Source organism: Carya illinoinensis, chromosome 15 (assembly GCF_018687715.1).
Source record: "Carya illinoinensis cultivar Pawnee chromosome 15, C.illinoinensisPawnee_v1, whole genome shotgun sequence".
Lineage (NCBI taxonomy): Eukaryota > Viridiplantae > Streptophyta > Magnoliopsida > Fagales > Juglandaceae > Carya > Carya illinoinensis.
Window position 1 is genome coordinate 12,376,302 of NC_056766.1, and position 72,089 is coordinate 12,448,390.

A 72,089-nucleotide genomic window follows, 5' to 3' on the forward strand; every position below is an offset into this window, starting at 1 on the left:
TCGAACAGCACTCATTAGGACAGCAAACAGCCAGACAGCAGCCACTCACACATGCAATACACATGCAGCAAGGAAACTCACACGTGCAGCAGTAGCAGATTTGTTCTTTCTTTTTCGAGTAGCTAAGCGTGCAGCAGCAGAGTTTATTCCTTCTCTCTTTTTCGAGTAGCTGGATGTGCAGCAGGAGATCAATAGCATCACATGGACAGCAGCTCACACATGCAATAAACCTGTAGCAAGAAACTCACACGGACGGAAAGCAGCTGGAGCAGAAGGAGATCACATGGAAGCACGTTGAAGACAGCAGCTGGAGCAGCATGAGATCACATGGGATCATGGAAGACAAATGGACGGAAAGTAGCAGCAGCAGAGTTTATTCCTTCTTTTTCGTTTGGGTAGCTGGCAAGAGGAGGAGCTTTTACTTCATTTATTTTCTTTCCTTCTCATTGCAGACGGGGGACAATGCAGATAGTAGGCGGCTGGGATTTATTTTTTGGTTCTTACGAACAGAATTTTCATTTTGGATATTGCATGTTCTTTCCGTAGCTTCTTTCTTTTTTTTTTTTTTTGGTTTCCTTTTTAGTGTACTGGGAGTCTTCATCTTCAAAATTTTTCTTTTCTTTCTTGTTAGGAGGTAGGCGGCTTGCTTTGGATTACTCACGTTGTTTTCTTTTGGTTTTCATTCGGCTACAACAGAGTGGAGTTGGAGTTTTATTTTCATTTTTTTCATTCCAGACACAGCTTTATTTTCTTTCTTTTTCATTTAGCTGGACACAGCAGCAGAGTTTTTATTGCTTTCTTTTGGTTTTTGTTCGGCGCAGCAGTCTTTAGTTTTTCTCTTCTAACATTTTCAGACTGAAATGGTGTCCTCTTCATTTCTTTTCAGCTTTCTTTTCTGTAGTTCATACTTAGTTTTATTTCTTTTTCCAGTATTTCCTTCGGTTCAGACCGTGGGAGTGGCTAGTTCTTACTTTCAGTTTTGCTTCTTATTTTATTTTATGTTTTAGTCTCGGGGCGAGTAGACGGAAGCTTGTTTGCACTCTCATTTTTCATTTATTTTTTTTCCTGCTTTTAGTTTGGACGTTTACGGACGGACGAAGCTCAGGCTCTACGTTTTCAATTTTCATTTTACTTTAGTTGTCCTGCATGCAGCATCTTTAGGATTTATTTTGTTTGGAAATTTTCTCTTAGATTTTATCATGGTTCAACTTAGATTAATTTTTATTGCTAGAAATATCATGTGTAGCTAATATCTAAAACTTGGGTTGTGGAGTGAGACTTAATTTATTTTGAGAATCTAGTTTAATGCAACATTTTGTTGCTGAATGTTGATTTCACTATGTTACTAGTTGGATTTAAATTGGAAATAGATTGTGGCTCTTGCTCTTGTTTTGTTGTTGACGTAAGCACAACAAAAGCTTGAAAATTATCAAGGCCTCTCTCAGTAGTTTGTTAATGTGTGTTTGGCTAGTAAAGTAGAGAATCCCTTAGGAAAATATTGCAAAAACTTGAGCTTATCTTTTTATCTTTCGTTTATCAATGCCTTGACTGGATTGTTAATCGAAAAAATTATCTAGAATCTGAAATAAAGAGAGTTTCATACCCAACCCAAGTGTTCGTTAATTTGTTTTTTTTTAAAAACTCTAATTTCAACTTCGATTATCTTTTTGCATTGCATTTGAATTTTATTTTCATCTCTCATACTTGATTCATTTGTTACTCACAAATCTCTTATACGCTTTGATAACCCATTGTCCTTGTGGAATACGATCTTGGACTTATCTTTGATACAACTTGACACTTCTACACTTGGAAGCACATTCGAAACCGAGTCAGCGCACGACCTCTCTCTCCCTCTTCCATTGCCATCTAGCTCCCCTGCCTAGACCACTATCGTCCGATGGACGTGGCCGACACCACCCCCACCAGTCGAATCCCCTCTGGGTTAGGACGAAATTTGTTTTTAAGGGGGGAGGACGTGATACCCCATTTTTACGTGTATTTTCATTGAAGGATTATTTTAATTTAATTAATATATTAGTTCTTTTATTTTAAATTATTGTATTTTAATTGCTTTTATTTTAGTTTGATGTGGTGTTTAATTTATTATAGTCATTTTATAGTTTTTATGTTTGTTTTCGTTGTATCAGTTTTTGGACTCTGGAGGTGGGGATTGGACCTCATTTCTTTTCTCTATCTTTTCTTTTCTCTTTTTCTTTTTCCTTTTTTTTTCTTTCTCTTTTCCTTCCTTCTTCTTTCTTTTCTTTTCTTCTTCTTCTTCTTCCTTTTCTCTCCCACACGCACGACCTCTCTCTCCCTCTTTCATCGCTGTCCAGCTCCCCAGCCTAGACCACCGCCATCCAGCCGACATGGCCGACACCGTCCCCATCGGTCGACTCCCCTTCGGCCAGCGCACTTCCCCACCAAGAATCAGCCCCTCCCGTGCCGCCGTTAGCCACCTAGAGCCCATCTAAGCCGCACAGCTTTTGGCCATTTTTGGCGCTGTCGCTCCACCTTCAGCCACCATCTTTTCACCACTTCATCCCCTACCTCTTGCCATCCTAACCCACCCATTTCCGACCCCGATCCGTTGCCGGAGCAGCTCCCACGAGCTCAACTCCGATCTGCCCCTGTTTTCACTTCCACCGCCACCTACGGTCAAAATTCACTTCCATTAGCTTCATAAATATCTTTAGGCCATTCCCTATCAATTTTAAGTCTTGGTTTATCCCCGTTTGAAAGTGGGTAATTTACAACCCACAACCACAGTGTAAAATACACTGTTACGTTGCTTTTTCTCCACCGTTTGCAATGTCGTGATCCTTCAAAAAATACCTTATAGCACTGTAAGTATTTTCCAAACTCTATTTTATATCTAAATATATTTTTGCTCTTACAATAAATTATTTGACTGGTTGGTTAATTCCGGATTTAGTCCGAGGAGTTCGGGGATCGGATGGATGAAGGATGGAGTTGTTTGGTTTTGTTGGTTTTGTGATTGATTGGATGATTTGTATCTTGAGGTGTGCATTCCATTATGCATTTATTTAATTGAGAAAAATCGTTGTTATTTGTGTAAACGGATTTTTGGGTGCGTGTGTATCACGACCCCAAGTCGAGATGGGGTATTATCTCGGTGGAGCTCCTCTAGTCACTCGGGAGCATAATATACTGAGTGACATCCCCTAGGTTGTCACTGGGTGACAACGGGAGCGGGCGTGATGGTAACGCTATCGCACAAACTCCGTGGCCCTTTGCTGGTGAGGGCTAGAGGATGCTTGGCTATGTACGCGCGGGGTGCGAAACTGGGCATCGCTCGTTACGAAGTCACACGCATGGTCGTTACTTGTGGTGTGACGATGGGAGCCAGGGTGTGCGAATGACCCCTAGAGGAGGTTATGGTGCGTTATTGAATTGAGTTGGATTTGGGCCAAATCAGACTTTTGGCGTGAGTTGGAAAGTGATACATTTTTTAGGTCAAATGGGATTTTTGGCGTGCGTGGGAAAATATGTGATTTTATAGAATATGTGCATTTGGCATTCTTTCATGCATATTGTTGAGTTTAATATGTTTTTATCTTGTGGCATTTGGATCTTTACTTACCTGCGGCACCATTTTGGTACGGTAGATTTTGATGCAGATGTCAAGGAGGAGGAGGAGGAGGCTGAGCCCGAGGAGGCGGCTCCACCGGAGTATTCATTTGGAGTTTATGCCTTGTAATTTGGTGTTGAAACAATATTTGTAGCTTGTAATATTTTATTATGTATGTTTTGAATGGGTTTGTTTTAAACATAGAAAAAATTCTGATACTTAGTTATGAGACTTTTGTTATTCGCTGCGTGTTTTTAATTGCACACTTGTTGCATGTTCACACACTTGGCACTTGGCGATAGGGTGGTGACCCGTGTTGTCATCATTCCGACGTCTCGATTTCTACGTGTCCGTACGTGGGATTTGGAAACGTCACAGGTGGTATCAGAGCGGTTTGGCTCTGGGTAAAACCACATGTCCCGTAGGTGTAGTACTAGAAGTTTTTAAAGTTGTGATTTGAAATTTACTTTAAGTAAGTTTGCTATTTGATATGTTTTATTTGATTTGAATTTATTTGAGCTAGCTTGTTTGTATTTATTTATTTAGTTATGTTATTGCATGCTAGTGTATTTTATTTTCTTGTTATATGGTTTCGTTTTTGGTTTTGGTTTTATGTTGTTGGTTTTATTCGTTTTTTTTAAAGGGGGTCAAAGGTTGTGTTGTGGCAGGAAAATGGTTAGGTCAAGAAAGTCTACTCAAGAGCCTCGGGATGATACGCAAGAGATGATGCAATAGCCCAAGCGTTAAGGCAAATGACTGAGTTCATGCAGCAAAATTTTAGGCCACAACAAGGAGGGCCTAGTGGAGTGGTACAAGTTGGATGTATCTATGAGCGCTTTCTAGCGCATAGAACTCCACCCTTCACGAGAGAAGAGGATCCACTATAGGCTGGAAAGTGGGTCAGAGATTTAGAAAGAACGTTTGAAGTATGTGGTTGCACTGAGGCGCAACAAGTACTTTATGCCAGCTATTTATTGCAAGGCACTGCTTCTGAGTGGTGGGATACAAAAAGAGTAATGTTGGAGTCAGAATTGGGTCTTTCACCGCTGTGTCCTAGCAGCGCTTTAAGAAAGAATTTAATGACCGATTCTTTCCTGCTTCTGTGAGGCAGCAAAAAGCAAGTGAGTTCACAAGCTTGGTCTAGGGGATTATGACCGTAGAACAGTACGCCCGAAGATTTATAGAGCTTGGCAATTTGCTCCCCACCTCATCTCCACGGAGGAGATGCAGGCCGAATGTTTCTAGGATGGCCTGCATCCTGATATACGCAGAATGGTAGTCTGCCACCGGATTGCCACTTTTCAGGAATTAGTTGACTTGGCCACTCTTGCAGAGTGAGAGATTAATTTGAGTATGGGTTCCCCTCTAGGACAAAAGAGGTAGAGTTTTACTGGCGAAGGAAGTAGGTCTGGTTCTCCTCAGAAATTTATTTAGCGGACCGGGACTCGATCACAAGCAGCCTCAGAAGTGCGTATGGGAGGACGGGTGCCAGTTTGTGGAAGATGTAATAGAGCTCATGAGGATGAGTGTCGGCTAAGTAGTGGAACCCATTGTTACCGTTGTCACCAAGAGGGACATTTCGCTTGTGAGTGCCCTGTTAGAGTTCAAGGGAGCCGTGGAGGTAGACGTGGTGGAAGAACAAATCAGAGGCAAACAGTCCAAGCTCGGGTTTATGCTGTTACACTAGGAGATGTTGATGATGAGGCACCAGCGACCCATGATGCTGGAGTGATTACAGGTATGGATCTAATTTAATTTTGGATTTAATCTTTGGTGTGATTTGGTTTCTTCTTTGTATTTGGATTTCATTGGTTAATGTGATTGGTTCAGGGAGAGTCCATTTATATGAATTTTATGTCTGTACTTTGTTTGATTTGGGTGCATCTCAGTCGTTTGTATCTTTCACTTTCGCTCGGATATGTAATCTGGTTAAGAGACCCTTGCCAAAGTCATTGGTAGTGGCTCTACCAAATGGTGAAGTGGTATGGTGTTCCAAGGTTGCATTGGGTTGTCCTTTAAATTTTGGTGGAAGGTTTCTGGATGCCGATTTGGTTGTGTTTAAGTTGCTAAGATTTGATATTATCCTTGGGATGGATTGGCTATATCGATATTCTGCGAGTATTAATTGCAGAAGTCGAGTAATTAGCTTCTATCTCCCAAATGGTGATTATTTAGAATTTGTGGGAAGTAAGCTAAAAGAAAAGCGGGTAGTTATATCGGCAATTCAAGCGAGAAGAGAGATTGCATGTGGAGCGGATGCCTTCTTAGTCCAAATGGTGTCTACGCCGTCTGAGAAAAAGTCATTGGTAGATATCCCAGTTGTGGAAGAATTTCTTGACGTGTTTGTGGATGACTTGCCTGGGCTACCCCCTGTTCGTGAAATGAAGTTTGTTATTGACTTGGAACCTGGAGCGGCCCCTGTACATAAAGCTCCTTACCGTATGGCACCAGCTGAATTAAAAGAGTTGAAGGTTCAATTGCAAGAGTTGGTGGATAAGGGGTTTCTTCAACCAAGTACTTCGCCATGGGGTGCGCCAGTGCTATTTGTTAAAAAGAAAGATGTTACCTCAGAATGTGCATTGATTATCGGGAACTAAATAAGGTGACCATCAAGAATAAATATCCTCTCCCACAGATAGACGATTTGTTTGATCAGCTTCAAGGAGCAACTGTGTTCTTGAAGATTGATTTGAGGTCAGGATACTACCAGTTAAGGATAAGAGACAAATATGTACCCAAAACTGCTTTCAGATCGAGATATGGGCATTATGAATTTAAGGTGATGCCTTTTGGGTTAGCCAATGCCCCTACCGCTTTTATGGATTTAATGAATCGGGTATTTAGACCTTATTTGGATTCCATTGTGGTAGTTTTCATCGATGATATTTTAATTTATTCCCGAGATTTTGAAGAGCATGTTTATCATCTTCGTCTAGTTCTTGGGAAATTGAGAGAACACCAGCTGTATGTCAAGCTCAGCAAGTGCGAATTTTGGTTGGAGGAGGTCAGATTTCTTGGGCATGTGATTTCCCGAGACGGGGTGGCTGTTGATCCTAGTAAGGTGGAAGCCATTTTGTCATGGCAGCATCCGACGATCGTGCGCGAGATTCGGAGTTTCTTGGGACTTGCCAGATATTACCGAAGATTTGTGGGGGGATTTTCTCGCTTATCCGGACCTCTCACAATTTTGACTAGAAAGAATGCAGAATTTATTTGGTCAGACAAGTGTGAGAGAACTTTTCAAGAATTGAAGAACAGGTTGACAACTGCACCAGTGTTGGCACTTCCAGAACCGCACAAGCCATTTGCAGTTTTTAGCGATGCGTCTAAATTTGGATTGGGATGTATCCTTATGCAAGAGGGACGGGTTGTTGCTTATGCATCTCGTCAGCTAAAGGATCATGAGAAGAATTATCTGACGCATGATTTAGAATTGGTTGCGATTGTGTTTGCTCTGAAGATCTGGCGGCACTTTTTGTATTGGGAAAGTTTGTGAAATATACACCGATCATAAAATCTTGAAGCACTTGTTTTCCCAGAAAAATCTGAACATGAGGCAGAGGCGATGCCTAGAGTTAATTAGTGACTACCAGTGCGAGATCAAGTATCATCTGGGAAAGGCAAATATAGTTGCTGATGCTTTGAGTCGAAAGTCGCACTTGGAAGATGAAGCCGAATCGTCAGGATTGGATTCCTTACTTTGCGAGATGAGAAGACTCCTTATTGAAAGTTCAGCCGCCGCCGCTCCACCTCTAGCCACCACCTCTTCATCACTTCATCACCGACTCCTTGCCGTCCTAATCCACCCATTTCCAGCCTCTAACAGTCACCGGAACAGCTCCCACGAGCTAGTTTCTGTTTTAGGCATTTCGGCCCTTCCTCCGCCGTTTTCGCCGCCACCCACAGCCAAACTCCACTTCCACTAGCTTCATAATCATCCTTAGACCATTCCCTATCAATCTCGAGCCTTGGTTTGTCCCCGTTCAAAAGTGGGTATTTTACAACCCATAGCCACAGTGAAATTTCACTGTTACGTTGCTTTCCTTCCGCCGTTTGCAACGCCGTGAGCTTTCTAAAAATACCATATAGCGCTGTAAGTATTTTCCAAACTCTAATTTTAGATTTAAATATATTTTGCTCATCAATAAATATTTATCTATTAGTTGGCTGATTCCAAACTGAGTCCAAGGAGTTCAGGGGTCGGATGGTTTGAGGACAGAGTGCTTGGTTATGTTTGTTTGTAATTTGGTTGATTATTTGTGCCATGAGGCGTGCGTTGCATATTGCATATTTGTGCATTTTATTTTAATCGAGAAAATTCTGTTTTATTGGCGTAAATGGTTTTTGGGTGCGTGTCTCACGAGCCCAAGTCGGGATGGGTTATTATCTCGGTGGAGCTTCTCTGGTCACTCGGGAGTGGATAATACTGAGTGACATCCCCTGGGTTGTCGCAGGGCGACGACCGGATCCCACGATACGGTAACGCTGTCGTGTCGACTCCGTGGTCCCAAGAGTGGCAGGGACTAGAGGATGGCCTGGCCAGGTACGCGTGGGGCGCGAGTCTGGGCATCGCTAGGGTGTGTGGATGATCCCTAGAGGAGATCATGGTGCATGCATAACCGGATTGTTTTTATGGTTTTCGAACGTGGGCCATTTTCTGGTAAAATGGCGAGGTTTGGTTTTCGAGGCTTCTGATCCATTTTCTGGGAAAATGGTGGTTTGAGCCATTATTTGGGATAATGGTGAGGCTTGGTTTTAAGGTTACGTTTTTGTGGGCCAAATGGGTTTTTTTTTGGGGTGCGTGGAAAAATTATGATTTTATGGGTTTTGAGATGTGGCATCCTTCCATGCATATTGTTTGAGTTTTATATGTTTTTATCTAGTGGTGTTTGGAGTTTACTTACCTGCGGCACCATTTTTGGTTCCGTATATTTTGGTGCAGAGTACGAGGAGGAGGCTGAGCCTGAGGATGCGGCTCCGCCAGAGTTCTGAGTGGAGTTTATATTTTCTATTTGGCTTTGATATTATATTTGTGTTTTGTAATATTCTATTTTATATGTTTTGAAGAGCTTTGTAGTAAGCAAGAAAAATTCTGGTACTTATTTTATGACTTTACCTTTCGCTGCATGTTTCTCGTGCACGTTCGTTGCTTATGCACACACTTGGCACACGTCGTTAGGGTGGTGACCCGTGATGTCATCATCTGGACGTCTCGATTTCCCCGTGTCCATGCGTGGGGATTTGGAGGCGTCACAGGTGGTATCAGAGCGGTCCGGCTCTGGGTAAAACCACATGTCTCGTAAGTAGTACCAGAATATTTTTAAAGTTGTGTTTTAAATTTTATTTTAAGTAAAGTTGCTTTTTGACATGTTTTATATATTTGTTTTATTTGTTTGAGCTTGGTTGCTTGTTTTTATTTATTTAGTTATGTTTTGGCAAGCTGGTTTCTTTTTGTTTCTTGTTATGTGGTGTTGGTCTTTGGTTTTTATTTTTGTTTATTGTTGGTTTTATTTGTTTTTGTTTTCTTAAAGGGGGTCAAAGGTTGTGGTGGCAGGAAAAATGGTGAGGCCAAGGAAATCTACTCAGGAGCCACGAGACAATACATCAAGAGATGACTCCATAGCCCAAGCAATACGGCAGATGACAGAGTTTATGCAGCAGAATTTTAGGTCACAGCAGACAGGGCCCTGGCCACAACAAGGAGGACCTTGGCCACAACAAGGGGGTCCCTGGCCACAACAAGGAGGGCCTTGTCCACAATAAGGAGGGCTTTGGCCACAACTAGGAGGTCCTTGGCCACATCAGGGAGGGCCTTGGCTATACCCAGGAGGATCTAGTAGCATGGTGCAAGCCGGATGCACCTATGAGTGCTTTCTGGCGCATAGGATTCCACACTTTACTGGAGAAGAGGATCCACTTCAAGCTGGAAAGTGGATCAAGGACTTGGAAAGAACTTTTGAGGTGTGTTGTTGCACCGAGGCACAACAGGTACTCTACGCCAGCTATCTGTTGCAAGGCACCGCTTCTGATTGGTGGGATACCAAGAGGGTGATGCTGGAATCAGAATTGGAATATTTCGCCGCTGTGACCTGGCAGTGCTTCAAGAAAAAGTTTAACGACTGCTTCTTTCCCGCTTCTGTAAGGAAGCAAAAGGCAAGAGAGTTCTCAAATTTGGTCCAAGGGAGCACGACAGTGGAACAGTGTGCCCGAAGGTTTATAGAACTTGGGCGGTTTGCTCCCCACCTCATTACCACAGAGGAGACGCGAGCTGAGCGTTTCTATGAGGGACTACGCCCTGATATACGCCGTATGGTGGTCAGTCACCAGATATCCACTTTTCAGGACTTAGTGGATGTGGCCACCCTTATAGAGCGAGAGAATAATCTGAGCATGGTTTCCCCTCCAGGGCATAAGAGGCTGAGTTTTTCTGGTGAAGGAAGCAGCTCGGGTTCGCCTCAGAAATTTGTTCAGCGGACTGGAACTCGACCGCAAGCATCCTCAAGTGTTCGCATGGGAGGACGTGTGTCAGTTTGCAGAGTTTGTAATAGAACCCATGTGGGTGAGTGCCCTTCTGGTGGGGCTCGATGTTATAATTGTGGCCAGCAGGGTCACTTTGCTCGTGAGTGTCCAAGACCAGTTCAAGGAAGCCGTGGAGGTAGACGTGGTGGAAGAACAAATCCAAGGCAAGCAGTGCAAGCCCGGGCTTATGCTGTCACACCCGGAGATGTGGATGATGAGACACCAGTGACCCATGATGCTGGAGTAATTATAGGTGATTAATTTAATTTAATTTTATGTTGGATTTAATTTTTGGTGTATTTGGTTTCTCCTTTGTTTTTGGATTTCATGGGTTAATGTGTTTGATTCAGGGAGAGTCCGTTTATATGAGTTTTATGCTTGCACTTTGTTTGATTCGGGTGCTTCACAGTCATTTGTATCTTCCACGTTTGTGCGGATGTGTAATTTGGTCACGGAACCTTTGCCAAAGTCATTGGTAGTGGCTTTACCCGATGGTGAAATGGTGTGGTGTTCCAAGGTTGCTTTGGGATGCCCGTTAAATTTTGATGGAAGGTTCTTGGATGCTGATTTGGTGGTGTTTAAGCTGTTGGGTTTTGATATCATCCTCAGGATGGATTGGCTATACCGATATTCTGCGAGTATTAATTGCAGAAGTCGGATAATTAGCTTTCAGCTTCCAGATGGTGATTGTCTGGAATTTGAGAGGAGTAAGTTAAAAGAAAAGTCGATAATTATATCGGCAATTCAAGCAAGAAGAGAGATTGCATGGGGAGCGGAAGCTTTCTTAGTCCAGATGGTGTCCACGCCGTCTGAGAAGAAGACTTTGGTAGACATTCCAGTTGTGGAAGAATTCCCCGATGTGTTTGTGGATGACTTGCCTAGACTACCCCCCTTTCGAGAAATGGAGTTTGTTATAGACTTAGAACCTGGAGCAGCTCCTGTACATAAAGTCCTTACCGCATGGCACTGGCTGAATTTAAAGAGTTGAAGACTCAGTTGCAAGAGCTGGTAGATAAGGGGTTTATTCAGCCTAGTACTTTGCCATGGGGTGCACCAGTTCTGTTTGTTAAAAAGAAAGATAGAACCCTCCGTATGTGCAACGATTATCGGGAATTAAATAAGTTGACCATCAAAAATAAATATCCTCTCCCACGAATCGACGATTTATTTGATCAGCTTCAAGGAGCAGCTGTGTTCTCGAAGATTGATTTGAGGTCTAGATACTATCAGCTGAGGATCAGAGACAAGGATGTGCCCAAAACTGCTTTCAGGTCGAGATATGGGCATTATGAATTTAAGGTGATGTCGTTTGGGTTAGCTAATGCCCTTGCTGCTTTTATGGATTTAATGAATCGAGTGTTTCGACCTTATCTGGATTCCTTTGTGGTAGTATTCATTGATGATATTCTGACTTATTCCCGAGATCTTGAAGAGCATGTGTATCATCTTCGTCTAGTTCTTGGGAAATTGAGAGAACACCAGTTGTATGCCAAGCTCAGCAAGTGTGAATTCTGGTTGGAGGAAGTTAGATGTCTTGGGCATGTGATTTCCTGAGACGAAGTGGTTGTTGATCCTAGTAAGGTGGAAGCCATTTTGTCATGGCAGCGTCCGACTATAGTGCGCGAGATCCGGAGTTTCTTGGGACTTGCAGAATATTACAGAAGATTTGTAGAGGGATTTGCTCGCCTATCCGAACCTCTCACAACTTTGACTCGGAAGAATACAGAATTTATTTGGTCAGATAAGTGTGAGAGAAGCTTCCAAGAATTGAAGAGCAGGTTGACGACGACACCAGTGTTAGTGCTTCCAGAACCGCATAAGCCATTCGTAGTCTTCAGTGATGCGTCTAAATTTGGATTGGGTTGTGTCCTTATGTAGGAAGGACGGGTTGTTGCCTATGCATCTCGTCAGCTAAAGGACCATGAGAAGAATTATCCAATGCACGATTTGGAATTGGCTGCGATTGTTTTTGCTCTCAAGATCTGGCGGCACTTTTTGTATGGGGAAGCTTGTGAAGTATACACCGATCACAAGAGCTTGCAGCACTTGTTTTCCCAGAAAAATCTGAACATGAAGTAGAGGCGATGGCTAGAGCTAATCAGTGACTACCAGTGCGAGATCAAGTATCATCTGGGTAAAGCTAACATAGTTTCTGATGCTTTGAGCCGAAAATCGCATTTGGAAGATGAAGCTGAGCCGTCCAAATTGGATTCTTTGCTTTGTGGGATGAGAAGGCTCCTTATTGAAAGTTCACAGCAAGAAGAGATTTTATCTTCAGTTCTTGATATTCGGGTAACTGATTTTGAGGAATTGAAGACTCTTCAAAGGAAGGATCCAAAGCTGCTGAGTATCAGAAAAAGAGTCAGAAAATCTCGAGGGCCGTTGCACTATAGTATGGATAAAGATGGAATACTTCGGTTCCGAGATCGTAGAGTGGTCCCCAAAGATTCAGAATTTAAGGAGCGGATCATGGCAGAAGCTCATGATCGGGACTTGAAGAAAAATTATTGGTGGGATGGAATGAAGAGGGATATTGCCTTGTATGTTGAGAAATGCCACACATGCCGTCAAGTGAAGGCCGAGCATCAAAGACCCGCAGGTATGCTCCAACCCCTCCCTATTCCTGAGTGGAAATGGGATGACATCATGATGGACTTTTTAGTGGGCTTGCCGAGGGCGCCTAGTGGGAAAAATTCTGTCTGGGTGATTGTTGACTGGTTAACGAAGAGTGCTCATTTCTTGTCTGTTAATAACACTGATTCCTTGGGCAAGTTGACACGCTTGTACATGAATGAAATAGTGCGGCTGCATGGCATACCAAAGAGTATAGTGTCTGATCGAGACCCAAGGTTCACGTCGCAGTTCTGGAAGAGTTTGCAGGTAGCTTTGGGTACTAAGTTGAAGTTTAGTACTGCATATCACCAGCAGACAGACGACCAATCAGAGCGCACCATTCAGACCCTTGAAGACATGTTGCGACATGGAATTTCAAGGGAGTTGGGAAAAGCAATTGCCGCTCATAGAGTTTGCATATAATAACAGCTTCCATGCGACCATTCAGATGGCTCCCTATGAAGCTCTTTATGGGAGGAAGTGCAGATCGCCCTTGTGTTGGGATCAAGTCGGGGAGAGTAGGATAATTGGACACGAAATAATTCAAGAGATGCAAAGCCAAGTTCGGATCATTAGGGATAAAATAGCGGCAGCTCAGAGTCGTCAAAAAAGCTACGCTGATACCAGGAGGAGAGAGTTATCTTTTGAAGAAGGTGATTGGGTTTATCTCAAAGTCTCTCCCATGAGGGGTGTTAAGCGTTTTGGTAAGAAAAGGAAACTGGATCCGAGGTATGTCGGCCCTTTTCAGATTCTGGAGAAGGTAGGGTCCGTCGCCTATAGAGTTGCTTTGCCAGAGTATTTTGGGGATATTCATGATGTCTTCCACGTATCATCCTTGAAGAAGAGTTTTGGACAACAAGAGCCACGCTTTGTCGACCCAGAGAGTATTCAGTTGCAACCGGATCTCACTTATGAGGTTGTTCCGTCGCAGATCATAGATTGGAATGAGCAACAATTGAGGTCCAAGACGATACATTTGGTTAAGGTGGCATGGGGAGATCCGTTAGCTCAAGACTTCTATTGGGAGCGAGTAGCAGACATGAGGGAGCAGTACCCATACTTGTTTGAGTAATGAAGGTACGTATCTTAATCTTGGTCACAGGTGGTTTAGGTGATATTATGTGGCTTGTTTAAGTTGGTGGTTGATCTTGCAAATTTCGAGGACGAAATTTGTTTTTTAAGGGGGGGAGGATGTGATGACCCACTTTTACGTGTATTTTCACTGAAGGGTTGTTTTTAGTTTAATTAATATATTGGTTTATTTATTTTAAATTAATATATTTTAATTAGTTTTTAATTTATTTGATGTAGTGTTTTATTTATTTAGTCGTTTTACGTTTTTTTAATCTCGTTTTCGGCGGATCTGTTTTGTTTTCTGGACTGACGATTGAACCTCATTTCTTCCCTCCATCTTTTCTTTTCCCTTTTTCCTTTTTCTCTTTTCTTTCCTTTTTCTTTTTTTTCTTTTTCCTTTTTTTTCTTCCTTTTTCCCTCCCCTCCCGCTCGATTCCCCTTCCCCCGTCCGTCGCTCTCTCTCTCCTCTCCCTCAGGCCGTCCACGTCCAACCTCTCAGCACCACCGCCGCTTTCTGACGTGGCCCACACCACCCCCACCATTTTCTTCCCCTCCCTCCGGTGAACCACCCCACCAATTTTCACCGCCGACGGAGCAGCCGTTTAGCTAGAAAAAGCCCATCAAGCCACACGCTTTTTACTCTGATCTGCAGCCGTCGCTCCACCTCCAGCCACCACCTCTTCACCACTTCATCACTGACTCCTTGCCGCGGTAACCCACCCATTTCCGGCCTCTAACAGTCACCGGAACAGCTCCCACGAGCTAGTTTCCGTTTTGGGCATTTCGGCCCTTCCTCCGCCGTTTTCGCCGCCACCCACGGCCAAACTCCACTTCCACTAGCTTCATAAACATCCTTAGACCATTTCCTATCAAACCCGAGCCTTGGTTTGTCCCTGTTCAAAAGTCAGTATTTTACAACCCACGACCACAGTGAAATTTCACTGTTATGTTGCTTTCCTTCCGCCGTTTGCAACGCCGCAAGCTTTCTAAAAATACCATATAGCGCTGTAAGTATTTTTCAAACTCTACTTTTAGATTTAAATATATTTTGCTCATTCAATAAATATTTATCTGTTGGTTGGCTGATTCCGGACTGAGTCCGAGGAGTTCGGGGGTCGGATGGTTTGAGGACGGAGTGCTTGGTTATGTTTATTTGTGATTTGGTTGATTATTCGTGCCATGAGGCGTGCGTTGCATATTGCATATTTGTGCATTTTATTTTAATCGAGAAAATCTAGTTTTATTGGCGTAAATGGTTTTTGGGTGCATGTGTCTCACGAGCCCAAGCCGGGATGAGTTATTATCTCGGTGGAGCTCCTCTGGTCACTCGGGAGTGGATAATACTGAGTGACATCCCCTGGGTTATCGCAGGGCGACGACCGGATCGCACGATACGGTAACGCTGTCGTGTCGACTCCGTGGTCCCTAGAGTGGCAGGGACTAGAGGATGGCCTGGCCAGGTACGCGCGGGGCGCGAGTCTGGGCATCGCTCGGTTAGGTGTCACATGCGTAGTAGTTACCTGCGGTGTGGCACAGAGCCAGGGTGTGCGGATGATCCCTAGGGGAGATCATGGCGCTTGCATAACCGGATTGTTTTTATGGTTTTCAGACGTGGGCCATTTTCTGGGAAAATGGCGAGGTTTGGTTTTCGAGGCTTCTGATCCATTCTCTGGGAAAATGGTGGTTTGGGCCATTATCTGGGATAATGACGAGGATGTACTGAGGCTTCTAATCTATTTTCCGGGAAAATGGTGGTTTGGGCCATTATCTGGGATAATGGTGAGGCTTGGTTTTAAGGATACGTTTTTGTGGGCCAAATGGGTTTTTTTTTGGGGTGCGTGGAAAAATTATGATTTTATGGGTTTTGAGATGTGGCATCCTTTCATGCATATTGTTTGAGTTTTATATGTTTTTATCTAGTGGTGTTTGAAGTTTACTTACCTGCGGCACCATTTTTGATTCCGTAGATTTTGGTGCAGAGTACGAGAAAGAGGAGTAGGCTGAGCCCGAGAATGCGACTCCGCCAGAGTTCTGAGTGGAGTTTATGTTTTCTATTTGGCTTTGATATTATATTTGTGTTTTGTAATATTCTATTCTATATGTTTTGAACAGCTTTGTATTAAACAAGAAAAATTCTGGTACTTAGTTTATGACTTTACCTTTCGCTGTGTGTTTCTCGTGCACGTTCGTTGCTTATGCACACACTTGGCACACGTCGTTAGGGTGGTGACCCGTGATGTCATCATTCGGACGTCTCGATTTCCCCGTGTTTGTGCTTGGGGATTTGGGGGCGTCGCATTTATTCATGCCTATTGAAATGCTTATTTGTTAATTCATGCCCATTGAAATGCTTAACCAAATGACACAAACATTTATTTCAAGAGTGTAGTGTTGAAATCTCAGAAATATCTGTTATTAATCCAAGTTTTGTTGTTTCCTCTTATGGCATGCCACGTTTTCAAATATTAAAGTAATTAATTACATCTATTTTAGCTGCTCTGTGTGTAAGTGATGGGTAGTGACTTTATTTTGTGACTTCAGGTAAAATGTGAATGAATTTCAAAAGTTTGAGATGGAGAGCAAGGTATTTTTGAGATGCTTGTGTTGGTTAGCATGTTTAGTTTAAGTGGGGTCATTGTATTGGCAAGTGGAGTATAAATAAGACTAAACCAATTTCTATAATATATTTGCTCAAATATATTCATGTACTTATTTAGTTCCTAATGTGTGTTCCAGATTTTTATTGTTTTTTGGGTGTACTTGTAATGTCTGACTAAATTTATTTATTGATCATATATGGTTCTATAAAACCCAACAAAATCTCATCATAGCTTCCAAAGTTCCAATTTTGACCCGTTTTATTCTCCAAATACAAGCAAGCAAATTAGCGCAAGAAACACCAATAGCCCTTGTTGTCTATAGTTAACAAACTATGAAAAGAGCAAAAGATTCACACCCACCCCCCAAACCACCACCCCCTCCCCCCCCAAAAAAAAAAAAAAAGAAAGAAGAAGAAGAAGAAGATAGAATCACACCTTAACTAAATAGAAACCAAGTTCAATATGAAACTCAAGGATTGAGTAGCTGATGTTAATCTAATGTTATATGATTTAAAGAACAAAAGAGAATTGTTTGTAAGTTTTGAGCTTCTTGTTGACCTTGAATCTTTGGTTGCTGCTTTATCTTGTTTGTGTGGATTTAAGACATTTTCTCTCATGCACCTTACAACACTAAATTTTTACATGTGCATCACATAATTAATTTATTTTTTTAAAACAAAGATAACATTCATCCATAACTCTGTAAAATCTACTACATTAACTCCCACTTTTGTAGCTTACTACTTGCAATTGCCCAAATATTGATGACAGCTATACATGTCCATAGTACATGTATTACTGTCTCTTTTTCCCAACTAGAGATTGTACAGTAAGGGTTTTTACAAACATTTTTCTTCAAATGTTACTTTAGTTGATAATGATTCATTATTTGCCCTCCATAGGAAATGTTTTATGACATTTGGGTTACTTTAATCTCCTTATCTTCCCCCACCTCTCTTCATTCTTTCCTTTGATTTTCTAGCATTCTTCCTTTGCTTTCTTTTCCTCTCTTTAGCCAATTAATAAGCACTCCCAATTTAGAACTTCCCAGTCTCACTGCAATTCCAGATTAACTTATCTCCTCTCCCACCTAAGCTGATAGGTAAACTACATATCAATGAAGCCTCCTCATTATTGACATGCTCCTTCACTACATCTCCCTCCTTCCATACCCTTGAATCTTCTTCAATAAGCTCAATAACTCTTGCATTTGCTCCTAGTGACGTGACTGGAGATTGCACACTAGATATGAAGTTTACATATGCAGCATCCAGAAATAATAATTTGTTAATGAAATAATTAGACTCAAAAGGGTTTGATTTCTCTAGAGTTTTGGCTGTTTCTGTTTGTACCGAGGATGGATAATTTCTCTTAAAGGACTTGAGATTGTTTTGAAATTCATTTTTTGATTTAAAGATTTCTTTTATTTGCCAGTTGATATATACTCTTGTTGATCACTTTCTTTCAATGTTTTGGCACTTTCATGTCACTTTGTTTCTCTATGTATATGTCATAACAAACCTTCAATCTTTACTTATATATCAACTGATGTTGATATATGATATATAAGTATATGTATGACATATGTATATGTCAAAACAAACCTTCAATCTGTACTTATATATCAACTAATGTTGATATATAAGTATATGTATGACATATGTATATGTCATAACAAACCTTCAATCTTTACTTATCCAGAAATAAGAGTATGACATATACTTCCTTTCTTAGGTATATGCTCAACACAAAAATAGCAACCAAAACATCTTTATTCTAAGAGATTTTGCTGCAGTCAGAATTTTCGTATGATGATCTTCCACTTCAATTTTTCTTTAGTATTGCTGGATTGAATATATATAAGTTACCCTATACATCCATCTCTTTCAGTATTGCTAGATTGAATATATAGTCTGGTAATGATGAAATGAATTTGGGGCCACAAAAGCTGTTGACCAACCTCATCGTGTGGCTTTTGCAGTTTTGTTCAGATCTATATGAACTATAATTTCCAAATTTTTTTCTCTCATTATCTCTAATGGCTCCCTTTATGATGGATTTATACAAAAAATTATATATAAAAGACACATAGCTTTTATAACTCGAGTGATATTTCTTGTATGTTATGTGTTAGTCATTTACTTCATAGTATGCTGGCTTAATATTAAAGTTTTATATATGAGCTGTGCCATAATTGTTTTTGTTAATGTTCTCACTACAAAAAAAAAAAAAAACCATATATTGCAGAGATTTTTATATTGATTTTGCTTATTCTATGAGTCTAATAACAAAAAGAATGTTGTGTTGATTTTGCTTAAATTAACAAGAATAAACTAAGTTTTTAGTCCCTGAATACATAGTACATTTTAATAGATCTTGCCTTTATAAATTTAGAGCAATATAGTCCATTCATCCAAAAACATGGTGATCCATGAAAAACAAAGATGACTGAAATGAGCCATGTCATCAATCTTTTAAATGTATATGTTCATTGATTTGGACATAAGGATTATAAGAAACATATATGTTTCTTACAATAAAGATTTGCACAAATGAAATTGGATTTGTTTTTAAGGAAAACTTAGAATTTTCCTAGCTCTTTAAAACTAAAGTATGGTTTAGCTATATATAAATCTCTAATTACATGCACTACAAGAAATCATCGACAAAATAATTTTCCATCAGTCAACTCTTCCATGAGCCTCTTTGTCTTCCGATCAAATTCCTAAAGGCAAAAGTATTAATTGCTGCTATTTATTGATGCTATGTTCTTGTTGTTCTGCTTATGTGGTAAACACAACTTAAAAGAAGGATTTTACTAGATGGTTTTGCTGCAGGAAGAGAGACTGTTTTAGTTACAAATATATGGTTTGCTTATTATTTGTTGCTATTTATTGATGCTATGTTCTAGTTGCAAGTTGTAAACTACATGCTAGGATTTTCAAGCTTAGTTAAATTTGCAAGCCACTCTAGCTGAATCCAAGCTTTTTTTTTTTCTTTTTTTTTTGCAATGAATTAAGGGAGACATCTAACATGGCTAGCTAGTACTTCTCATATATAGAATATATATGAAGTGCTTCAAAACTGATAATATTGTATTTTTTTTTTTTTACCCCTTCCCAAATTTATTAAGAAAAAACCCTCACTTCCGATGGAGGAATACCAAAAATACATAATAACCAAACAAGAAAGACAAAACAATACATGCCTAAAACAAATCTCCCTACCAACAAAGACACCTTTAAACAATAAAACAACTTAAAGACCTCTAAACAACATAACTCCCTCTAACATAAGGTAATGATAATTTATCCATTCGAATCAAACCTTTAAGAAATTTTGGAACATGTAACAAAGACCACCAAACCAAGGTAGAGCCTTGAGCTCCCATTTTAGCTAAAAAATCAGCCAGTGCATTTCCTTCTCTATAAACATGGTGAATAGCAAAATCCTTACCTTTATACAGTCTCATAGCCTCCTCCCAAAAATCTTCCAAATACCAAACTCCACAATGCTTCTTTTGAACCCAAGATACACAAATCAAAGAATCAGACTCAATGTCCACCTGATGTAGACCCAATGCTCGACAATATTTCAACCCTATTAACAATGCTTTCAATTCAACATGGCTATTAGAGCCCACCCCAAGATAGCACGAAAAAGATAGCACCATATTGCCATGCAAATCCCGAATAATACCCCCCGCACCTGAACTTCCTTGATTGCCAAGACTACACCAATCTATATTCAATTTAAATCTTCCATTTTTTGGCCTTTCCCAACAAACCAATTTAGCTTGCACCTTTTTAATAGGTAAATATGGTATGTTCAAATCCCTCAACCTCTCCTCATCAGCAAAACCAATCTTTGTAATTTTTGTCAAGAAATTTTTCACTTTTCTTAGCCACACACAAATAGACCTCCAAATCTCTTCTGTCGATATGGTTTTACCTTCCATCCGTGCCTTGCACCTGCATAGCCACAATTTCCAAATAATAATAGAAGGAATAAGGTCCAAAATATTACCCACCTGGGACTTGGTAGACGCCCGTCTAAACCATATTAACACCAATTCAAACCATCATTTATTTGGATCATAAGGAATTCCCAAGATAAGAGAAAACCTCTTCCAAATCTCAGAAGCCAGATCACCTACAACAAGAACATGATTTAAATCTTCATAGCCTTCTCGGTCACAACAATTACACTTGGAAGTAATAGGTATACCCACTCTCCTCAATCTATCATCAACACTTAAACTGTTATGAAAAGCCTTCCACATTAAAACAGAGATTTTTTTTTTTTTTTTGTAGAGCTTCATGCCAAACCCACTTAGCCCAAGGCACCGTTGGTGCACTAACCCGAACACATTGCCATGCACTTTTAGTAGTAAAACATCCATCCTTACTATGAATCCAAACAAGTAAATCCTGTCCATCTTTGTGAGCACCCAAAAAACTACAAATCTCCTCTGTTTTTTGTGTTCCCATTAATCTTTCCAAAACTTCAATATCCCAACCATTTTCAACTCTAACATCAGCCAACATCATATTTGGCTCATCAATCACTAGATAAGAATTAGCAAGAGGACCTTCATTTAACTAGTTATCCCAGCAAAAAGAAATATTTCCATCCTGGACTCTCCATTTCGAATTATCTAACACCGCTGGAATACATTTAACCACCATTTTCCAAAATCTTGACCCCTTCTTAGGGTCTATTAAGGAGACATTGGTTGTCCCCAACATATTTAGTACGAAAAAATTGTGACCAAAGATCACACCCAATCATAATTTTCCATGCAAATTTCATGTGTAGAGAATGTTGTACATCATCAAAATCATGAAGACCAATTCCCCCCTCTTCAGTCGGCTTACACATCGACTTCCATCCCACCCATTTCTTTTTTTCCTTTCCATATTTTTCACCCCAAAAAAATGAACTGAGAAGCCTAGTTAGAATTTTCAAAATCCCTTTTGGCAATTGAAGGATAGACATAATATGAATAGGCATACTTGACAAAACATGCTTCAACAAAATCAATTTGCTCCCAACAGAGAGACACTTCAATTTCCACCCCCCAAGCTTATTCCTCACCCGATTAAGAATAGGATCTAAATGTAAATTAGTAAGCCTTCCAGTAACAATTGGTGCATCAAGATAGGTAAAAGGAAAATGATCTTCTATAAAACCAGTGATATTAATAAGATCCCTCTTCTGCCTTGCAGAGAATTGCTTCGCAAAATATATTTCCGTTTTCTCCTTGCTCACTCGTTGCCTGGACCAAGACTCATAAGTCTTAATAACCTTCATCAATTCTTGCATCGACTTTTTCCTTCCATTAGTGAAAATAACTACATCATTTGCATAAAGAAGGTGAGAAACAAGAGGCGCACCTCTCGGATGCGAGAAACTCTTAATATTACTACACAAAAAATTCTTTTTTAGTAAATGGGAAGAAACTTCCTCCATAATGATAAAAAGATATGGAGATAGAGGATCCCCTTATCTCAACCCATGCCCTCCTTGAAAGAAACCACGAGACGTCCCATTCATCATGACTGAAAACCAAGGTGAAGCAATACAATTTTTAATCAGAGCATTAATAGAAGGAGAAAAACCAATGCCTGCCAACACATGTAACAAAAACTCCCACTCCACTCTATCATAAGCCTTGGCCATATCAAGCTTCAAAATAACATTACCACCCAAAGCCTTTTTGTTAAGAGAATGCACCATCTCCTGTGTGAGACTGATATTATCGAAAATACTTCTACCTTGAATAAAAGCACACTGTTCAGAAGAGATCACAATAGGTAATAAAGGGACAAGCCTTGCCACCCAAACCTTATTGCAGATTTTGTAGAAAACAGAACATAAACTGATGGGACAAAACTTATCAAATCCCGTCGGCTGAGCTATTTTTAGAATAAGCACAACAAAAGAAGCCGTATAGAATCTAGGGAGAGGAACTCCCTTAAAAGAATCCCTTACAGCCTCCACTACCTCCACACGCACAATATCCTAATAAGCACGATAGAAACCTGAACCAAATCCATTCGGGCCTGGACTACTCTCTATAAGAATACTGAATACTGCTTGTTTCACCTCTTCTTCTGTAGGCAAAGAACAAAGCCTCAAATTATCCTCATCCGAAATCACATTAGACACTAAATCCCCTAAATCCAGAAGTACTACACGAGTAGATTGTCCCAAAAAATCCATGAAATATTTCACAGCACCATCATGGATTTCTTGCGGTGTCTTTAACGTAGTACCATTAGACAGACTCATCTCCATAATCCTAGTTTGCTTCCTTGTATTAAGAATAGCATGAAAATATCTGGAATTTTTATCACAATGCTTCCACCATCTAACTTTAGCCACTGAGCCAACCGAATTTCTTCATGATGAGTCCAGGTATCTGGTTCCATCTTTGAAGCCAACAAGTCAAGCTCCACATCTTCTTCATACCTTACTTGCAACTGCTCATCCAGCCTCTCTATGCAATCCTCCAACTCCTGAATGTGCCCACTCGTCCACCCAAAAACTACCTTATTCCATCCTTTTAGAGCAACTCTCACCCTTTTTAATTTTGCCACCAGTTTCATGAGAGCACCACCGTCATCAGTTTGATCCCAAGCCTCATGAACACATCTAGCAAAATCAACATGATCCATCCACATTTGCTGAAAACGGAATGGCGACGACCCATAGCCTTCAAAAATCTTCACTAACGAAATGACCATAGGAGCATGATCCGATGATGTACGACGTAAATATCTCATAACTGAATCTGAAAATGCACCAAGAAATTTTTGATCTACCAAGGAACGATCCAAACGAGCCCAACTCCGTGTATTACCAGCATGCCCATTACACCATGAATAACTCTTGCCCAAGAATTTCAATTCCATTAATCCACAATTATGTATCCAAGAATTAAACTCCTTAATAGCCACCACAGGCGGTGGCCTACCACCACGTCTCTCCCCATCATTCGCTATAATATTAAAATCCCCTGTTACCAACCAAGGATCATTAGAATTACTCTCCCTGGCAAGCACTTCCCACAGCACCCGCCGTTGCTCACATAAACATTTAGCATACACAAAAGAAATTTTACACTTCATCCCACCATCAGCCACAAGAACAAAAATTTGCTGACTTTCACAACTAACCATGCTTACATTAACATCATTCATCCACAACATCCACAATTTCCCATTCCACGCACCATTTGAAAACCCATAATCAAAACCAAGCATTTTTTTAACATCATCCAATTGTTCATCACATAAAAAAGGTTCTGCAATCACAAACATCTTCGGCTTATATACTTTCATAATCTTTTTCAACCTGCTATTAGAAGATTTCACCCCTCTAACATTCCAATATAATATTGGACTAATCACATATTCAATTTAGAACCACAGGTAATTGCCCGTTTACTGTTGCAAATTTTCTTGTGACCATCCTCACCCTTTTCTTTCACTGCATCCCTTATATCTGAATCAGAGGAAACATCATTCTGCAAAACAATTTTACCCTCCCCCATCTCTGGATCCGAAAGACAAGCCAATTGATCATTACTAACCCCTATGATCACCTTCTCAACACTCAGCTCAACAAATGGAAGATCACGTACCTTTTCTGCATGAGCTACCACAATGGAAACAAGAGCCTCCTGAGACACATCAACTGGAATCAGCCCCGGCTCTTTTGTCATACTTTGAACATGCACTTCTGAAGGAACAGAGGCATTCTCCTCATTCCCCGTACCTTCTTCTATACCTGCTCCCATACGTTCCACCTCTGTGCACACCATTGGAGACTCTTTAGCCATCTCACTACACTCCACTGCTATCGAGACCACCTCCACAGAATCAAAACACGGCATTTCTAGCACCTCTGAATTCACTGGCACCATCACCTCTGAAACAGAACATACTGCCTCTGCATTACCATATGTGGCCTTATCATCAGAACCATGTCCCTGCAACTCCACCAGTTGTACATCTTCCACTTTCTAATCTTCCTTATCAACTATATGCTCAACACTATGCACCACCACCACATTCGATGTACATTGATCAACCACTCCTTGTACTGCAACATTCAAACCCGAGGACTCCACATCTTTCAATTGTTTTGGCATAATCTTATATTCCAGCCGAACCTTTTGTTTCTCTTTATCCTTCCATAAAACACCCTTCTTGAAAGTTTTCAAATTATGGCCCTGTACTTTACATATAGAGCAAAATGCTGGCATAGTTTCATACACTATCTCCTGCAACCGACTTGCAGGACAAGAGGGCGCACCAATCCAAAACGAAAACAGGGGGGATTTAGCAACATCAACCTCTAAGCATACCCTTGCACCATCTGTTCTAGTGGCACACCTTGTAGAATTGTCAGTCCGAATGAACTTTCCAATAGGCGATATGAGGCTTTTCAAGATAGATGGGTGATAAAAATTCAGAGCCAAACCTGGGAGAAATATCCAAATGGGAACCACTGAAGGCTCCTCCTCTTCAGAAAAATCATGCATCCAGTGAAATGGACAGTAAGCCACCTCGTTTATGTCACAAACTTCCCTCGAGAATGCCTAGTTAAAATCCCCCTCCGATGTTAATTGGATAAACACATTCCGTGGCCTTTTCATGGCTGAAACCATAGCAATACCAGATAATCCCCATCTATTTTTAATGAACATCCTAATAGCATCCAACGATGGTCTCTGCCTAAGGAACTTCAGCACCAATGAGAACCTAAACTGTTCAGCCGACTTCACAATCTCCTCCTTTGAAAACAAAAAGTACACTTCTCCATCCATGGTTTTATGGGCCCTTAGTGCCAGATGCACATCAGGAATCGGATGAGGAACTGCAAAAACTAGGTCTGCAAACGAACAGGAATTGGCCGCCATCAATGCCCCTCATGGCAGCCATGCAAACAAGAACGTAAAAACCCCTAGCAGAGCAAAAGGGTAAAAACATCCACATCCACAAGTCAGATAATATTGTATGTTACATATATAGCTGAATCCAAGCTTTGAGGGGTTCTTATGTTACAATCATTAGAGATTTCTGTTATCATCATCTATGCACTCTAAAGAGAGCAACAACTCCTAGTTTTTGTGTTTCAAACTTTTCTTTCTATCTACTTTGATTCTTTGAGATTTGTGGGGATGGGATTTAATAGTTTAGAAGTTACCTGTATGCATTAAGGTGGGTCATTGGTAAATTTTATACCAGAAGCTTATTTATTACTTTTCCTATACTTTTTTTTTTTTCTTTTAAATGTTATCATTGGGAGGTGTTGTTTTTTACTATGCTATATCATCATTTGCCCTAAAAACATAAAATGAAAGGAAGACATGTGCTTAATAATTTAATTTAAAATTTAATACTCTTTCTCATATGTGGGCAAGCTTCCACTAAATAAGTAGATCCAAGAAGTGAGATATCTATTTGAAATGAGGTGAAGTGTGAATTTAAAGTTTGAAGTTCACAACTTTGTTATAATATTTTATTAAATCATCATTTATTCCAAAAGGCAAGCCACTCCATCTGCTGAATGCTTTTTCCATTCAACAAAATTAACTAAGTTTTGCTAATAGTATTTCATCTTTGTCTTACATTAATTTGTTTATTTCTCTAACACATTAACATAGTACTACTAAAATAGACATATTTCGAATTCTAAATTAGACCCAAGTTTGCAAGGCTTTCTTTTGTTTCCTATGTATTTGAAACTGACTTTCAATTTCAAGATTGACGTTTACACTTGAACCTGTCAATATTTCAGGAAATAGTTTATGTGTACCACTTACTCTTTTATAAGGTTTTTCAATCATCCTCATGTCATTGATCATGTACTATTAGCTAACTTTTAGGTTATCTCTTGAGTGATCAAACCATAACTAGCATTTTTGTTCCTTTGGATACCATTCCTTCTAAAGAAGTAACTGATACATGGTTTTCCAAAAGGTTTTACATTGTCATTGTCCTAATTTTTTAACTTTTTTCCTCTCTTTCTTTCTATTTATGATCTGCTTCCATGCTTGGTGAGTTTTCATTACAATTTAAGAAGCAACTGATCATACATTGTTTTCTTTTACAGTGCGTAGCTTTTTGCTGAGATACAAGGATGCATTTATAAAGGGTAAGTTTAAGCAATCCCAAAAAGAATGGCCATTGTTTTTATTCATAAGAAGTCCAATTTACATCTTAGTTTCATTACTAGCAAAAAGGGCAATAGGAAACAGAACACAAATATTTCATGTATTATGCACAAGAAACAGAGTCTGTGCTTCAGGGGAAATAACCATTCTCTGTATAGGCTTGATTGCTTTTTAACCATATGAACCTGTTATACAAGGTAGCTTCTCTAAAAGTTCCAACATCCTAAACTGCTAAAATAAATAACCATAGGAGGACTTTTGAATATGTTTTCAAAAATTAACTCATTTCTCCTAGTCCATACCCTATGACAAATAACAACCACCAAATCTAAGTCTTAATAGTTCAGTCTATTATAAAGATCATACCATAAACCCTCAAAATCCCTATACCTCACTAGACTTCCCACCTCACCCCACACATCCATTGTAGCTAGATAATGTTTTTGAAAACATCACATACAGACTCTTCCTCCATATTGCAGATTGGACAAGAAGCACTAGACACAACTTGCTTTCTTTAAAAGGTTGTTTTTTATAGGTAAGATAGCATTAAGGACTCTCCACATGAATTCTTTTATCTTTCCAGCAACTCCAAGATTTGGTGAAACGTCTTCCACTGCTCCTCATTTTGCTCCTCTGATAAAGACTCCCCCTAACACCTTTCAATTTTTGGACATAGGTTATTCATACATGATATATATATATGTCTTCCATTTAAATAGCAAGTTCACCTAAAATCTTTCACATTAATATCATGATTGGAAATGATAAAACTGTAAAAAATAATAATATTTCTGCCATAGCTTACAAACTCCTACCTTGGAGGGTCAAGGTATCGTGTCGAATCTGAATTAACACAAACAAAAAGAGAAAGTTCAAATTAATCTCAATGAGAATATATCCATTGCTTCTTGGGTATTAAAGTATTTTAGTTAGTACAAATATTAGAGTATGACTCGATACTAATAAGAAATAATTATTGAGCAGTTTTTATATAGGATATTTTACCCTTGTATGTACATATATTTATATATATATATACATGTGTGTATGTGTGTTTTTACTGGCCATGGCATGCAGGCAGTAGTGGTGGTGATCGTACGGGCATATTGTTCAACCTATACTATTATTTCTTTGGAGTTTGTAATCCTTTTCCTTTAATTTTGAGCTATATATATATGTCATTGTGTGTGTGTGTGTGCGCGCCTGTGTGTGTGTTTGTATGTGTGTGTGTATATACAACTTATAAAAAGAAAAAAAGTGTATATATACACATTTGAATTTGTAATATATACATCTCTTTGGAGAGTTGGTTTAGAACATTCATGGTGTTATCAGCAATAGTTGATGCACACATGAGAGATAAGAGTACATATATATATTGGTCCTTTCCGGAAGATGCCATTGATCCTTTTGCTTGGGATGGTGTGTTCTCAGTAGAGACTATTGGAGTTTTTACCAAAGCCTTTAATATTCCTTTACAAGACTTCTTGTGCGAATGATCATTTTCTGGCTTGAACAACTATCCGCATTGTCTGCATTTAAGTAAGAAGTATTTTGTTTGAATTTGTGGTTTATGGTTTTATTCTCAAGGGGACTTACATCACACTTTTAAGTTCAGTATTCTAACATTTGTAGCATAGCTACTCTTCACAATTGATGGTATTTTGATTAACTCGTTCTTTATCATGGCTTTGGTTTGTTCTCAAGTCAAGAAATGATTAAAGTTTCTTCTTGATTGCTCTTGTGCTACATATTCTTTGATCTCTGCTATAGATGGTTGGTATTTGTTGATGATCAATCACTCAATTCCTTCAATACACTGAAATGTGTGGGGATTTTAACTATCATGCGTGTTTGCTTACATGTGTAAAGTTAATTAAGAACCATACTTTTCTTGGTCATATATATATATATATATATATATATTATTATGCACGTGTTCCGAATATCAAGGCAGAAATTGATAATATGAGTATATTATTATTAGCTTCTGCTTCCTTTTTATTGTCATAGTTCTAATTGTTAGGATATATGTGGTCAACTCTAAATGGTGGGATGGGGCTACATTGTGCTTGAGTTAAGGTGGGATGAAATATTTAATATAATATGCGGTGGGATGTAACGGTTAAAAAGAGAAGATCATCTCTTTTTAATCTTTTCTATTTAGTGTATTTATAATATATTGTAGCAAATTTTTGTGTGTTTTAGGCTATGAAAGCCATACAGTTTCACTAGTATTTTTTATTATTTGTTAATAGCCTATTGTGCTTTCCTTGCTTGCAGATAGAACCTATTTTTGCTTATAGATAGAGCTAGAAACTATAGGAGGAGACAGGATAGAAGGAGATTGGTTCTTTCTTAACACCATATCCTTGTTTCAAATATCTTTGGTTCTTTCTTAACACCATACACTAATGTTGTCATGGCATATTTGTAGGGACAAATAGGTGCATGAATTCATTATCTGAAAAATACTAAAATGTTATACTAGAAGTTAAGACCCCTTTCTTTGAAGTTGGAGATTCAAAGCAATAAAGGAATGAAAATAATGTTTTGTGGAACTTGGCTGAACCCAATCTATACTGATCAGGTATGATTCAAATGAAAATTGGAGTAAAATGGAGGTTTGGTTGCAACAGGATAGTCAAGATGACTTATAAGAATTAAAAGGGATAGTCAAGGTGGGTTATAAACACACACACATAGAGAGAGAGAGAGAGAGAGAGAGAGAGAGAGAGAGAGAGAGAGAGAGAGAGATAAGGTTGTCTTTCCACATAACTCCAAGAAAAAGAACTTACAAATTGTATTTGTGTAGATCATATGAATCAATTGGTTGATGTTTTCTTCTTGATGATTAATTCACCTGGACATGTTTGAGTGGAGAGATTAATAGAAGAGAACATGGATTAAAAAAAGAGAACAAGGCAGCATTTCATATAAGTCTACCATCACGGATTTACTTCACAATGTAACATTTCTTTCTTCTTTTTCTTCCTCTTTTCTATTTAATTTGTGGAATATGTGGATGAAAGAAGGGACTTGGCATTTGAGGGTCTTAATTTAGTAGCATTTTTATTGATGCTGTCTTTAAACAAAATACCATTGGTTCATTTAATGGACCGATTTATTCCAAATTCAAGATCATGAACATGTAAATAAACCAAGATCATGAAGTTTTATATTGAGCTGCACTTGTCGCCTTGATGTAGCGTGTCTTTCTTTGGTTGAAATAGGTATAGAATTCCTTATTAGTGACTTAAGGTTCAGCAAATGTTGCCACATACATTTTACAGTTTTTCTCTTCTACTTATTGAAAAATAGAGAGTAACAAGTATAGAAAGCATGTGTTGACATGCAAAAAGCCTATATTTTCTAGCTTGTCTTGTGGTAAGAAGCTTTACTTTGGCTTTGCTAAGAAATTCCATTCTAGCCATATACTCGATCCATGATGGACTTTGCCTCACGTTAATCTAACTGTTGTCTTTCTGCATTAAAAGTTGCTACATTTAGTGAACAAGCATTTTTCTCATTTCAGATAGGCCATTGTATTAGAGTGCCACATGGCCAAGGGAGGTTGAAACTCTAGCAAAGCGGTTTTTATGCAATGCATATAAGGTTTATCTTTTGGAATGAGTTTGCACACATGCACTTACCATTGCAAATTGATGACTACCCTATTTCTCTTATTGGTGGCTGAAAACTTGATGCTTATGTAATCTCCTTTGCATAATTGTGATTGAGAATGTAATTATTGGATCACCGGATCTGAAAGCAAACCAATTGATAGCTCAAGTTGTTGAAGTTGTGATGGAGGGAGAGAAATATAATTGCTATTTAGACCAACTATGGATGTTTATTGTTTATTGTGCTTTTCTTGCTTGCAGGTAGAACCTATTTCTACTGATAGATAGAGCTAGAACCTATAGGTATCACAAGGTATGCATTATTTGATTTTCTTTTTTTTTTTTTGCTTTTGCTGTGTTAGGAATATTGTGTCTTGTTTTTTAGAATGTTTCATTTTATTTGCTAATTTGTGCATGTTTATGCCCTGTATATTAGTCCAACTTATTAAAAAAATTGTCTTCTAACAAAATTCTAATCACATTAATATAAGTTGCTTGGTGATGAAAAGTAGGGTATGGTACTTAGCAATTTTTTTTATAAGCCCCCATGTAAATCTGGGTGTTGGATATTGGAGGTGATTGATCTCATATTTAGGTTTGCTTACATGCTTACATTGCTGACATGCATTATGTTAATTTAAACATAATATTACAACCCGTTAATTTATATGATTATATATATTTAATTTCCCTTCAATTGTGCTTTGGCCACGAAACTAATTGCTTGTACAACAATTAGTTTCAGATGCACTTATATATATACTGCATGTATAACACAAGTAAAATATATAGAACAAAAGAATTATTTCAAACATCTTTACAGTCTATTTCTTTACAAGTAGCTTTGCTAAAAGTGCTAGATAGTTTCCTTGTGAAGAGTGTTTTGCTTAAATGATAGCAATGAAATACCTTTTTTAGCCTATTCTTATGTTTGCCATTTAGGCAATTGGCGATGATGAATGAACATTAAGGTTAGTTTTCAAATTTGAGTATTATTTTCTTGTTCATGCCAATGTATGCTCTATTAAATTAATCGGTTTACATAACGGCTCTCTTTATTTATAATTTATAGATTGGAGTTGGAGAGATCGAAATATCAAAAATGCTTAACAATGAATCCCCCCTCACATGATGCAGACATGTTGAAGTTGTTCTACCCAAGCCACAATGCCCAGGTGAACATTGTTATAGATGACATGATATAATTTTTAAATATAGAGGAGCATGACAATTGAACAATTTGAATGAGTGTGGACATTTTCAATTAATGTTTAGAAGCAAGAAATGTGTGCTATATATTTAGTAGTTTGTAAGTTGTAGGTTTTGGGTTTAAATTGGTCCACCCCAATGTACATAGCCCATAACTACATTAATGTGAATTCTCCACTGGGTTTGGATGAATGAATGTGTTTGATTTATTATATTAGATGAAAATGGTGCTCAAAGATTTGATTTATAAGGAAAGTTCCAGGATTTTTCTTTATGTTTTCTATTCCTAAATTGAGTGTTGGATAAATATTATAAGTGTTATATAACAATAGAATAGAAAGAATCACAGGTTTATGTGTGATCGTTTCATGTAAAAACTTGTGATTATTATAATGTGGATTATGATTGAAAAGTTTTTCACAGTGAATGATGAATTAATCTTAATTTAAATGACTTAAATTAAGTGTAGTTTAAGGTATTAAAAAAATTAATTTATTATTTCATGCTAAGTGATAAATTGATTTATCTAATTAATTAGTGCCTGACATGAACATGATAAAAAAAGTATTAATAAGATAAATAATATATTTCAGATCAAGTGTGAAAATGACACACATATATATATAACCAACGTCTCTAGCGAGAGTTGGAAAAAAAATGTACCAAAGAGGCAATTGTAGTGATTTTTATAGTAATCACAGTGATATTAAATGCTGCAATTAAATTTTAGTAACAATTTTTCCTTCAATGGATGACTCCATTTGCAGCAGTTTATGATAATTTGCAGCGCTTTTAGTTCTAGTTGCAGCGTCACAATTATGCTGCAAAAGATTGTTTGCAACAATTTTTTTACTTTACGCTAGAAATACATCAGATCTATTGCAGCGATTTTTATAGTAATTGCAGCGATTTGAAATGCTGCAATTAAATTTTAGCAACAATTTTTCCTTCAATGCATCACCCCATTTGCAGCAGTTTGTGATTATTTGCAATGCTTTTGGTTCTAGTTGCAGTGTCACAATTACGCTGCAAAAGATTGTTTGCAATAATTTTTTAATTTTTTGCTGGAAATACCTCAAATCTATTGTAGCGGTTTAGAGAGAATTTGCAACGATTTGAAATGCTGCAATTAAGATTTCTCAGCAATTTATCTTTAAAGGAATGAGGACAGTTACAACAATGTTGGGAGTATTAGCAACGAAAAAAATCGCTGCTAAAAGTAGTTTTAGCAAAGAATTTTTTTTTATCGCTGTTTTGAGCAAAAAAGACGGGATAATTGCGGCAAACATGCAAGGAAGTTAAAAGTGTTGGAAATAACCTTATGCAGCGGTTTAAATACTTTTTTGCAATGATTGTAAGCGCTGGAAAAGACCTGATCTGGGAAATCATTATTTATATAGTTTTAGAGTATACAAGTCTTGCACATAAATTTCATTTGGAAAAAGTGGACAAATTTGACACCTATAGGTAAAAACTCATTTTTAATGGGGGGTTTTTTCTTTCCAAAGAGAGTGCACAAGGGGTTTACACAATCTATGTCGACTCTATCTAATATTAACTCTGAATTTAAGGAAAATAAAGATCATCTAGAGTTGACTAAACCAAATTATTACCTTCAATGTATATACTGTCTATATTTCTATACACACACACATATATATATAAATATATATGTATGTATGTATGTATATGTAGTAGCTGATTGAGCTTGACTGGGGAATATATAACCTTCACCGCTGCCAACCTTTGGTTTTTTAAACTCTCAACTGCCAGGCCGTATGTGCTTAATTTCGGAGCAAGTTCAGTTAGCTATAGGCATCCAATATGCATGCAGCATTAATATGAAAGTCTTTTCTGAGGTACTCACCCACATGACGTACTATTCACTTTTATTTTAATTTGATCAAGTCAATATTCTTTTAGATGACACGACTGATCAAGTAATTATTATAAGGGGTTGCTTCTCGGTTGAGTATGCTGATCAATTGTCGTGACTGAACAAGACCCAAGTATTTAATTACGAGAAATGACCAAGACTTTCCTCAGCCTTTCCGGTAACTAAAATTAAAATAGAAACATGTACATGAAATCATCCTGTAATTATATATTTATTCACAAAATTATATATCTAAGTTGTCACTTAACTTTTCAATCGGCCACCACATTTTGCTTTTATTTTGCAATAATTTACTACATGTTTTAAAAGCAAAATTTTATGATTATTTCATGTCGCATATTTTTAGTTATAACCACATATCAACATAAGGATAATTAACCATATATAAAAGGCCTAGTGATTGATCATATTGCAAAAGGAGTACTACTAATTGAAAATTCAAGGATACTAGCACTACAAGAAAACTGTTTATTTGTAATCACTTATTTATTATGAAATTGATTATTTTATGTCAAAATGAAATATCTATCTTCATTACAAATAATTATTCACTTCACAAATAAATCGTCACAAATGCTCTATTATTTTCTTTAAAGATAACAAATTAAATTTATGAAAGAGAGCTCGAGAACCACAAGAAACATATATATAATTAAGTAGTACTAACACTTGAGGGACTCTGAGGCATGCTGTGCCTTATGTCTCTAATGCTTTTTATTAGCTTCGCGGATGACTTGCCCTTCTTTCTTTATTTTCTTTATATTTTTAGAAAAGAAGAAAGAAAGAAAGAAAGTATATAACCTTTTTATTGTCTCCCATATGCTTAGAATGATCGTAGGTGGTGATCTATTATATTGTTTCTAATGATTCATGTGTTTGTGAAATTATCATTTTTCCTCAAAGTTCAAGATTTTGGAATGAGTAGTGATTTTACAAGGTATGTATCGGAGGTTTTGAATTCGAACCCTAACTCTATATATACTTCATTCATTTAATTTAATTTAAGATTTTTCAACCTAGCTCTTTTGGCTAAACAAGGTTAGCGTTTACTGCAGAATAATAATTCGGTGTTACATAAGCTACTCAAAGCTTGGTACTTCTCTAAGTCCAATTTTTTAGAATCCAATTTGGGGCATTGTCCATCATTTACTTGGAGGAATATTTGGGAGGCGAAGCATTGGCTAAAGGAGGGTTGTATTTAGAGGATTGGGGATGGGCAAAAGGTTAATTTATGAAGTGATAAATGGCTGCCAGGTCATCAAGACTTAGCTTCAGAACATGGGGTAGTTGAGACTCACAGGGAGGATGTTGTGGCATCGATTTTTCAGGTGGATAATCTGGGATGGGATATTCAAAAACTAAGAACTCTCTTCAATCCAAGATTAGTGTGTGAAATCATGAAAATTATGGTATTTCTGAGTAGTACAGCTGATAAATTGATATGGAATTTTGAAAGAAATGGTATGTTTTCGGTTAAAAGCTGCTATAGGCTAATTATGGACCTCTCTCGGCTTGAAATTTCTGAATCCTTTAATGTTAGATCTCAGCAGAAGTTGTGGAAAGCTTTATGGAAGATGCCGGTGCCGAATAAAATTAAAGTTTTGCTTGGAGAGCTTGTATGGATAGTCTTCCATCAAAAGTTAAATTGATGGAGAAATAGGTTCTTCAGGATGCTTGCTGTAGTTTCTATTCTTTCCTGGTAGAAGATTTACTGCATGCAGTTTTCACTTGCGATCAGGTGCAAGCTTCTTGGACTCAGTTTTTCCCAATGTTACATAATTTTAATCCGAGTAGTTTTGTTGAGTGGGCTATGCAGTTTGTTGCTGGACAAGATTTGTCTAATTTGGCAAGATTTTTCTGTTTTGCATGGGGTTTTTGGTTTAAGAGGAATAAACTTGAATTTGATCACAAGATCCTCTCTCCTTCTCATGTCATTTCTCATTCATTGGATCTGTTACATAGTTATAAAACTGTGGTGATTAAATCTCGGTTGCAAGCCCGGTCTCATTTTAGTTGGAAAGCTCCTCCTGTAGGTGTGCTAAAACTTAATACTGATGGTGCCATTTTTTCAGATGCTCATAAAGCTGGTATTGGTGCTATATTGCATGATTCTACTGGGCATGTTCTTATGGCCGTGGAGCTCCTGGCTGTTTTCCGAGGCATGCAGATGTATTTCCATGGGTATCTCGGCTCTTGAGGTAGAAAGTGATTGCTTGCTCCTTGTTCAAGCTTTGGAACAGGAAGATATGTCAAATTCTTTGCTCGGCAATTTGTTTTCAGAAGTGAAACGTTTATGTAATTATTTTTCAAGTGTTTCCTTTGTTCATGTGTATAGAGAGGGCAATAGAGCTGCTCATCTACTTGCTAGAAATGCTTGGAGAGTAGAGGATATTGATTTGTGGTGGAATAGTATTCCAGACTTTCTTTCTCAAGCCTTATGGTTTGATAAATGTCTGTGATCGTTTTATATCCAATGAAGATGTTAGTTCCTATCAAATATATATATATATATATATATATTTTATATGTTCGACCTACTTATTAAGAAAGAGTTTGGCCCGCAAGTAAGAGTAAGTGTTAAAACATAAATATAAATAATAACATTCGCATCTTCCCATTAGCTTATGTGTGCCATAAAATTATCTCCAGATTATGCTTTGTTTGGGTAACAACTACAAGGTAGTCTCAAATATTCTCAAAACTTCTCATAATTTTCTTCCTAAACATCACTCTAATACACAATACTTTTTAATTTTAAATCTTCAACTTTTTCATCTAGTCATCATCCAAACACAAAACCCATTTCAACTTTCCTAAACTTAAAAACAAAACATACAAAACAATACAACATTTTTAAAATTTTAAAACAAAAATAATTTTAAGAATTATATTCAAATAATTTTTTAAACATCATATTTTTATTAAACTTTTGCTCTCTCATTTCACAAAACCTAATAAAACATCTTATAATTCAAACTATTTCACTATTATTCACAAAGAATTTAACTATTATTCATAGAATTATGAGATATTCTAAATTGTCCAAATTTAATTGGCTTAGTGTCCAAACGAGTCCTATAATTACCATACATTGAAATATGCATATGCAGCAAAACACATATATTATGGAAATAATATTTAAGTATCAATGATAATATCAATCCAGCCCCAAGATGACCACCAATTTGAGCCACCACAATTAATTAATTAATTAATTAGTTAATTTGTTGCTTTCATCTTTTAGTACTCTTACGTGTTCTATCATCATCTTTCTTGTCAATTGAATAAGAAATCCCTATAAATGACATTCCTTGACCAATGAATCGTAAAAGCTAGCTTCTCTACCATATGATTCCAAACCTAATCAACCATGAGGGAGGCTACCAGAATTGCTTTGTCTCTTTTCTTTTTCATTGTTACTTCTGGAAGGATTTTCATGGGAAAGGCACAAAACAAGACATTCATCCCAGTTAAGGTGGGTGTCATTCTTGACTTGGATACATGGAAGGGGAGGATGGGACAGAGTTGCATCAAAATGGCTCTTTCGGATTTCTATGCCTCCAACAGTCACTACAAAACCAGGCTGGTTCTTGACACCAGGGACTCCAAAAATGATGTTGTTGAAGCAGCTGTTGCAGGTTCCTCTCTCTCTCTCTCTCTCTCTCTCTCTCTCTCTCTCTCTCACACACACACACACACACACACACACTCATCTCTGCACTGATTTTAGGATTGCATTAGTAGATGATGATATAGATCATCTGCTTATATATAATATATATATATATTCTTTCATTTTCTCCAGTTTTTTCCTTCCAAGCTGCTACGGGATTTGTAACCCCTGGTCCTTTGCGGATTTAACATATTAATTGCAATGAGAATGAGAGACACTATATATATATAGAGAAACATCAAATGATTGCTGTAGTTATTCTACTTGAGTGTATTCTACAATGGGAATTCTTTGGCGATTTAAATATTATATATATATATATCATCCAAATCAATAATATCATTGCAGTACATGGTTGTAGTTGATAGTATGATATTTAAGAATTTATGATAAGAATTCCCAACAATTTAAAGAAATTAATTGGAACTAATAAGATCAAATACTGCATGCTTATGTCCATTAAGACCTCATTTCATTATATAGATGAGATGAGATAAAAATTGAAAATTGATTAAAATATTGTTAAAATATAATTTTTGTAATATAATTTTTGTTTTAAGACTTGAAAAAGTTGAATTACTTTTTTATATTTTGTTTAAGAGTTTGAAAAAGTTGTAATAATGAAATGAGATGCGATAGTTTGTGAAGACAAACTCGGCCTAAGTTTTAAATTGATAAGAAATTAGGAGCACCTCACTCTCTTAATTTGAAAACAGATAGCTCAGACTAGCAAAGAATCTCTCTCTCTCTCTCTCTCTCTCTCTCTCTCTCTCTCTCTCTATATATATATATATATATATCTATGCTCTGGCTACTGGTCGTTATCATAATGCAAAAACTTACGTAAAATGTAGAGTTGAATACCATTATAGTGAAGAAAAAATTTATTCATCATTCATTCTTTTATCATCATCTCATTATCCTATGATGTAGTATTAGATGAAGATGTCCGTTGACATCTTCTCTGATGCGAGACCTAACCCAAGAGTCAGGTTTGAGCCAGTCTCGATTTGGAATATTGGGGGGTTAGCGTGGATTATTTATTGACCGTCGGAATCCAACGCAAGTCCACATAATTGTTTTAGTAAAATAAGATAAAAATAAAAAGAAAGCGAGAGTGCACATGACTCACATTTTTGCTCAAGAAGCTTATCAAGTTCTGCAAGTGGGTAGGGCAATAGTATATTTTTCTTGCAACTTTGGTATCGATAACTACAGAACTCACCGGAGCAATCACGTGGGGTTTACAAATAAAATATAATAAATAGTCTCTAATTATCTAATACAATATCATGAGATGATGAAATGATGATGAAAATTGAAATGATGAGTAATATTACCCTTTAGTGAATGTTCTAATTTCATGCGAGGATAAATTAATTAACAGCTTTCATCTATCATCCATTTCACGCTTTAAAATTAAAAAAATAAAGAAACACCATATGTTATTTAGATGTACTTTTAACATATAATTATAAGTATTAGCACCCTTACTACATGACTCGCCTTTGTCAAACCATATCATGATTAGTACCATGTGTGTAAAAAGCAAAGTTAAAAGTTAAAAATTAAGAAAAAAAAATAAAAAATATATCCTTTATACTGAAATACCCCAGCTTTATATGTTATTGACTAGTCTTATTTGATTATACATATAAGATGAAATAAAATTTGAATGTTGAATAAAATATTATTATAATATTATTTTTATTTTAAGATTTAAAAAAAATTAAATTATTTATTATATTTTATACAATAATTTAAAGAAATTATAATAATTATACGAGATAAATGAGTTATCTCCCAGACAAAACCAAACCAAGTCAAACCTACCTTGCTACATCTAAAGTTGCATTAAAATACCTCTACTACAAACAGCGGTCGACTAAAATGCCCCTTCATACTCTGTTGCTACAGATTAAAATGAGCTAAAATATTCATACTACAAATAAGAGTTGACGAAAATGCCTATCCTCCAAGTCAGACAAACCAGACAATCCAATCAAACTCATCCACAAATCAAATCAACCAAACCAAACGCATGGCAGCATGAGAAGAGATTGACAGTAGAAGATCTATAATTAGACACTAATTAATTATGTTAGTATAATCTTATTATTCAAGTAGATTAATCTCACTAATAAATTAGACGCTACTTATACTATACTAGCATAATTGAATATTAATGAATTAGTATAGAATTGTTTATAATAAATACTAAATTCTACCGATTAAGTTTCGTATTAAAAAAATATAATATTAAACTTATATAGTACCACATATGTAAACAGTAAACCAGAAAATAGGACCGGCCAGACTGAATCAAAATTAGAAAAATTGGAAGTTTCGATTTCAGTAATAAATCAATTCATATCAGTTCTTAAATTTTCAAAATCGGTGTATACCGATTTGATTTTAAAATTTGTCTAAAATTAAATCGAACCGGACTGTTTACACCATAGAGCTAGAGTTCTTGAGTTTAGACTTTTAAATATTTGTGAGTTGAAAAGGATGCCATATATAACATGTTAGTTGCGAAAATTGGCTCATGAAATGACTTCACAAGAGTAAAGATTTATATATTCTTCGAAAATTAATATATATATATATATATTGCAATAGAAATATGTATTTGAGCCTCAAATTTTGAGGGTTTCAAAATTTACCTTGAATTCCATTAAAAAATCGTTTTTCCTTTTGTTTTTGAATCACAGCTCTATACTTGATAAAAAATACAGAGGTGCAAGCCATCATAGGGCCACAAAACTCAATGCAGGCAAACTTTGTCATTGATCTCGGGGAGAAAGCTCAGGTGCCACTTATCTCATTTTCAGCAACAAGCCCTTCACTTAGGAGTGAATACTTTTTTCGAGTTGCTCAAAATGACTCAGCTCAAGTGAAAGCAATAAGTGCAGTTGTTAAAGCCTTTGGATGGAAACAAGTTGTGCCCATCTACATAGACAATGAGTATGGGGAAGGTATCATACCCTTCTTGATTGATGCCTTGCAAGATGTTGATGCTCATGTGCCCTATCGAAGTGTCATTGCTCCATTGGCCACAGATGACAAAATTAGTGAGGAACTTTACAAGTTAATGACAATGCAAATTAGAGTCTTCATTGTGCATATGTCACAGATCAATCTTAGTTCTTGGCTTTTCACCAAAGCGAAAGAGATTGGAATGATAAGTGAAGGTTATGTTTGGATCGTTACCAGTGAGATAGCCAATTACTTAAGCTCAATAGAACCTTCAGTATTTGACTCAATGCAAGGAGTATTGGGTGTAAAGACTTACTTCCCCAAGACAAAAGAGCTTGAAAATTTTGCAGTTCGATGGAAAAGGACATTCCAAAAAGAAAATCCCAATATTACCAATGTTGACTTGAATGTCTTTGGCCTATGGGCTTATGATGCTGCTTCAGCACTAGCCACAGCAGTTGAGAAGGTTGGGGGTGAAAATCTTGGTTCTAAGCAGATGAATGCTTCAAGCAACTTAATTGATCTTGAAACTATTGGGGTCTCCGAAAATGGCCCAGAACTTTGTAAGGCATTATTGGGTGTTAGGTTTAGAGGCCTTTCTGGTGAATTCAGTCTTCTTAATGGAAAAATAAAATCATCAACTTTTCAAATAATTAATGTGAATGATGATATTGAAAGAGTGGTTGCATTTTGGACTCCAGAAAATGGACTAAGAAGGAAACTCATGAATTCAGCAAACACAAACTCATATTCTACTTCCAAGAACGACCTAAGACATATTACATGGCCGGGTGATATAGATCTTGTACCCAAAGGTTGGGAGATTCCAACAAGTGGGAAGAAGCTTCAAATAGGAGTTCCACTGACGGATGGTTCTAGTAAATTTGTTCAAGTCACACATGATCATAGCACTAACACAAAACAGGTCAGTGGATATTCTATAGCTGTCTTCGATGCTGTGATGGAATCATTACCATATGCTATTAGATATGAGTTCTTTCCCTTCGAAAAGCCTGATGGTGAAAGTGCCGGTACTCTCAATGATTTGGTCTATCAAGTATATCAAGGGGTCAGTAAAAATCTTCACGCATTCTTCTTATTTAGTGTAACGCTAGATATAGTCTTAAGGTATGTAAGTCATATGTACTCTTTTGAAAAAGAAGTGGGGTCACCATTAAAATAAAATTTTTTTTCATGTGGACAGCTGGTCTCATATTAATATTTACTCACTTTTTCGAATAGAGTGTGTAAGATTTGTACACCTTAAGACTGCAAATTCTTTAACAAAAAATCTGGCTCTGCATGCATTCATTTAGGTGAAGACTGACTTTACATGCATTCAAACCCTATGGTATATATATGCATTATTTAATTTCATTTACAATCTTGACATAGAAATTGACATTTTTAATGGAAATGACTAATCTTGGCAGAGGTTCGATGCCGTGGTAGGAGATACAACAATCATAGAAAACAGGTCTAGATATGTAGACTTTACATTACCATACACGGAATCTGGAGTGTCAATGGTCGTGCCACTCCAAGATAGGAGGAAAAACGCATGGGTGTTCTTGAAGCCTTTAAGTTTGGACCTTTGGATCACAAGTGTCTGTTTCTTTGTGTTAATCGGGTTTGTGGTATGGCTTCTTGAACACCGAGTAAATGAGGATTTTCGTGGGCTTCCTTCACATCAGATTGCGACAAGCATATGGTATGCCTTCTCCACCATGGTTTTCGCACAACGTAAGTTCCCTTCACATATTTTCTTATGTCATTGTTAATGCATACAGTGAGCAATAATTCAAATACTCAACATTAGCATGCATGGTGCAGAAACTACATGCATGCACATGCACACCTTTTGTAGGATATGGTTATGAGTACTGTTAATTAAGACCACGCTTAAGTTCTCACTATGTCATCATGTATCAAAACGTCCTTACGAATCCTCATGTTACTAAGGTATATATATGAGATTTAGGCCTCATTTCATTATACAGTTCAGATGAGATGAGATATTTTATTGAAAATTGAATAAAATATTGTTATAATATAATGTTTTGATATTAATTTATTTTTGAATTCGAAAAAGTTGAATTGTTTATTATATTTTGTATGAAAATTTGATAAAATTATAATGATTATATAAGATAAGATGAGATAAAATGATTTGGTTTTGTATAACCAAACTAGCCCTTATTAGTATGTAGTCGAAGTTAAGAGGGCTGTAAGCAATAGAATATGATTAGTCACGTGATTAAAGGTGATATAAGTACTACTTATAAGAGTCAACATATCATAAAGGGTTAAAGTTTGAAAAGAGAAATGATATTTGTGGTCTTAAGATATGCAAATCTCATGTACTCCCTTTAAAAGAAGTAAGTAAATCTGGGACCCACATATAAAATTATTTATCAATAATAGACACCACTTTTTTTTTTCAAAAAAAAAAAAGAATGTGTAAGACTTATAAGCACTAATTAAACTGTATACGATGTTGCTCAATATATTCAATTATAGAATTCAATATGAATTGAGAAGCCAAGAAATTGAGAAGAGAAAAGGTTAGGTTAGAAGCAGCATCTGATGTACCCACCATTCTTGAAAGACTTGACTCAAACTATATATTCTTGAAAGATTTGACTCCTGATTAGGTAGAGCAAAGAACTCATTCAAACTTCCTAGCTGATTGACTTAAGAGTCCAAGAAAAACAAAAACCGAAGATTACTATGAATTGATAAATGATTATGATGATACAAATACGTGTGTACATGTGTTTCGTACTGTAATGATTTAGTAATGAGCTGAACTATAACTAGACATTTAGGAGTCTTGCTGAACTAAACTAAAAGGGTCAATATTGAAGCAACTTTTTGCCAAGATTAGCGTTGTACTCATGATCACTGATCTGAATTTCATGTAGAAAAATAGTTGAGATGAAAAGTGACCTATATGTACGTACCCTATTGTTGATAAGTATTGATCTTTTGAATATTAGTGTATTCCTAATTGCTTCTCAAATATCATTTAAACTTCATAGATATTTACCATTAAACTAGTTACATTCTTTTTTCAAACTCTTTTGAATTGAATTTACAGGGGAGATAGTGATAAGCAATTGTGCTAGGTTTGTTGTGATCATATGGGTTTTTGTGGTGCTCATACTTACTCAAAGCTACACTGCAAGTTTGGCATCCTTCTTAACAGTTCAACAGCTGCAACCAACAGTTAGTGATGTCAACCAACTTATTAAGAATGGGGAGAAGGTTGGCTACCAAAAAGATTCTTTTGTTCTGGATATCTTAAAACAAATGAAATTTAAGGATTTTCAACTAAAGCAATATAATTCTATGGATGAATGTGATCAACTTTTGTCTAAAGGAAGCGCAAATGGTGGTATAGCTGCTGCTTTTGATGAAAGCCCCTATATCAAGTTATTTCTAGGAAAATATTGCTCAAAGTACATCATGGTTTCATCAGTATTCAAAACTAATGGGTTTGGCTTTGTAAGATGATCTCTCCTCTGTTATTATATGCTAGTTTTTGTAGGTCATGTATTTTCTCAAGTAGATTTCCTTTGTAATTTTGTCATGACTTGCAGGTATTCCCAATAGGTTCCCCCCTTGTTGCAGATATTTCAAGGCAAATCTTAAATGTGACTGAAGGGGAGAAAATGAAAGAGATTGAAAGTGCATGGTTACAGGAAAACACCAACTGTCCAGACCCTAACACCCCAGATTTTCCCCCTAGTCTCAGCGTTGCTAGCTTTTGGGGCCTATTCCTCATTGCTGGGGTTGCTTCCTTGTTAGCTCTCATTTTCTCCGTAGCTATCTTCCTTTATAAGGAAAGGCAGCACATTTTCATACCCTCTAATCCAGAAGATGACTCGATCTGGAGAAGAATTCTTCAGATGTTTAGAATATTTGACAAAAAGGACCTTAGCTCGCATATGTTTAGAAAGAAAACAATGTCTTTCAGAGACATGGAAAGTAGTACTCATGGTATACATGCAAATGATGTCTCAACAAGGATGACATGTTCGCCAAGGCCATCAAAGAGTACAACACTGACAGAAATCCATTCTGGATCCTTGGAATTTCATGATTCAGGTATGTCTTTCGGAGAATATTCTAATTTCAATACAAACGTCGGTCAGACATCTCAACTTGCACCACCAGTACCTAGTGAGCAGCTCATCAGGAATGAAAATCAAGATCAGGGACCAAGAACCTCAGAAATTGAGCATAAAAGCACCTAAACATGCGTTTTGCACTCTTATTTGACTTTGTCCTTCTGTTTTTCAAGCATCATGTGGGAGCTTCTTCATGTGATTTATCATGCATATTGGAGACATATGATTGATGTAATTAAATAAGTAAATGTCAATAGCTAGAAGGGTCCTTTGCGGCTTTTAAATACTTATCTAAGCAAACCACTTTCATTGCCTGTTGGATAATAGAATTAATCAAAGTCATGGTCTAAAAATTGCATCTCTTCCACTTTTATTTGATAATGCATGGCCAGCATATATAGTTATCGATCCACTCCCTTTCATTTAATGTAGTCTTCCTTGTATAGTATTGGTTGAGAACTAAGGGATCTAAAGGTGATTTGGCCTCTATTACCTCTCTTTTAAACAATTGAAGTCTACACTTCATTTTCATTAATTATCCCTAACCAAACCCAAACCAACAATTTCACCTTCCTCCTTACCACAGGAAAGAATACTATTTAAAATAAAAATAAAAATAAAAATAGTGATAATTTCCTTATTTGTTAGCAAATTCACTACTAGTTATTTTATTTTCAAGCCGGTGTGTAGATTGAGCTTACTATTCACATAACTTAAATGGTTAAACTTGATTTGTAATATTCAAATTTTAAAATTTATCATCTAAATCAAATTATGGCATATAAGCACTTTATCAGATATACTAGTACTCTACACATGACAACGACCTTGAGAATAGATTAATATTTAAAGATCCAAATTTTAAAATTGCTCTTCCAATTAAATTATGATATGTAAGCATTTTATTATATAAATGTACTGTTCTATGTCAGAATCCTTGCACTCAAGACAAGTGAAAAACACATTGCCAAAACCCCTTGTAATCCCTGATTCATCATATAATTGTGAACGATATCATTTAGTACTTCTTTATGCTTAAGTGGAAGATCAACATAATAATTTTAGCCCCATTTCCATATAGATCAAGTACTTTAACATAAACTTGAAGATAAAAAATTAACCATTTTTCTAGTAGTTTTAAAAGAGAAATGATTTGTACAAGTTCCAAATAGACAAGTCCTTGTAAAAAAGTGAACTCCGCTTAAAAAAAGTGTAAAAAATATTTTTTTTATTAATGAGATCCACTTTTTACAAAAAAAAAAAAAAGCTTTATGAAATTTATCAATTCGAGACTTATACCTAGTATTACTTTTTTGAGTTTTGCTACATACAAGCACAGTCGCGCACTAATCTGTGTACCAATACTGATTTATTCATACTTAAAATTTAAATTAACACTGTTTTTAATAAAATCTACTTTTTGATCAATCACATCATATTGGTGCACAGATTAGTACACAATTATACTTGCAACTATACTTTTCCTACTTTTTTTAAAAAGCACTAAAAGCTGCAGGCCAAATGATCAACTCTCAAAAAGTTTTAGATGATGTCCCTACTGATCAAGACATGCAGTTTTTCAAATCAATGTTTTAGATGACATCCCTACTGATGATCAAGACAGTGCACCACTCATAGTTTTTTAAGTCAATGTGATGTCATGATTCGCCTACCGGCACCAGTGATTTCAATACTGTATATAATTTCAAAGAGCACTATATATCTTTTAATTTCTTTATTCTTTTCACTCCGGATTTCAACTGCTATCTAAGGGAATTAAACACACATTGTTAATTGATCAACTGACAGATACACGCTAGTATATATGCTTTGCTAGCTAGGCAGAAATTTGATGCTGTCATGCATGGGGTTGCTTCCACCTTATCAGCTTGTATCTTCCATCTCCATATCCATGTTACTTTACAAGCTTGCATGGAAAGTAGACACATCGATCGATCTTCATAACCTTTTGATTCAGAAGGCTCAATATGGACTTTCAAAAGAAAAAAAAAAAGGGGCTGAATATGGAGAAGAATTAGTCATATTTTTTATAGTTTTTGATAGAAAGAACCTTAGCTGATCACATACTGACAGAAAGAAATCCCTCCTGTCTTTCCAAGACAAGAGATATTAAAAGTGTTCAAGGTACGTATAATACGTGCACGTGAAGCCTCATGAACAAGCATGAAATTTTCCCCAAGTCCATCAATTAAGCTATTGATCAATACAAAGTGAAACCCACGTATTTTCAGGCACATCTTCTAGTGCAAATAGTCAAACATTTCAACCAGCGCGCACCACCACCTAGTGAGCAAGAACCTTAGAAATTATCGATCATAAAATAAATAAATAAATAAAAAGGAAAAAAAACTTATAACATGCATTTTGCAATCTTATGTGACAATGTAATTTGGTTTTCTACGCATGTGGGAATTACATTATGTGTCTTATACATCATGCATATCGGAGTTATGAATGATCTATATTGAAACTAAGTGAAGTCATGACTATTGAAATCTAGAAGGGTCTATTCTAATCAAAGTCTTCTAAGGTTGTATTTCTTTTATTAATTCCTACACTATTTTAGGGTGTATGAAATCTCCAATCTCAAGATTGAGCTAATGCATAGGGTACCCAAATAAAGAGGGACAAAAAACTTAAAAACTAAACCTACTTCAATTACTGATTGTAATAAAATAAATATAGAGGAAAGAAAAACAAGTATTTTCAAAACCATTTTGAAAATTCTTGTTTGTTTGTGTTAAGGACAAAGATGCCCCTGCACATACTGTCAGTCACCAAGTGTCACAATAGAAGCATACGAGAGCTCAATATAACAAATTTTGCAGAGCATGCACTGCATGCGTCGTACCCTGTAAAACTAACCATAGCATTAGAAGATTCTCGATTCTTTATAGTCTAAACTCTATAAAATGACCTCTTGTAATGACTTTTAAAATCAATGAGAAATACACATTCTTTGTGTCTTCAACATGGTACCAGAGCCCTAAAGGACTAATCATCCATGGCTTTCTCATCTGATTCTTCCCCTTCTCCGACTCTCCCTCAACCAAATTTCTCTCCCACTATTGATGTGAAACTCAGCCTCGATAACTACTTACTATGGAAAGTTCAGTTGGTTCCTTATCTTCGAGGTCAACACCTTTATAAATACGTTGATGACTCCTACCTCCTCCAAAACCCATGCTTGATGCTAATACCCCAAACCCAGTTTACGAGCTTTGGCTACAACAAGACCAACTGGTCATGTCTGCACTTATTTCTCTTTCTGAACCTATCATGGCCCAAGTTGTTTGGTTGCACCACTGCATAAGCCCTTTGGATCTCCCTTGAAAATACTTACGCCTTTGTTTCCCAAACTCACATTGTCCAAATTCAACTTCAATTGGCGTTTCTTAAGAAAGGTTCTGACACCATCTCAGCTGCTAGTCATCCCCTATCTCCTGCTAATTTTCTTCCTTACTTGCTCGCTGGACTAAGCCCCAATTATGATGCACTGGTCTCTTCTGTCACTACCTGGCTGGAACCTAGTTCACTTAAGGAATTGCTTGGACATCTACTAGCACATGAAGCAAGGTTGAATCATCACTCTAACATGAGTACCTTTTCTATGGATGCTTCTGCAAATTTCACTGCAAACTACCCCTCTGATTCACGTGGTAGGGGGTCTCATTGTGGCCGTAATCGCAGTTGTAATGGTGGCCGCTATAATTCCAACAGGGGTCATGGCAATTATGCATGTAACAATGCTTCCAACTCTTTTTCTCCTACTAACTAGCATTTGGTTTATTAGGTCTGTAATAGACAAGGTCACATAGCTCCCATCTGCCACTATTGATTTAACCAAGCATACACTTTTGCCTGCCCGCCCATCACTGCAAACTTCTCCTCGTCAAGTTATCCAGACACTGCTGCTACAAACCATCTGACAAGTAATCTAGGTAATCTTAATTTGCATGCTATTGAGTACAACGGTGACGAGGAGCTTTGTGTGGGTGATGGTTCTCCAATACCTATCTCTCATTTCAGTTCAGCCTCTTTCTCTCCCTCTTCATCTCAATTTTTACTTAATAAAATTCTTTGTGTGCCTTCTTTCCAAAAGAACTTGATCTCAATCCGTCTATTCTGCATTGATAATGATTTTTTCTTCCAATTTTTTGCTAACTCCTTTTATGTAAAGGACTGCAAACTGGGGAAGGTTCTTCTTCAAGGGACAACAAGTAATGGCTTGTACACCATCCCTCAACCAGTTCCACCACCCTCTACGTTTTCCACTCATCTCTCGGTTCCATGGTGGCACACTAGGCTCGGGCATCCCTTAATCAAGCTTGTCCAATCTATCCTATGGCAGCATAAACTACCCTATGAGCATTCTATAATTCCTTTTTGTAATGCCTATGCCAAGGCCAAACATCATAGATTTCCTACTCATATGTAAATTAATAAATCTACTGCACCTTTTCAACTCATATTTTTGGAATTATCATTTTGTTATTACTTTTGTGGATGACTTCTCCCAATACACTTGGTTGTTCCCTCTAAAATCTAAATCTCAAGCTCTTGACACCTTTGTCAAATTTAATACTAATGTTGAACTTTAATTTCACACCAAAATAATGCAATTCCAATCTGATTGGGGGGGGGTGAATTTAGACCATTTTCAAATTACTTAAACTCATGTGGAATCACTCATAGAATTACATGTCTCCATACCCACACCCAAAATGCAATTGTTGAATGTAAGCATTGTCATATAGTTGACACGGGTTTAGCACTTCTTGCTCACTCCTCTGTCCCACTTCATTTTTGGCCCCATGCCTTTTCTCATGCAGTTTATTCAATCAACATGCTACCCTCAATCACATTACAAAATGCTTCTCCATATTTTCTACTTCACAAAGCCCATCCTGATTATGGTTCCTTACGGGTTTTTGGCTCTGAATGTTGGTCTTTAACTATTCCATATAATCCACATAAATTTACCTTCCGCTCCCTCCCCTATGTCTTCCTAGGCTTGAGTCCAACTCACCGAGGATTTATCTATCATCACATCTCCATAGACCGAATGTTTATCTCCAAAGATGTTCGGTTCAACAAGTCTAGCTTTCTTTATTCTAGTCTTCCCAAGCCCACAGCCTCACCTCAGCCCACTCATGTCATCCTTCCCCATTTTATGTCCAACCCACCATCTAATATTAATTCATCTTCTTCCTCTATACTTGGTCCCCCCCCCCCCCCCCCCCCCCCCCCCGGGACTTCTTCATCACCTCTTCCCTTGACACCATTATAGAGCACATCTTCACCACCTTAACAGCATGCTCATTCAATGATTACCAGTTCACAGAAAAATTCTCTTCGCCCAAGCAAGCATCCCGATGGCATTCCAAAATGGCCCTTACCTCGTGCCCTTGTCACTAAGCTCACCTTTGTTCAAGAGACTCCAGTAAGCTACATCATTGCCAATCAGTACTCTGAGTGGCGTGAGGCTATGGCCAAGGAATTTCATGCTTTCCTTGCAAACCAAACCTGATCTTTAGGACCTGCTTCCCAAGCCAAGAATATCATCACTTGTAAATGGGTGTTCCGAACTAAGATATTTGCTGACGGCTCCATTGAAAGTTGCAAAGCCCATTTAGTTGCCAAGGGCTTTCTTCAATAGCCTGGGATCAATTTTGAAGAAACTTTTAGCCCTGTCATCAAGGCTACACCAGTACGCATGGTGCTTACAATTTATGTTTCTCAGCACTTGGTTGTTCAACAATACGATGTGCAGAATGCTTTTCTGCATGGACCACTTCATGAAACAATTTACATGTCCTAGCCACCCAGGTTCTCACATCTTCAATACCCCTCTCATATTTGCACATTGAATAAAGAAATTTATGGGCTTCGGCAATCACCCCGCATGGTATTCACATCTAAGCTCTTGGCTAGTTGATCTTGGCTTTGTTATTTCAACAGTAGACCCATCACTCTTCATCTCAAAAACTGCAAGTGCTAGAACATTTGTCTTGGTCTATGTTGATGACATGTTAATCATAGGCTCTTCTATGAAGTATATTATTGAACTTATATCAGCCCTGTGTAGTGACTTTCCAATTACAGACTTGGCTAATCTGCACTATTTTATGGGTGTTGAGGCTACCCATAATTCTAAAGGCCTGCTTCTTACACAACACAAATACATTACTGATTTGTTGTATCGAACGAAGATGTAGGATGCTAAACCTATTAAATCTCCCATGTCCACTTCTGAAAAGCTAAGAACTTTTACTGGGCATCTCTTTGACAATCCTACGTTATATTGTAGCATAGTCGGTTCCTTGCTATATCTATCTTTCACAAGACCGGATCTTGCCTACACTGTTGGCAAAGTATGCCAGTTTATGCATACCCCTCAAGTGCCCCATTGGCAGGTTGTGAAGCGGATTCTAAGGTATCTTAAACATACCTCCACAGTTGGTTTGCAAATTTCACCCTCATCTCCTGCTCAAATCACTGCATGGTCTGACGATGACTGAGCGGGGTGCCCAGAAGATCGACGGTCTACAAGTGGTTATTGTATCTTCATTGGTTCTAACCTAGTCTCATGGTCCTCCAAGAAACAACAATTGTGAGATCGTCAACTGAGGCAAAATTCAAGGCCGTTGCAAACACTACGGTAGCAGTAATTTGCCTTCAAAGTCTCTGCCGTGACCTTGGTTTAAATTCTTCTTTTGCACCTTTACTCTATTATGATAACATGGGAGCAACTTATCTTTCCTCTAATCCCATATTTCATGCACACACCAAACACGTCAAAATTGATTTTCATTTCGTACGACATTGTGTTAAGAACAAATCTTTACGTGTTGCCTTCATTTCTGTTAAGGACCAACTCGTAGACTTGCTCACCAAACCCCTCTCATTCACTAGGTTTACATCACTCTATTCAAGTCTTTGTCTCCACGCTTTGCCACTTGACTTAAGGGGGGATGTTAAGGACAAAGATGCCCCGGCACATACCATCAGTCACCAAGCATCACAGCAGAAGCATACAAGCAACTCAATGTAACAAATTTTGTAGAGCATGCACTGCATGTGTCGTACCCTATAAAACCAACCAAAGCATTAGAAGATTCTCGATTCTTTGTAGTCTAAACTCTATAAAAAGACCTCTTGTAATGACTTTTAAAATCAATGAGAAATACACATTCTTTGTGTCTTCAACAGTTTGTTTGTTTTTTCTTTTTCATATTTTTTTTTACGAGCATGTTTGATTGTCATTAAAATCTGTCAAGATTTTAGAGTTAAGAGTGGTTAGAGTGGAAGAGTGATAGATATGAAACAAATCCTATAACATTTGTTGTTATCCAAGTCAATTTCTTCAATGGCATTTACAAAATCATCCGAATCCATTTATCATACAAAAATGTGACAACATTATCCTAACTTTTCCTTCCTATGTTTTCCATCTGTTTGAGATCATTTCCAATATTATCTGGAAGTACGAGCTCGTCTGTTAGTTGAAGCCCCGAGCTTTAGTAAAGAATCTAAGATGACAAGCCTTCCACTGTGCCAGCCAACTTGGAAAGAGACAGCAAAGATTCACATATGATATATGATAAATTCGAAACAAGTCGAGACCAGGGTACAAATTAAAAGAACTCTCTAAATGGCATTGCAAAAATCCCAGTTAGAGGTCCCTGCAGCTTTTCTAGACGATTGCTACGATCTTCCAGGCTGTACACTAAGAGAACCATAGTTTCCATATCAATCTAAGTCAACTACATATTTAAGAGGTGTGAGATCACTTCCCATCCATGAGTCCTTAAATGTGCAAATGGATGGTGGTTGACAGCACCAAGGGGTGCCTTGCTGCAACTATGTGAACTATGAGTGAAGTCTATGGTAGATAGACGCGGCTGGACTTGAATCATGGAGTGCGAACGATGAAACACCTCAGTGCAGTTGGAAATTTTATAACTAAAATACTGACATGTTCCACTGTAAGAAATAACAACATTGATAAATTACATTGCATGAAGCTAAATTGAGTAGCCAAGAACAAGCAAATTATTAATACAAAAGTCATAATCTGAGTAGTTCTAGGATTATTTTTTCAAACTACAAGGCAGATTCCCATTCTTGATCCGTGTATCATGGGAGACTGAAATCAGATCTTTATGCTTAGTGCCATCTCTTACAGTACGCCGTTTATCCTAAAAATCAAGAACGGATACAAAAATCTTTTTCTGATAAGTATAAACGGATATAAAAATCTAATTAAGCTATTCATGTATTTTTTTCTCCTTTTCTGTTTTTTTTATTTGTTTTACATGCTGAGGTGCTCTCGTTATATTTGGATATATGACTAATAACCAAGGTCTGGTAGTTCATACTAACTATAAGATCAATTGCAGAAAGTGCCTGCAGACAGGCTGAAACATTTTGATCATTCAAATTTTGAATCAAAGGATACTCCAGTAGCATAAGAGCTATTGGCCGCTCTGCGGGATGCCTTCGAAAACAATGATGGAGGAAATCCTTTACCTGTGAGGATAATGTTTCTGGAATGGGCGGGGGACTATTCAAAACTTTGAACATGGCTTGAGGCTGAAACATTGAAAAGAGTTAAAAACATACACAGCTAAATTGAAGATTTTACGAAAAATTCATATGGGTATGGACAAGGACAATAAGGATACTTGGTTTAAGAAAGAATATTATGAGCACAGTCTCATCAATGTTTTAACTTGTAAAAAGACAAAAACGATTTGATAAATAGCTAAGCCAAAAATTTATTCTTCCTTCCTTCTTTCTTTTCTTTTTTTTTTTTTTTTTTTTTTGAAGGTGGGGGGGGGGGGGGGGGGTTGTTGAGAGATCTGTATCAATCAATTTTCCACATCTTTCTCCATACAATTACTGTGAAAGTGATAAGACTTTGGAAGGATCCTTGGATTCCAGGTCATCAATCCTTGATGAAGGAAGCCATCTTAATTTCTAATGAGTTTAGAGAGACCTATGTTGGCAGATTAATTGATCCAATTACTAGAGGTTGGAACTTAGATCAGCTTCAAGCTCTCTTCAATCCAAGCTTGATTGCTGATGTTTTAAAAATAATGATCTATCCAAATGAGCAGCCACCAGACAAGATAATTTGGTCCTTGGAAAGGAGTGGAAAATTTAGTGTGAGAAGCTGTTACATATTTTTTAAGCTTCAATTACAGGAGTGTAGAGGGATGCTCAAATGAAAGACAACAGGAAGCTTTGTGGAAGGCTTCGCAGAAAATGAAAGTTCCTAATAAAATTAAGGTCTTTGCTTGGAGGGCATGTAAGGAGGTTTTACCATCTCAAGTTCTCAACTGAATTTACAAAAAAAGCATGTTAATATCAGGAGCCCTGTTGTTTTTGTAAGAATAAAATTGAGGACACAGCTCATGCTTTATTCTTTTGCCCCGAAATTCATGTGAGCTGGTTTTCATATGTTCGTCTAATACAACAGCTTGGAGACAACTCATCACTAATGCAAGTAGCATTGACAGTGTTAGAGAAGGGACAGGAGGATGTTCTTGCCATTTTGTTTGCTATTGCTTGGGGATTTTGGTGGAGAAGAAACCAAATGGTATATGAGCTGAGAAATATTGCAGTTCAGCAGGTCATGGATCATGCTCTTTCTATTTCAAGGTCTTACACTGAGCTGAAACAATTATCGAAACTGAAATCTCGAAATTATTATAACTGGAAGCCCCTCCTACTGGTTGGTTGAAGTTAAATGTAGATGGAGCTATTTTTGGTGAGATTCATAAGGCAAGTGTGGGTTTGGTGCTCAGGGATGGGACTGGGAAGGTGATTTTGGCTGCTAGTAAAGTAGAGCTTGAAGTAAACACTCACTGTAAGAAAATTGCTTATTTGCGACTAATTATTTCTAGTGAAATGTCTATTTCCAGCTAAAATGAGTATGTTTTCGTCGTAAATAGTCATTTTCATTATAAAAAAATTGGTCACAAATGCCTATTTTTCTTGTAGTGACTGCTAAAGCCATTGAGTTGCTAGCTATTTTCTGGACATTACAGTTGTGTGCTAGTATGGGTATCCAAAACTTGATTGTGGAATTGAATTGCTTGATGGCTATACAAGTGCTCAACAAAGAGCTTGACTCTGCTGCAATGTTAGATCCTTTATTGAGTGAAGTTAGAAAGTTGCAAAGTTTGTTTGTAGAGTGCAAGTTTCAACATGTTTATAGAGAAGGCAATCGGGTTACTCATATTCTTGCCCGATTTGCTTGGAACGTTGAGAGTATCTCAATGTGGTATGATTGTTGTCCAGACTTTATTTCTTAAGTCTTTTGGTCTGATAAATGTCTGTAACCTTTTTTTGTTAATGAAATTTCTGGTTTCCTATTAAAAAAAAAAAAAAGCATAACAACTAAAAACTATCCTATGAAAGTGAAAAGATGATACTGAAAAATTGAAGCTTCCTTCAAAGTTGTAGATAAACGAGAAAGCAAGAGTGAGGAAGGGGTCAAAGGAGGCCGGGGGAGTAAGTATAGATGGAGCAAATTTCACGCGTGCTATGAGTTTTACAAATATATGTTTTGGCTTTTAGAAACCTTTTGGAGCAAACTTTGGATTTTTTTTTTTTTTGTAAAAAAAAAAAATTATGTACTTGGGCTATGCATCATCAATAAAATTCTTGTTTGCTGATTAAGAAAAATCTAGATAATTGTTGCTCTTTTCTTTCAATTATGAAACAAAGCTTTTGACTTTTAATTTTTTTTTAAAAGTAATAAGAGAATTTTATTGATAAGTAAACATGCATAGCTCAAGTACACAGGAAGTATACAAGAAAAAAATACCTAAATACAAGATAGGAACTAGGAAAGGCAAAAAGCAAATCATGAATATTTCCATTCAATACAAGAGCGTTGGTCCAGAAACACAAAGTACTCTCTAAGGGGATGCTTGGGGAATAAGATGGGATAAGAATTTTATGAAAAGTAGTAAAATAGTTTTGTTGTGAGATAGTTTGAGTTAACTATTTATTAGGTTTTGAAAAAGAAGAGAGAAAAATCTAAATAAAAAATATTATAAAATTAAAATATTATTATAATATAATTTTTTAATACTTTTTTTGTTTAGGGATTTGAAAAAGTTTAAATTATTTTTTTTGCATTTTATTTGAAATTTTGAAAAAGTTGTAATGATTAGTTTGAAAGTCATGTTTGTATTTGAATAATGTTTAAGAAAGAAATGAAATGAGATACAATAAGATGGGATGGGATGAGATGGAAACTTTTTCCAAACTTTCCCAAAGTTCCCCCATCAAGTGTTCTCTATTTTCAAAGTACCACTCATTCCTTTCCAACAATAAGCATTACATCAAGCCCGAAAGCATCATCGCGTCACTTTAAGAGAAGTGACACTTTAAAACACTTTCATCGCGTCATTTAAAGCATAGTTTTCTTTCTTTTTGTAAAAGTTGTAAAAGAGAAGTTTCTTTAAGAGAAAATGGTTTTCTTTCTCTTTCATAAAAGTTGTTTTATAAAAGGTTATTTTATTTAAAAAAAATAGTTTTCTTTCTTTTCTTAATAGTTATTTTAGGAACAGTCCATTACAGTTTTGGTCCTTATAGTCCTTAACAGTTCTTACATCTTTTAAAGCTTCCTTTTCATTTTCCTTTCATAAACATATATACAATAAGTAATACTTATAGCATCCATTCACATGCATACACGTACATACTTTGAATGCGTGAAAATGGACTACCAAGGAGGGCCGATGCATACTTATACTTAAAAACTTACGTTTCATTTCTTCTTCTTTCGTAAAACGTGTCTCGTGGAGAAAAGTTTTGTTTTCCTTTTTAGAGAAAAGCTTTCATCTTCTTCTTTGTTTATATAAAGAAGAACTCTAAAAGAGTATGAACGTAATACTTACCTGGATTTCATGCTATACTCATTCCATGCAGTCCATTCGTGTGCATGTCAGATGGAAACCTACATACATACACATAACCTTACGTTATCATCTATCTAATGCATAAGGAACTATTCTAAAAATAAAATTATGCCTTACTTGGAACACTCTCCATCTATCCCTAGGCTCTCGCGTGCCATTTACTATACTAAAACTTTCGAGGTCTTATTCCTTAAAGTGAACCTCTGTGATTCACCTTAGGGTTAAGATACTAAGACCTCCGTCTCATTCTTTGATTTCCACAATCTGACACATGATTCCGACCGACAGAGTCATGCGTCCCAATTTTAGACTAAATCCTCATTCCCAACCTTAGACAGAGTCACTACCTTCACATATCCTAGCCCATACTAAATCCTCATTCCCATCCAGACAATCTACAGGAATTCAAGCCAACTCTAAGGCTAAAACATCGTGTAACTATGCTGAGGACAGCTTACCCATTATATATGGTGAACCTGTCTAACACACGTATCTCACCAGTGACACATGTATTTCATCCCCTTTTATCACCTAAGAGTAACTTATAATTCCAATGAACACATGCTTGTATAAACAAGCTCCATACTCTAATACCAACTTGCTCAGAGCCACTTGATAGGACTCTTCCTACTTCCCAACCCTGTACAAGTCCATCCCAACACTTGATAGGAGAGGATTGTATCCACACATGCACCTCTGTCACGTCACTAGCTTGAGACTAATCTCGAGTCACGTCACGATGTCCATCATGTTTTCGCTACACGCTTTGATACTTCTTCACCTCTTCCATATACTCTTAACCATAGTCAACCATAAGGTGACACCCATGACCTTGGATTACAGGCCATATCACCATTGCTTCAAGATACTGTTACACAGTTCCCGCCACTTAACAAGAGAATTGCATCCAGAATTGCACCTCTGTCACATTATGCAACTAGAGATAAATTCCCGAATAACAGCACGATGCCCGTCATGCTTCCGCTGTACTCTCTGATACCTTTTCACCACTTTACACTTACTTTCAGCTACAAGTAACCTCAAGGCAACACCCGTTACCTTGGACTACAGCCACATCACCACTACTTTGGGACACGGTTACACAGTTTCCTGAGCTATACCATACACTCCACGCTTCTCCATTACATTATCCAACCCTTCGTGACACGCCATCTGGTGTATCACGACATAGTACATAGCACACTCATGTGAACTCTCTTCCATCCACACTATAACACACATCGCTACGATACATGCTTCACGGTGCATCGCTAAGCGACATAGAGTATGCACCATGTGTACTCCCTTTGCTACAATGCTTATTATCACAATGCACACCACACGGTACATCCCCATACAACACAGAGTACGCTCTATGTGCACTCCCTTTATTCTGTGCCACACATCACTTGATTATGCTCAAAAAATAACGCGGTAATTGTAGCACAGTCTTGAGGTGTCGATTCCACAGGGAGATAAATTAAAAGAATAGTAAAAGGAACAAAAACTAAAAAAAAATATTAAATGATTAATAGAGAACAAAGATTAATTTTAAATATAAATCAAAGTGAATCAAAGTTATTAACAGAAGAAGTAATCAAATTTGACTAACAGTAAAGCATCGGGAATCCCTTGAACAAATCCGGTATTTTAATTATTCTTAATTCATTGGATAACTCAATTAGGAATTCAATTTCTAAAATTTTCAATTGAAAGGTATAGATTTATAAACCAAAATTAAATCAAATGTAATCCTTTGATTAATCATTCACTACTTTTAAAATATGTAAATTACTATCCCTATTGAGAAAATCTAATGACGACAATATACTCAGGAAGTGATATTACAACAACAAAAATAAATCAATATAGATAAATAATTAATCCAAACATAATCAAAGAACTAATCCATTCAATAGAAAAAGCATGACTGAATCCATAAACAAAATAAATTTTATGATTATTCGGAGAAGAAATTATCAACAATGAATTGAAAATGATAAAACAAAAGAGTTTTAACAATTTAAAATCAAATACATGAATAAAAAATAAATTAGAAGTACTATCTAATGTGCAATTTCATCCCTAGCCCCATTTGAGAATTTAGTTACCCATAAATATAATGGACAACAAGAATCTCCTGAGAAAGATGAAGCAAACGGTAGGCATGGAAGTAATTTTCTCCTCTCTTCAAATCTACCTCTTGTGCCTCTCCTCCTTTTTCCATTTCATGCTAATGATATGCTTATATAGGGTAGGAAAGAAACCCTAATGTCTTCATAATTTTCAGATAAAAAAATCGTCTAAATTTTAGGAGTCATCTTGACAGCCACGTATGCACTTTAGGAGTTCAAATTTGGAAATCCTCAATGGAGACAAAGTTATAGCCCTTTAAGATAGCTTTCTAATTCATCACGAATCGTATCAATACGATATGTGAGTAAAAAGTTACAGTCAAAATTTTAAAATATGTCCAGACTGTCTCATAGCGAATTTCGGACTTAGACTTCTTGTGGTTTCATTTTGTGATTTTTTTTTCTTTTTGTTTTCTTACAAATTGCTATCAAACCTCATGAATGTCCTACTTTAAATTTGACTAGACTTGACTTGCTCTTTTATAAACTCTTAAATTAAACATAAAAAAATTGCTTAGGAGTATCCCAATATAAATAGAAACTCAATTTAAGAATACACATTAATTCCTATGATTTCTATTCACATTTTAGCATTTTAATCCAATAATAGGGTATTTAGAGTTCACTTTCACACACTCATCATCACTACTGCGCATGTCACATGGCACGTCGTTGTACTACACAGAGTACACTCCACGCGTATTCCCTTTACACTTCACGCCGATCACAACTATGACATCCACCTCATGCCCGTACTTCACAGCACAGTCCACAATACTACACAATCAAGTCCAACACTTCACAACTACACTTCACTTCACAACTATGCAGTGAACTCCACAATTACTAACTATACAGTCTATAGTCCAACCAACCAACTAATATAAATGTAAATAACTAGAAATAGAGGGTTATATCATCGACAGGATAACTAGTGCGTCGCTCGCTGCTCATCAAGATCAAGGCGTCGGAGGAGTTGTACATGGCGGTAACACCGTGTACGGTGGTTGTCCACCACATAAAGTGGCGGTTTGGGCTTAAGAATAGCTAGGTGTGGTCTTGGAAAGGCTCAAGGTGGCTTCACGGTGGTCAAAGGTGGTGGAGCACGGCAGCATCATGCCGTGAACATTGAATCCAAAATGGTGGGAGTTTGCTTAAGGTGGATGAGGGCCATGGAACTTTATGGGAAGCTAGAGAAAGGTAGAGGAATGTGTGGTGGAGCTATGCTGGCGAGATGGTGGCCATACGGTGGCTCACAGCAGCGGATCGGCCACTCGAAGGGTAGCTCGTGTCATGGAGAGTGAGGGAGAGTGAGAGCTGTACCCAGCTCCTTTGGACATGAAATTTGTTAGGGAAGGTCGTGGTGATGAGAGGAACAAGGTGGTGATGGTTAAACACCATGGGTAACTGTGTAGGTCGACGTATGGCGATGCAACCGAAACTAAGGCTATGGAGACCCATCGGAGAAAGAGAGAGAGTTAAAGGAAAAGAAGGACATGGGGAAGAAGCCCATGGTGTGGTGAAGCCATTGGTGGTGCTTGGTGGCTGTTTTGGCCATGTATGGTGGCTCAAGGAGGGGAAAATGGATGTAAAACCCATTTGCTTGGAGGAAGAAGGAGAGAGATAGGGTTGCCGGTGTAGCTCACCACTGGTGAGGTAGTGGTCACCGGTGGAGGAGGATCATGCCGAAGGTGGAGGTGGGGCATAGTGGCTGGAGGTGGCACCGGCTAGGAGGCTTGAAGCTCATGCACAGTGTAGAAGACATAGAGAATGTTGGGCATGAGAGAGAGGGAGAGGAAAGAGAAGACAGTAAAGGAAAAGAGAAAAAGCGAGGAGGAAAAGAGAGAGGCCTGGGTAGTTAATCTCAGTCCTACGCTTTGGGATCCTCAAAACGATCTAACGATGAGTTTAAATACTGATTTGAAAACGCGTAAATATTTTATTAAGACTTAAATAATACATTAAGAGGAATTAAGATAGAATATTATTTTATAAACTAAAGTTTATAAAATAATATTTCTTCATCATTATTTAAAATGATAAAGTATTGTTAATTACTCAAAGAGAATAAAATCATTTAAATTAAATAAGAGTTTTCAACGTAAAGTTAAATCTCTTAATATTTTAAAACAACTAAAATATTTAATTTAAGTAATTATCCACAATTATAATATTTTTAGAGCTCATTAAAATATTATAATTATGTTATTTCAAAAACAAACTTATCTAATAAGACTGGAAATATCTTCCATAGATATTTCTATAATATTTAAAATATCCGTAAGTTTTAAAATATTTATTTTAATTTAAAATCTACTGGATAACTTTCGGAACAAGCCATCAAGGAACAACACTTAGGATAAGGCTTAGCATGTATATCGAAGCTCGGCACGTAGAACGAAACTCAACACATAGACTGAAGTTTGACACATAGATCGAGACTCATAAATAAAGAAGAAGAAAGAATGAGCAGATATTACAATTTTACTCTTGCACATGATCCTAGCACTCAAACAACGCATGTCATCGGTTATTGCACATGTTGTTTGCTATTCCTTTCGAAAAGCCTAATGGTGGAATCGCTAGTACTTATAAGGATTTGGTCTATCAAGTATTTCTTGAGGTCAGTATTATTAATCTTCATCTTATTAGACTCTATCTCATAGCTTTCTTGATCATTTTTCGTATAGATTAATTTCATTTGCTATCTAAATGAAGGAACATGTTTTGTTAATATAAATAAAGAAAATAAAGAGAATTTTAATTGATGCGTGCATGCAGAAGTTCATCAATGTTGTGGTGGGAGATACAACAATCATAGCAAACAGATCCAAGTATGTGAATTTTACATTGGCCTACATAGAATGTGCAGTATCAATGATAGTACCATTCCAAGACAGCAAAAGGAGAAATGCATGGATATTCTTGAAGCCTTTGAGTTGGGACCTTTGGATCATGAGCTTTTGCTTCTTTGTTTACATAGGCTTCATGGTGTGGCTTCTTGAACACTGAGTAAGTGAAGATTTTCGTGGGTCTCGTTCACATCAGATTGGGACAAGCTTATGGTATGCCTTCTTTACCATGGTTTTCGCACAACGTAAGTTCCCACTTCCCAATTTCTCTCATCCCTTTTGATTGCTATGAAAAATAAATTCACATCCATTTCTCAAGTGCCATATATAACTTAGTAGTAATGATGCAAACAAGTTCTATTCTAAAACCCTTTTGAATTTATTTATAGGGGAGGTAGTGATAAGCAATTGTACTAAGTTTGTGGTGATCATATTTTGTGGTGCTCATACTTAATTACTCAAAGCTATACTGCAAGTTTGGCATCCCTCTTAATAGTTCAACAACTGCAACCAACAATTACTGATGTTAACAAGCTTATTAAGAAAGGGGAGAAGGTTGGCTACCATAGATGTTCTTTTGTTTCTAGAATTTTAAAAGAAATGAAGTTTAAGGAATCTCAACTCAAGGAATATGATTCCAATGAAAGATGTGATGAGCTTTTGTCTAAAGAAAGTGCAAATAATGGTATAGTTGCTGCCTTTGATGAAACCCCTTACACGAAGCTATTTCTAAGACAATATTGCTCCAAATACACCACGGCTGCATCAATATAGAAAACTGATGGATTTGGCTTTGTAAGCTTTCTCATTTATCTGTGCATTTGTGTTTTTGTATGCCTATAGTTTCCCATGAAGTAGATTTCATTGGTTTTCTCATGACTTGTAGATGATATTTCAAGGTCTATTTTAAATGTAACTAAAAGAGATAAAATGAAAGAGATTGAAAGTGTATGGCTACAGAAACAAACCAATTGTCCAAACTTCTCCAACACCCAAGTTTCCTCTGATAGTCCCAGCCTCCCTAGCTAGTTTTGGGGGCTATTTCTCATTGCTGGTGTTGCTTCTATTTCAACGCTCATCTTATCCATATGTATGTTCCTTTATAAAAGAATAAATAACAAGCAAGGTGTTTAGATGGATAGATCATTACTCCACTACAATGCTTGGAGGTGTGATCCCTTATGTATATATAAATATTACAGTGTACATATTTAAGTATAATACAAATACCCAAAACTCATCAGTCAGTTTACATTTTCTTTATCTAAATCACAATTAATATTAGAATTATCTACAGATTGTATATTACTAGGAGTCTTCCCAGGTGGTGCAATCTCTTTCTTGTGTTTGTCATCCTCGTGAACTCTGTTTTCTTTGCGCTTGACTTCCTCCAAGACTCTCTCTCTTACACGCCCCCTCAAGCAAATCAAGGCGGCAGCCACGTGAAGCTTGTCTTTGAGGAAAACAAAGCATGGAGAAAGGAGTGGTTTAGTCAACACATAAGCTAGCTTATCTTCTCTAGATATAAACCTAACATCCAAGGTCTTCTTAGCCACCTGTTCACACACAAAATGAAAGTCCAGCTCCACATGTTTTGTTCTAGCAGAAAACAGGGTTGCCTATCAAGCATGTGGCTTTGATATTATCACACCAAAGAATCTGAGCATGCGGCTAGAAAATACCGAGTTCATAGTAGAGAGACTGCAACCAAATTATCTCAACTATAGTGTTTACAACTGCCCGATATTCTGCTCCATACTGGACTATGCCACAGTTGTTTGTTACACTTTGCAAGGAGAGGCAACACATTTTCATACCTTTTGATTCTGATCAAGGCTCTATATGGAGTAGATTATATCATATTTTGATGATTTCCGATGGAAAAGAGATTAGCTCGCACACATTTAGAAGGAAAGCACTTCAAGAGTACCAAAGAAACATTGACAGTGCTCATTGTGCAAGTGCAAGTGAAGCCTCAATCAACATTAAATGCTTTGCATGTACATCAAGCTATTCATCACAGACAGACAACCACCCTATTTTCCTGGAAAGTCGAGAAACACCTTCTAGAGAATATGGTGATCCTAATACAATTAATTGTCAATTATCTCAATTAGCAACATCTATTGAGCTAGTTGGGTACACAAATCAAAAGAGACAAAACCCCATAGAAATAGATCTTAAAAGCAGTTGAAAACATATGCATTTCCTTGTCTTAACATAGTTAACCTTTATACCACTTTTGTATAGGGTTCGTATTCTGTCTATATAGTGGTGGAGAAATAAAGGCATATAGTTGATTTGGCATCTAGTATGGAATCACATGGAACTACATGGGCTTTATTCTCCATGTGTGATTTGCTTAGCAGTCATGATCAAATTGTCCGGATTTGTGAAGATTGGAAGTGAGAAGGATCCATTGTAGCCTATAAATATTACATGTGTAAAAAAATTATTGTCAACGAGTTAAATATTAGAATCAAAGTCATTTAGCTAATAACTTCTTCAATTCTTCCTCTCTCTTAGTTGTGTGTTTTTTAATACTCACTTGAGCTAAATGCATGGGTACCCAATTCAAGAGGGACTAAGAACCTCAAAATAGACCACGAAAATGATTAAGTATACATTTCGCATTCTTATTTGATAATGACACATGAGATAAGAATATTTTATTATAAATTGGTCCTGTAATTAGTATGTTAGAGAGAAACAAATATCGTGGGGGCTTCAAGGCAGTACTTGCAAGGACAAGGAGTGGGAGCTATATGGGTCAGGTGGAGCCTAATTCATGCCTTGAGCAGAGGCGAGTTCTCAAAAGAGCCTTAAGTGAACTTTCTTTCATAAGTTCTCTAGAGTGCTATGTCAAGCAAAACCTCGAGCAAAGCTTAGACAGATAGTTTCCTCGAGACTTGCTTGTTAGTCGGCTCTAGCCAGGACCAAATAGAAAGTTTGCTTGAGGCTATCTTAATAGTTGGCTCGCTCGACAGTCAATAAGTTCACTTGATTCATGCCGACATTCACACAAGCGAATAACTCAATAATTATGAAATTAGGGTTCCTGCCGTATAACCTTATATATGTGTGTGTGTGTGTGTGTGTGTGTGTGTGTGTGTGTGTATTATGAACAATATGACCATTCTAAACATTGTATTTCACACCCATAATGTATTTTGACATTAATCAAGAGAATAAAATTCTCTATAGCTCCGTGGATGTAAGTATATTGTCGAACCACATAAATTTTGTGTCGTGTGTGATTGATTCTTACTTTTCTCTATTTTTGTATTATCATTTTTTGCAACAACTATTATGAAGAACTAAGGTTTGGGACTAAGGGAGAATGATGGCAAGAGGAGAAGTGAGAGTATCAAAAATCGGGAAGTTTGACGGCACAAACTTCAAGTACTAGAGGATGAAGATAGAGAATTATCTTTATGAAAAGAAACTCCATCTTCCTCTATTAGGGAAGAAGCTAGACAACATGAAAGATTTTGATTGGAATCTATTAGATCGATAGGTCCTGTAGGTTATTCGGTTGACTTTATCAAGATCAACTGGGCAGATTGTGTTGAGGAATTCTCTAATTTTTTTCAAAACTAGTAGAGTAGATCGAGCTATTAAATGGCTTAGACCTAATGCAAATGTTTATAAGGTAAATTGGGATGCTACCTTGAATGTAATGAGGAAGAAAATGGGGTGTGGAATCATAGTAAGGGATTGGCAAGAAGAGGTAATTGAGGCTTTATGTTTGAATGAAGATGCTATCACAACTCCCACTATAGCATAAGGGAAAGCACTATGGAGATCTATGATGTTTTGTACTGAAATTGGTTTACAAGATGTAGTATGTTAGAGGGGGGATGCCAAAAAAGTCATTGATGAAGTTAACAACCTTGATGAAATCTGGTCAGAGCACTGTCAGATCATTAAATCAAGCATCCAACGTATCAAACAGAACAAATAGTAGTGGTCTATCAGTTTTTCACCAAGAGGAGGTAACAAGCAGCTCATCCTCTTGCCAAGTATGCTTTACAGGTTGAGGGTGAGATTGTTTGGCTGGAAGAATATCCTGATGTTTCAGAGTTGCATTCTATTGGAAAAACTGTGTTTTGATGTAATTGTATGATTGATTAATGAAGACCTAAGTGTTTCTTTTCTTTTTAAATAAATAAATAACCTCTTGGCTGAACAAAGTTATTAAATGTAAATGTATGTATCTATAATAAGTGGTCGTTATATTAATTCTCTATATATAACGAGTTTGTACGATTGGAATTGTTATTTAAATTAGGTAAGATTTGGCTTTTGCAATCTTGCCTAATTAGCTGGTACTTAAACAAATAAAGTCCATTAAAACACCTCTGCCCAAGGCACTAAATAAAACAGCCAGAACCCAATCTCAGTTTTTGTTATATGATGGGAAATATCTTGATGGAAAATATTTTGTACAATTTGGCACACTTTATTCAAAAAATATAAAAAAAAAATAATTATTTGATACCAATATGAAAAAAAATCGTTTTTTAAAGATAAATTTTTTGTTTTTAAATAGAGTGCATAAGAATTTACACAGTTTATAACTATATCTAATATTTAGGGCTGGGCAACCGGGCGGGATTTTTTTCCGGCCCAGTCCGGAACCCGGATAACCGGGTTCCGGTTACGGGCACCGGCCCGGAAAACACCCGGGCCAGTACCCGGTTTCTAAAACCCGGGTGCATCCGGTACCCAGGTTTTTTTAAAACCGAAACCCAGCATCCCGATTCCTACCCCTCCAATCTGACTCTCTCTCTCTCTCTCAACGAATTTTCCCGAAACCCTAATTCTTTGTTCTGTTTTTTTTCTTCTTTTCTTGCAACGTCTCAGCAACCAGACAAAACACAGCCGATACAGAACGGAGAAAAAGAAGAACTTACAGTTTTGGCAATCACAGCACCCCATCCCTCATCAAAGGCTCTCTTCATGACGGTGTAGTTAGTCCCCGGAGGACCCGACCCAATAACGAGAAATGGGTTGGGCATGCGCAACCCATTGACAGTCACACTAAGATCGGCCTCCGCCCGAGCCTCTGAAGATGCAAACACCTTCAAACCAACTCTACTCAGACGAGCCCAGGTGGTCCTCCGACGATGCCTAGCGAAATCAGCCACCGAGTTCTTGCTCCTGATTTGAGTCAAACTAAGGGACGCCATGGCTCAAAAACTCTCGTAGAAGTCTTGGGCTGAAGCCGGTGAAAACAAAGAATTAAGAAAAGACGGAAGCTAGCTGAATCTGAGCTGTAAGATAATTTATTCTTTGGGATCTGAGAGAAACGTGGAATCGTGGGTGTCGTTTGTGTCATATCGTACTCATTTGGGCTTTGATTACTCGGAGCCGAAATGTCTGAAAATTTTAATAGGAATTTTAGAAGATCATATTGCACATGCAGATGCAAATATGGGGATCCGATGATTCCGATTCCCACAGATTCTCTTGATTGAATATTTGGTTTTATCACGTAGGTTCTGCATATTTTGTGCTTGTTTGCTGGTTCAGTGAGTGCATTTTGAATTTGGGAAGCATTGAAGTGAATTTTCTGGCGTTACTTCCTAACTGGGCAGTGGCGTTACTTTTTTGGTGTATGAATTTTCTGCATGACAACTTTGAATTTGGGAAGCATTGAAGTGAATTTTGAACGAACATTATGCGCAAAGATCTGAAAAATAAAGAGAGTGCCGCAATACATTTTTTCTGAAAAAAGTTCAATAATATAGACTTAAATAAAAAATAAAAATAAAAAATAAAAAACCGGGTTGAGGCCGGAACCCGGATTTTCGGGTTGTAAAAACCTGGATCAATCCGGGTTCCAGCCCAGGTCGTAACCCGGGTATATCCGGGCCGGAGTCCGGCCCGGATTTGGAATCCGGGTTCCAGGCCGGGTATACCCAGATATCCAGTCCGGTACCCGGTTGCCCAGCCCTAGTAATATTACTACTTTGAATTTAAAGATAATAAAGATCATATAAAGTTGACTAAACCAAATTATTACTTTCAATGTATATATAGTCAATATTTCATAGACATGCACATACACACACACATATATATATACTTGGTTAAAATAACGTGCAAAACACATTTGTCTAGTTAAATTAAACAATTATTTTACAAAAGTAATATGTTTTTTATAAAACTTATAAAAATAGTTGATGGCATATATAGCTTAGAAGATATTGGATCAACTTTTATACAAGTAATATACTTAATAGAATATTACAATGGAACTTTAACTAGCAAATTAATTACTATGATCCTGATTTTAATTCTTGCTAGCATACGAGCAAGAATTTATTTTAATTACTAGCATACGAGCAACAAGAATTTATTGAAAAACTATTAGGAGAAATATACAAATTCCAACATGCCTATGATATTCTGTATTTTAATGTGTTTTAATTAAATAATTATTTTATTTATTAGTAATATTGGTTCTCTTGTTTTAAATTTAATTTGATTTTCGTTATATTATTTTGTAATTACTAAGTTGTGAACTTTATTTTGACGTGCTTTCTTGATATTAATTATTGTTTAGTATTTAAATTGCTCTCTATTTTAATTTATTTCATTGTTGGGCTCTATTTTTTTCTATTTTTTTATGTCTTTTTATTTTATTGGACCTGTACTTTTTGGATAAAGCTTGTTTTTAGTGGATTTTCTCTGTTTTGGACCCAGTTCGTTAGGCTTTGTGAAAGCCAGCCCATTGGCTTGTTTTCAGCCCAGCCCTCTCTCTTCATAAGAGAACTCTATTTTGGCCATCCCTTAGGGTTTTTCTTCTCCTTTTTTTCTTCTCTTGTGCGCCACTGCCTTCCTTCTTCCTCTTATCGGTTTCGTTTATTTTCAAACACGCTGGAGGGCTCTCTCTCCTCTTCTCTCCTTCTTACTCTTGCACCAACAAAATCTCATAGGCAACTTAAATTTACTCTCCTCCTTTCCCTCTCCCTGCCCAGCAACCAAACTAATGAAAAGAATATATTTTCAAAACAGAGTCCTTAAAGCTACGAGATATTCAACATCAAGAATAGATTTGTAAAGACTTCACACAACAGGGTTGAATTTTTTATTAACAATAGGTGTGTTTCAAGAACAGAGCATGATCTATACCAAGTGGCTTTATGTAGAAAAAATTGTTGGTCAATATAAACAAAGAGAAAGGACACTGAATTGCATACATAATCCAGCCAAGCTCAATTTTTTTTACTTTTTGTATATAATCTACCATGAAAAAGAACACTGAATCGCATACATAATTTACCATGAAAAAACTAAATAAAGAAAAAGAACATTGAATCGCATACAAATAAAAAATGTCAGTAAGTACATAATCTAGCCAAGCTCAATTTTTTTTATACCTTTTGCTCACCACTAAATCGCATTGAAGTGAATATATAGAGAAGCTATCAGTGAGAGTCCAGCCAAGCTCAATACATAGAAAAGCTGTAATTCCCAGTATGAAGCTCTAAATGCACGAACGCGAGGACAGAATGAAAGTAAAGTATTGCACGCTGAAAGCGACCCCAACAAATTTACAAGACAAACGGCGTTAAGTAAAATAATAGAATAGACGGAAAAACAACAACTTCTGATAGTAGCTGTTAGATAGCCACTTTATATATATAAAAGATATATATGTATGTATGTATTATGTATGTATGTATGTATGTGTGTGACTGGGGAAGCTAGCTACAGGCATGCTATATATATATGTGTGGATGGTGCTACTCCCACAGAGGGAGTCCATCGAAACACTCAAATTGTTTTATCTTTTTTTTTTTAAATATTTTTTTGAATTTATTAAATATTTTTTTAAAAAAATAAAAGTTATAAATTTATTAAAAAAATATTTACTTAACTATTAAGTAAAAAAATAAAAACCATAAGTGGTGGTTGCCATTGGTCGGTGACCACCTTACGTGGGAGAAGCAATTTCCAAATATATATATATAAAGAGAGAAAAATGCTAAATCTCCTAAAACTTCATCCAAAGGATGTGTCTCGATGCAATTTTTTATTTTATTTTTTACTTAGTGAATAAGAAAGTGTTTTATTTTTATGATATTATGAATTTTTTTAAAAAAATATTTAAAAATATTGAAAAATAAATGGGAAAAAAAATTATTTTACTCTTTTCGGGACTAAGGGTGTAACTGGTCAAGTCTGATCTAATTTTGGATAAAATTTAAGACTGAAGCGGTATGTACCGATTTTGTACTTTTCAAAACCAATTGCGCATATGTTACCCTCCTAAACCGGTACTTCAATTTTACCGTTTTCTGATCCGATTCGATCCGATTTTTCGGTTTTAATATATTACAATATATAATACTATAGTGATAATATATTATAGTATATTATAATATATAGTTATATAGTATTAGTATAACTATTAATATATTCTATATAATATTAGCATAACTACTAATACAATAAATAAAATGATATAAGATTTTAAAATTTAATTTTATATTAATTAGTAATTTATCATATAATACAAAAGAATATTATATATAATTATATATTATATATAAACATTATATACAATAGAAAAAGTTAAATAATATATATACAAACCGGTTTGGTCTATTTTTTTTAAAAAAATTAAAATTAAACTAATTTTGACCTATTTAAAAAAAAAAAAATTGTTATGGAATCGAACCAAATTTGAGATCGGGTTAGTTCTACGGATATAATCCAATCCGGTTCAATTTATCCATTCACTAATTTTTTTTTACACCTCTAATCTGTACCAACTCATGCTTCATCACGGTTGACATAATACTGCTCATATATATGTATATATGGAAAATGATAGCATTACTACTTCATTACTACTTATTTACTACCTTCTTTTTATTTTATTCTTTTATAATTGTTTATTTTACTTAATGATTAAGAAAGTGGATAGTAGTAAAATTATATATTTTTTTTAATTTTTTTTAATAATTAAGGATGTTAAAAAAATCCTTAAAAGAAAATGAAAAAAATAACAAAAACTTGAAATACACATAAATAGTAAATGGATAGTAATCCTATCACTACCCTATATATATATATATATATATGCAGATAGAGCCTGACTGGGGAATATAGTTGACGAAGATAGGCTGAATATAGCCTGACGGGAGAAGCTTGCTATAGGCATGCTATATATCTATATAAAGGAAAAATATAGTTGTAAGCACAATTGTGTACTAATTTACGTATAATTTAATGTGATTGGTCAAAAAGTAAATTTTATTAAAAATAGTCTTAATTTAAATTTTAAATATGAATCAATCAGTATTGGTACGCCGATTAATGCACGACTTTGCTTATTGTAGCAAAACTCCTATATAAATATATATATATATATATATATATATATAGAAAAATGCTTTGATCACCGTCGTTGAGGTCACAGTTGGCTTTTTTTATTTCTTTTAATGATTAAGAAAAAATTATTTAATATTATTATAAATTATTTATATTTTTAAAAATTTTAAGAATATTAAAAAATAATTTGAAAAAAAATAACAAAAAAATTAAAATAAAATTTTCTTACATAACGGTTGCTCCAAGTGACTCTTGCACCATCCATAGAGATAGAGTAGCAGAGATAGAGTCTGGCTAGGGATGCTAGCTATAGGCATGATATATCTATATATATATATAGTAGCAGATAGAGCCTGATTGGGAAATATTGTAGCCATAGGCATGCATATGCATGCATTGATATGAAAGTGGCCTCTGAGGTAGTCATCCACATGAGGTGGTTAATTTTATTTTAATTTTGATAAAGTCAATACTCTTTTAGATCGATGACACGACTCAAGTAATTATTTTAAGAGGTTGCTTCTCCGATCGAGTATGCTGAATTGCCGTGACTCAATAAGACCCAAGTATGGCTTCAGCCAATCAAGTAGCAGTGAAACAGAAAAAAAACCCCTCTCTCTCAAGAAAGCTCTAGGTCGCAGCGCCGTCCAACGGCGAGGTGGGAGCCTTGGCTCCCTCCTCCCTTCCCCCCTCCCCCCTCTCTCTTGTGTTCTGGTTTGCTCTCTGTTTTGCTAACTAGTGTTTTAGGTTTTCTGGTTTTTGGAATAAGATTGCTTGGTGAGGGACTGTGGTGTTTCCGTGACTTATGCGCATAGCCCAAATCCCTAGTGGCTCATTCCCCTCTCTCTTCTTTTTCCGATTATCATAAGAGTTGTTAAGCAGTTATGGCCACGCACGAGAAGTGGTCGGAGAAGTGAACGGAGAAAGAAAGGGAAGGAGGTTCTCAGTCGGTTGCTCCCGGTGGGTTGTTTTTTTTTTAAAATGCTCAGGTTTCAGAGCATAAAACAGAGCATATAAAATGCTCTGGTTGATGCGGCTGGCCTGCCCAGTACACTGTAACCCCACAGTGGACGGTAAGATGATCTCGGAAGTGGAGGCATGCGGTGCTGGGTGGTATGGGACCTTGGCCGGGGGGTGATCTGTGTGAGGGACAGGTGCTGAAATGGTTGACTTGTGGATGTGCAGAAGCCGATTCTTGCTGAAGTGCAGCTCCAGCGAACGTCTGTGGAAGCCGGTGTCCGTGCGCTGGTGAACCTGTTTGAAGAAAGGGAGGCGGCGGCAAAGTTTTGTGATGAAACCCTAGCTCCTCTTGCAATCAGACTTGGGCTTAGTTGTTTAATGGGCTTACTTAGACTGGGCCCATATGCTTTTGTTTCAGATTGAATATGTATTTTGTTTTTGTAGGTACTTGGTTTGTTTTTCTTTATAAATAAAAAGAAATAGGCTATTGGACTTGAAGTCCATAACAGTGAAGTCTCACTCCTCCTTTGGAGGAAGGTGGGTGGCTGTCTCACTCCTCATTTGGAGGAAGGTGAGTGTTTGTACTCCTCCTCCTAGGGAGGGTGGACCGTGATAGTGTCTCTCTTTTCGGAAGAGAGGTTGTTTTCAGTTCTATTTTTAACAGAGCGCTCTCTCAATTGACTGTTGTCAATTGAGAGTAGATAGAAGTTAAGACAATGTCCGCCATAAAAAA

The 72,089-nt window shown here is 36.8% G+C and overlaps 1 protein-coding gene across 1 annotated transcript; it reads left to right on the forward strand.

Annotated features, from left to right (window-relative positions):
• Nucleotides 1-28,272: 28,272 nt before the first annotated feature.
• LOC122296676 (glutamate receptor 2.3-like) lies at nt 28,273-54,444 on the forward strand. Its single transcript, XM_043106480.1, has 12 exons — nt 28,273-28,281; nt 29,079-29,101; nt 36,704-36,954; nt 39,704-41,037; nt 41,402-41,711; nt 43,069-43,475; nt 43,571-44,078; nt 47,527-47,862; nt 53,069-53,292; nt 53,607-53,759; nt 53,873-53,996; nt 54,131-54,444. Exons 1-12 carry the CDS (start codon nt 28,273-28,275, stop codon nt 54,442-54,444), a joined length of 3,993 nt encoding a protein of 1,330 aa, XP_042962414.1.
• The last annotated feature ends 17,645 nt before the right edge of the window (nt 54,445-72,089 follow it).

Excerpts from the sequence above, each read along its gene's own strand:
- LOC122296676 (XM_043106480.1), top strand. Across the intron at positions 41,038-41,401 it reads TCTATCAAGTATATCAAGGG|AGGTTCGATGCCGTGGTAGG; the intron begins GTCAGTAAAAAT and ends TAATCTTGGCAG. Across the intron at positions 47,863-53,068 it reads GGGTCATGGCAATTATGCAT|GTCATCAATCCTTGATGAAG; the intron begins GTAACAATGCTT and ends CTTGGATTCCAG.